The sequence below is a fragment of the Bos mutus genome, chromosome 11 (assembly GCF_027580195.1).
Source record: "Bos mutus isolate GX-2022 chromosome 11, NWIPB_WYAK_1.1, whole genome shotgun sequence".
NCBI classification, from domain to species: domain Eukaryota; kingdom Metazoa; phylum Chordata; class Mammalia; order Artiodactyla; family Bovidae; genus Bos; species Bos mutus.
The window spans coordinates 50,493,086-50,565,174 of NC_091627.1; positions in this window are offsets into that span (position 1 = coordinate 50,493,086).

Sequence of the window (72,089 nt, forward strand, 5' to 3'; positions counted from 1 at the left end):
GCATTCAGTAGTAGATGGAAGTACAAAGTGGTTCAAAGAGTTTATTGGGACACTTCCAAAGATTACCTGAAACTTTGTTTTCTAGACTTCACTTTCTTTCCTCTCCCTATCCAAATGCTGTCTGTCTCTCAAAGTTTAGTTCAAGCCCCATCTTCAGAATGAAGGTTTCTCTGAACACTAGCCCATACCTAGTGTCCCTCCCCTGTCAACTTGTACACCGTACTTATTAAACACCATCTTAGTGATTTCCAGTATTAATTATTTCAGAGATATGGAGGTTATCTCTAAGGGTGAAAGTCCCTTTTGGTCAATAATTGGCAGCCGGATGGGTGCCTGAATACTCTATCCCACACCCTAGATGCATTGTGTGGTAAAGCATTCCTTGGCCCAGGCATCAGATGGGTCTAAAAACATCATTACTAGATCAAACAAGTACTTGATATTGGACCATCCACTTAGACTCTGAGCTTTGGTGCCTTCCTCCACAAATAAGTATGGAAGACCTGCACTCTGCCTTCATCAAAATGTTGCGAAGATTAAAAATATCATATTGCCTTTGATTTTGATTTCAAATCCATGAATGGAATTGCTAATGAGCTACAAATAATTTCTATGATATAAGATTTTGCTAACATGTTTTGTACCCAGAAGTTACTGACTTGAGTAACAGTGCATGAATCTTATTGCTCTGGGGAGTTGTACAGTATATGCACAGTTGCATTCATACTGAGCAAGTTATGTTGAACAATTAAGGTTATTAAAATATACAAGATATTAACAAGAGCTTTTATTAACTCACAGGGCATTCATGACATAGTTAGCACAATTAGGCATGCCACTTTAAGTAAAAGAATTAGACACCATTATCTGAATCAGCTCCAATCCTCACTCCTTTAAGATACAGATGGTTCATGAAGGCAGAATGGTATTTATTCTTAAAGAGCTCCATACCATGAGAGAATCATTCTCTTTATCAATTCATCTCCTGACCCAGAATCACTTCATGCTTTTTGCTTTTTAATTTCTCCCTGCTTGTGTTACCTACTAGCTGTACGACTTTAAATAATTTTTTTTCTCTTTCAAAAGCTCAGGTTCCTTTTTCAAATAATACTGTTTTAAAAGTGTATCATACAAATATAAAAAGCATTAAACTCATAAGTGACTATACAGACATGTCTTGCAGATATTGCAGGTTTGTTTTCAGACTATAAAATAGTGAAAATCACAAAAAAACAAGTCACATGATTTTTTCAGTTTCCCAGTGCGTGTAAAAGTTAGGTTTATACTATGCTATAGTCTGTTACGGAGAAGGCAATGGCATCCCACTCGAGTACTCTTGCCTGGAAAATCCCATGGACGGAGGAGCCTGGTAGGCTGCAGTCCATGGGGTCGCTAGGAGTCAGACACGACTGAGCGACTTCACTTTCACTTTTCACTTTCCTGCACTGGAGAAGGAAATGGCAACCCACTCCAGTGTTCTTGCCTGGAGAATCCCAGGGACGGGGGAGCCTGGCCGGCTGCCGTCTATGGGGTCGCAAAGAGTCGGACTCGACTGAAGCTACTTAGCAGCAGCAGCATAGTCTCTTAATTGTGTAATAGCATTATGCCTTTAAAAAGTGTACACATTTAATTAGAAAACACCTTATTGTGAGAATCTGTTAATCATCATCTGAGCCTCCAGCAAGTCATAATCTTTTGCTGATAGAGTGTCTTGCATTGATGGTGATGGCTGCCAACTACTGAAGGTGGTGGTTGCTTAAGGCTGGCTGCAGCAGATTCTTGAAGTAAGATAATAATGAAGTTGGCCACATTGATTGACTCTTACTTTCAAACACAATTTCTCTGTAGTATGTGATGCTGTTTGATGGCACTTTACACACACCTTTCAAAATTAAATTCAATACTCTCAAACCCTTCCACTGCTTTATCCAATAGGTTTATGCAATATTCTAAATTCTTTGTTGTCTTTTCAAGACTCCTCACATCATCTTTGCCAGGAGTAAATTCCGTATCAAGAAACCACTTCCTTTGTTCATCCATAAGAAGCAACTCCTCATTTATTAGTTATATCATGAGATTATCACAATTCAGTTACATATTCAGGATTCACTTGTTTCTCTTGCTAGTTCTACCACATCTGCAATTACTTTCTCCATTGATGGTTTTAATCCCTCAAAGTCACTGGTGAGGGCTAGAACTAACTTCTTCCAAACTCCTCTTAATATTGATATTTGAACCACTTCCCATAAATCATGGCTATCCTTCATGGAGTATAGAATGGTGAATCCTTTCCAAAATGTTTTCAATTAATTTTGCTCAAATCCATCAGAGGAAATACTATCCCTAGCAGATATAACCTTACAAAATATATTTATTAATAAGAAGATTTGAAAGTTGAAATTATTCCTTGCATAATGAATATTGTGTTAGCAGGCATGAAAACAATGCTAAACTCATTGTACATCTCCATCAGAGTTCTTAGGTGACCAGGCGTATTGTCAATGAGCAGTAATATTTTGAGAACAATTTTTGTTTCTGAGCAATAGGTCTCAACAATGGGCTTAAAATAATCAGTAGACCATTTTGTAAACAGATGTGTTTGTCATCCAGCCTTTGTGGTTCCTTTAGAGCACGGCAGGATAGATTTAGCATAATTATTGAGGGCCCTGTGATTGTTGAATGGTAATTGAGCAATTGGCTTCAACTCAAAAATCACCAACTGCATTAGCCTCTGACAAGGAGGCAATCTGTCCTTCGCCACTTTAAAGTCAGGTATTGACTTCTCTTCTATAACTATAAAACTCCTAGATGGCATCTTATTCTAATAAAAGGCTCGTTTATCTATATTGAAAAATTTGTTGTTTGGAGTAGCCATTTTCATTATTTCAGCTAGATCTTCTGGAAAATTTTCTGCAGTTTCTACATCAGCATTTGCTGTTCCCTCATATTTTTAAGTTATGGAGATGATTTCTTTCCTGAAACCTCATGAACCAGCCTCTGTTATCTTTAAACTTTTTTTTCTGAAACTTCCTAAGCTCTCTCAGCCTTCATAGCATTTAAGAGAGATAGAGCCTTGATCTGGATTAGGCTTTTGCTTACCAAAACATTGTAGTTGATTTAATCTTCTATCTAGACCACTAAACTTTCTCCATATCAGCAATAAGAATGCTTCTCTTTCTTATCATTTGTGTGTTCACTGGAGTAGCATTTTTAATTTCATCCAAGAACTTTACTTTCGCAACTTGGTTAACTATTTGACAAAAGAAGTTTAGCTTACTTTGTATTTCAGCATGCCTTCTTCCCTAAGCTTAATCAATTTTAGCTTTTGATTTAAAGTGAAACACCTGTGACTCTTCCTTTCACTTGAACACTTAGAGGCCACTGTAGGGTTATTGATTGGTTTAATTTCAATGTATTTGTGTCTTATAGAATAAGAAAGCCCAAGGAAAGGAGAGACAGGTAATTTTCAGGCAGTGATGCAATAGGAACACAGACAATATTTATTGGTTAAATTCTCCATCTTACATGTGTGAGGTTTGTGGCACCCCAAAAACAATTACTGTAGTAACATCAAAGATCACTGATCACAGATCACAACAAATATTTAATGAAAGTAACTGAACTATTCTAAGAGTTACCAAAATGTGACAAAAAGACTTGCAGTGAGCAAATGCTGTTGTAAAAATAGCATCAATAGACTTGCTTGATACAAGTTGCCCCAAATCTTCAATCTGTAAAAAATGCAATACCCATTAAGCACAATAAAATGAAGTATGCCTGTCAGTAAGATGGTAATGCTAGTTGAAAAGCACTTGAAGACCTATTATCTATAGTCTTTTAAAATAATAAGATTAATAATAATGTATCAGGACTCAGCAATTGTAAGAATATACCACAGTATATAACGTGTTTATAATTAGGGAAACTGGGGCATGTGGGAACAGAAAATAAAATTCAAATATGGTTGTGAAGTTAGTTAGAACAAGTTAAGACTTGTTCTACAAGATGATAATCTATATCTTTGAGTTTATCTTTTCTAGGAAAAAATTATTTACATCTCTAGCAGATAAAATTCTACAAATTTACATATAACTTTCTACTGTCCATATTTTAATCAAAGAGTAAACAGTAAAATCAATATAGTTTCTTATCCTTTAAAGTAAAAAACTGTGGGTTGTCCACTAAATAAGTCTACAGTTTGATACTGAAAGTATGATACTTCCAGTATCATTCCATGCTTTTGTTTAATTTTTAAGTTGTCAATAAATTATTATTATTATCATTATTATAATCATCATCATCACAGCTTTCCATCTTGACTTTCCTATTTGCAACCATGAACTGACTTGGCTTTTCAGCTTTCTTTATATTCAAGGATGCACTCTAGGCTGGTGAGCAAACGGCTCTCACCTTGGTTTATTCACTTGGCATTGGCATCCCAGGGACACTCCTTGACTTCCATTCTTTGCTGGCCTAGTGCCCAGCCTAACCTGTGACTCAGAATCCTGAGAAACTGCAAAGTCAATACCTTAAAAGAAGGACAAGAGACAGCAAGAGCCACAAATTCAAAGAAATGAAAAGAGCAGGATTCTACTAATTTTACTTCCTGCCCTGTTTTTATAGTCACCTGCATTTCTCCTTGCTCAAGGAAACTATTAACATCATGGACCAGGGATCCAAAGTATGAACCAAATGAAGCTGAACCTGAAATCAGTTGGTCCAATCAACTTCTTGTTGTTGCTGTTCAGTCTCTAAGTCATGTTCAATTTTTGGTGACCCCATGGACTGTAGCCCAACAGGCTCCTCTGTTCATAGGATTTCCCAGGCAAGAATACTGGAGTAGGTTACCATTTCCTTTTTCAGGGGATCTTCTCAACCCAGGGATCAAATCCAAATCTTCTACATCGGCAGGTGGAGTCTTACTCCATGCCAACTGTGTTAAATTCTTAGGAAGAGTCTATACGAAAGGCCAAAATAACATTGGACATTTAATAAAAGATGAAATAGTCATGACAGAAATGGACTAAAAGTATCCTGAACCGCCTGAACAAAAAAAGAGAAGATAACTAGTTTCTAGACTCTATCGCACACTGACAAATTAGAGGTATAGCTTTGTGATCAAACAGAAGTTTGTGTCCTGATTATACCAATTAGTAGGTATTGAACTTAGGCAAGTTGCTTAACCTATCCACATCTGTTTTCTCAAAAGTAAGATAAGACAGCATTATTTGCTTAACCTATCCACATCTGTTTTCTCAAAAGTAAGATAAGACAGCATTATTACTTAGGACTAAATATGCTAATGAAGTAAAACCCTTTAGAATAATAAACACTCAAATCATGTCAAGATAGTCACAAGGTTCCTCTTGAAAGTCTTTCACCATCCCTGGGCCTCATACCTCCCATTTACATAACAAAGATAATTTTCTTTTGACCCTCATTCAAGGTTTATATCAGGATCAAATGTGATATATTTCTCATGAGGTATCAGTCTTAGAAGGCGATGGCACCCCACTCCAGTACTCTTGCCTGGAAAATCCCACGGACAGAGGAGCCTGGAGGGCTGCAGTCCATGGGGTCGCTAAGAGTCGGATATGACTGAGGGACTTCACTTTCACTTTCATGCATTGGAGAAGGAAATGGCAACCCACTCCAGTGTTCTTGCCTGGAGAATCCCAGGGACTGAGAAGCTTGATGGGCTGCCGTCCCTTGGGTCGCACAGAGTTGGACACGACTGAAGCGACGCAGCAGTGGTATTATTATGTAATTGAACTGGTCTTTAAGAGAACCATTTCATGTTATATAAGGATGAATATCTTTTGGAACAGATGCATGCAAATGTTGTTGTTTATTCACTAAGTCATGTTCAACTCTTTGCCATGCCATGGACTGCAGCAGGCCAGGGTTTCCAGTCCTTTACTAGCTCTGGAGTTTGCTCAAATTCATGTCCACTGAACTGTTGATGTTATCTAACCATCTCATCCTCTTCCACCCTCTTATTCTAGTGCTTTCAATCTTTCCCAGTATCAGGGTCTTTTCCAATGAGTCAGCTCTTCGCATCAAGTGGCCAAAGTATTAGAGCTTCAGCTTCAGCATGGTCCTTTCAATGAATATTCAGAGTTGATTTCCTTTAGAATTGACTGGTTTGATCTCCTTGCTGTCCAAGGGACTCTCAAGAGTCTTCTCCAGCATAATAATTCAATATCATCAATTCTTTAGCTGCTCTGTCTTCTTTACAGTCCAGTTCTCACATCTGTACATGACTATTAGAAAAACCATAGCTCTGACTATAGGGAAACTTGTTGGCAAAGAGATGTCTGCTTTTTAATATGCTGTTTAGGTTTGTCATATCTTTCTTTCCAAGGAGCAATATTTGCATGCATTTGTTCCAAAAGATCTTCATCCTTATGTAACATGAAATGGTTCTCTTAAAGACCAGTTCAATTATGTAATAATACCACTACCACCCCCCAAACCCTTATTTAAGACTGATACCTCTTTTAATTTCATGGCTACAGTCACGACCTGCAGTAACTTTGGAGGCCAATATTATAAAATCTACAACTGATTCCACTTTATCCCCTTCTATTTTCCATGAAGTGATGGGATGGGATGGCATGATCTTAGTTTTTTGAATATTGAGTTTTAAGCCAGTTTTTTCATTCTCCTCTTTCAGTCTCATCAGGAGTTGCTTTGGTTCCTCTTTACTTTTCTACCATCAGAGTGATATTATCTGCATATCTGAGGTTGTTGATATTTCTCCTGGAAATCTTGAGTCCAACTTGTGCTTCATCCAGCCTCACATTTCATATGATGTATTCTGCATATAAGTTAAATAAACAGTGTGACAATATATAGCCTTGTCATACTCCTTTCCCAACTTCGAACAGTCCATTGTTTCCTTAAGGTTCTAACTGTTGTTTCTGGACCCACATACAGGTTTCTCAAGAGGCAGGTAAGACGGTCTGGTATTCCTATCTCTTTCAGAATTTTCCAGTTTGTTGTGTTCCATACACTCAGGCTTTAGCATAGTCAATGAAGCAGATGTGATGTTTTTCTGGAATTCACTTGCTTTCTCTATGATCCAGTGAATGTTGGCAATTTGATCTCTGTTTCCTCTGCCTTTTCTAAATCCAGCTTGTATATATGGAAGTTCTCAATTCATGTACTGCTGAAGCCTAGCTTGAAGGATTATAAGCATTACCTTGCTAGCGTGTAAAATGATTGTGTGGTAATTTGAATATTCTTTGGCATTGCCCTTCTTTGGGATTGGAATGAAAACTGATCTTTTCCAGCCCTGTGGCCACTGCTGAGTTTTCCAAATTGGCTGGCATATTGAGTTCAGCATTTTAACAGCATCATTATTTAGGATTTGAAATAGCTCTGCTGGAATTCCATCACCTCCACTAGCTTTGTTCATAGTAATGCTTCCTAAGTCCCACTTGACTTCATACTCCAGTATATCTGGCTCTTGGTGAGTGACGTCACCATTGTGGTTTGTGTCTGACTCTTTGCGACTACATGGACTGCAGCAAGGCTCCTCCGTCCATGGGACTTTCCAGACAAGAGTACTGGAGTGGGGTGCCATCACCTTCTCTGACCATTGTGATTACCTGGCTCATTAAGATTTTTTTGATTAGTTCTTCTTTGTATTTTTGCTACCTCTTCTTGATTTCTTCTCCTTCTGTTGCTGCTACTGCTAAGTCGCTTCAGTCATGTCCGACTCTGTGCGACCCCAGAGATGGCAGCCCACCAGGCTCCCCCGTCCCTGGGATTCTCCAGGCAAGAATACTGGAGTGGGTTGCAATTTCCTTCTCCAGTGCATCAAAGTGAAAAGTGAAAGTGAAGTCACTCAGTCGTGCCCGACTCTTAGCAACCCCATGGACTGCAGCCTACCAGGCTCCTCCATCCATGGGATTTTCCAGGCAAGAGTACTGAAGTGGGTTGCCATTGCCTTCTCCTTCTGTTAGGTCCTTCCTATTTCTGTCCTTTATCATTCCCAAGTTTGCATGAAATATTCCCTTGGTATCTCCAGTTTTCTTGAAGAGATCTCCAGTCTTTCTACTTCTTTGCATTGTTCATTTAAGGAGGCCTTATTATCTCTCTTTGCTATTCTCTGGAACTCTGCATTCAGCTGGTTATATTTTTCCATTTCTCCCTTGTTTTCTTTTGTCTTCTTTCCTCAGCTATTTGCAAAGCCTCTTCAGACAACCACTTTGTTTTCTTACATTTCTTTTTCTTTGGAAAGATTTTGATCACTCTTTCCTTAAAATTAAGTGAGAAATCAATTGGATTTTTAACATGCTTAACATTTTTTAAAGGGTATTCTATCCTTCCGTACTCCCTCAATTTCCCTAAAAAGGATAGATTTGCTCTCTTTAACCTTTGAGAATAGTTGTGTAGAAGAATTTGAAAGGCAATATTTTACTGAAAGCAACTGACTACTCAAAAATATGAAGTGCTCCTAGATGCAGTAACAGAAAGCACTGAATGAGATATGACTAAATATCATGGACAAAAATAAGCTTTTTCCCCATAACTAATGGGAGCTGTCAAATAGTAGCAACTTTGAAGTCAAGTGGAAGTCAAACTGTGAAAGTGCTAAGATTTGAGGAAATGCTGAAAATAAAATTTATCCTAAATAGATGAAGGATTTAAAAAAAAGAATCTTTGATATTCTGCTGTAATAATCACTTGAGTCCCAAGTGTTCATAGGACTGGTGAAATTTTAGGACAGGTAAAACCATGGGAATTTTGTTATTTTTGCTCTCATACACGTCGGTAATACCGTGATGGCATAGTACACTGTAAATGTTGTTTTCAAGGCATATAATGCAAGGGCAAACGTGATACAGCATGTGGTTTGTTTCAGTGTCTCCACTCGAACCTAACGTTTTCCTAGGTGAATTTATCCTTTCCCAATCAGTCACACTTCACTAATATAACTTCTCTTTCACTGTTGGATTTCTCAGTGTGACAATTAGTCTCATCATTCAACAATAAACCAGCATGCCATCTACTTTAAATGGAGCGGGGTGCTTTCAGGACAAAAATCCTCAAAGTTTCAGAAAATGTACATAAAAACACTAAACAGCAAAACCCAAATTCACGCTAACAAATGACTCAAGAGACCTTAAGAAGGCTGGAATTGGTTGTATATTCACTCTGTATACTGTCTATTTCACATGCAATACCAACCAGAAAAAGACATTCAAGAATAATGGAAGATCAGCTTAACTGGTTTGAAAAATAAAGCATTTTGTTCCCTAAACTGACCCATTCAATCCATATGTCATTCTAGCCATTGTGTGAGTAACATTATTTCCATGTTTCTCACAATCTAGGTCATACTTTTATGAACCAATTCCAGGTGATCAAAGTTCTTAGAGAAAACACATTTTGTCATAAAACTTTAAATACCATATTATGAACTTAATATTAATCATCCAGAAAAAGTACAATTAATACCAAATATAGCTAGAAAATTTATGACACTATAATATCAATATCATGTATCCTTTGCCATATGATGATCTGATTAACGAAAATCAGACCTTCCATTGTGCAAACTTCTCAAAAGAAAAAAATGTGTACACCCGTGGCGGATTCATGTTGATGTATGGCAAAACCAGTACAATATTGTAAAGTAATTAGCCTCCAATTAAAATAAATAAATTTAAATTTAAAAAAAAGAAGAAGAGAAAAAATAGAAATCAACACCAGAGGGTAGTAAAGTTTAAAGACCAGAAGCAACAGATTTAAGAACCGCATGACTGATAACTGGAGAAGTTTATCTAATTTCTTGAAAGATATTTTCTCTAAATGTATAATTCTGAATTGACAGTCTTTTTCTTCTAGCACTTATAAAGATACTGTTTCACTGTCTTTTAGTCTCTGTGTTTTTTGATAAGAAAATCACAGTATTTGGAATTGTTGTTCCCCTATGTATTTGTCATTTTTCTCTACCTGCTTTTATTGTTTTTTTATATTTTTGGTTTTTAAGAACTGTGATGACTTGGTTTTCTTAAAATTTCATCTATTTGGCATTTATCAAGCTTTTAAGATCTATAAATTAGTGTCTTTCATCAAATTTGAAATGTTTACAGCTATTATTTCATCAATTTTTTTTCAGCACCAATCTTTTTCTCTTCCTCTGTGACACAAATGATCTGTTTGTTAAACTTTTGATATTGTTCCACAGGTTTCTGTGTCTGCACACTTTTATTCACTATTTGTCTCTGTTTTTCAGACTGAATAATTTATATTGCTTTGTCTTCAATTTAACTGATTTTTTTCTTTCATTCTTTGTTGAGCTAATCAGGTGAAGTCTTTAAGTTTCCATTTTTCAGTTTTAAAATTTATATTCAGCTCTTTTTTGTAGTTTCAGTTTATCTTCTGAAATTTTCTATTTTTTTATTCATTTCAGGTGTGTTTACCTTATTAAGTGTATTTGATATTTGCAGTAGCTACTTTAAAGACTTTGTATGATAATTCTAACACATGGGTCACTTCGAAGATAGCATCTAATAAATGCTAATTTTTTCTTAAAATTAAGTCATTTTCTGTTATTTTTATATTTCAAATAATTTTGGATTTATATTGGTAATTTAAAATATAAGGTTATATAGATTTTTTTTACTGAATATAATTTATTTACAATATCGTGTTAGTTCAAGTGTATCACAATGTGAATTTGTTATACAAATATATATATCCTCTCTTCTTTAGATTTTTTCCCATATAGGCTGTTACATAGTATTGAGTAGAGTTCCCCGTGCTATACTATAGGTCATTATTAGTTTTCTATTCTATAGATAGTAGTGTGTATGTGTTGGAGAAAACTCTTGAGAGTCCCTTGGACTGCAAGGAGATTCAACCAGTCCATTCTGAAGGAGATCAGCCCTGGGATTTCTTTGGAAGGAATGATGCTAAAGCTGAAACTCCAGTACTTTGGCCACCTGATGCATAGAGTTGACTCATTGGAAAAGACTCTGATGCTGGGAAGGATTGGGGACAGGAGGAGAAGGGGACGACAGAGGATGAGATGGCTGGATGGCATCACTGACTCGATGGATGTGAGTCTGAGTGAACTCCGGGAGTTAGTGATGGACAGGGGAGCCTGGCATGCTGTGATTCATGGGGTCGCAAAGAGTCAGACACGACTGAGTGACTGAAATGAACTGAACTGAACTGAGTGTGTATATGTCAATCCCAATCTTCCAATTTATCCCTTCACTTCCCACTTACTCTACCCCAGTACCTATAAACTTGTTTTCCACATCTGTAATTATATTTTGGTTTTGTAAATAAGTTCATGTGTAGCCTTCTTTTAAATTCCACATATAAGCAATATCATATGATATTTGTCTTTCTATACCTTATTTACTTCACTCAGTACGAGAATCTCTAGGTCCATTCATGTTGCTGCAAATGGTATTATTTTGTTCTTTTTATGGTTGAGTAATATTCCATTGTATATATGTATATTGGTATCACATCTCTTTTACCCACTCCTCTGTTCATGGACATTTAGGTTGCTTCCATGCTATTGTACAATGAACATTGGGATGCATGCATCTTTTCAAATTATGCTTTTCTTTGGAAAGATGCCAAGGAGTAGGATTGCTGGATCATATGGTAGCTCTATTTTCAGTTTTGTAATGAAGCTCCATACTGTTCTCAACAGTGGCTGTATCAATTTACATTCCCACCAACAGTATAGAAGTGTTTCCTTTTCTCCACACCCTCTCCAGCATTTATTGTTTGTAGGCTTTTCAATGATGGCCATTCTGATTGGTATGAGGTGATATTTCATTATAATTTTGATTTGCATTTCTCTAATAACGAGTTATGTTGAGCATCTTTCATGTGCTTTCATATGTCTTCTTTGGAGCAATGTTTATTTAGATCCTCTGCTCATTTTTTCATTGGGTTGTTTGTTTGTTTTTTATTTTGAGCTTCATGAGCTCAAAATATATTTTGAAGATTAATCCCTTCATTTGCAAATAGCAAAAAAGAGATCACAAGCACAGTAAGGTAGAATGATGTATAGATTGTTAGTCCTACTAATATCTTACCAAAAGTGTCATTCTATTGTTTTCATTGTTGTGTAGTTATTGTTTTATTTTAGTTCAGAGTACAACCTATGCCTTGGAGTAGGCAATGGCACACAACTCCAGTACTCTTGCCTGGAAAATCCAATGGACGGAGGAGCCTGGTAGGCTGTGGTCCATGGGGTCGCTGAGAGTCAGACACAACTGAGCAACTTCACTTTCACTTTTCACTTTCATGCATTGGAGAAGGAAATGGCAACCCACTCCAGTGTTCTTGCCTGGAGAATCCCAGGGACGGGGGAGCCTGGTGGGCTGCTGTCTATGGGGTCGCACAGAGTCGGATACGACTGAAGCGACTTAGCAGCAGCAGCAGCAGCAGCTTACCTATTGTGGACCATGGCTCTACTCTCAGTTCAGTTTGTAAAGCCTTTGTTCTGTTGTCTTGATCTCCTCAAATATATGCCACTTAGGGCTCAATCTGAAACCTGGATGGTGACATAAAACTTAGTTTAGTTCTTGTAGCCTTATCTTTGCTGATTTGGTCTGTCTTGTGAATGTAGAGTTGAGTGAGCCTGGTACCTGTACCGATTCATGTAAAGAATTGGTTGATCTTCTTCTTCAAATTTCTCCTTACTAGAATTCTCCCAACATTTCCTGACCTGCAGAAACCCATTTTCACAGTTCTTTTGATTAGACAGAAGAGGGTTCAATCAGAGTTTAACTTCCTAGGCTGCCACTTCCCTGCAACTTTGCTACTGTATCTTGTCTTCTGTGGAATGCCAGGAGTTAAAAAAGAAGAAGAAGAAGAAAATTTAACATGATTTGGACCACAGCAGTCCCTTTGTCCAGGCCCTTTGAACATAGAATTTCCATAAGAATTTTTGCTTCCATACATATCCATTACTGGTACCTTCCATTATAGTCAAGTCAGAAGAAAGAATAAAGTAGGAAATTCACCTAAAACAGGTCATGTTCTGATCTTTAACTTTTGACTCTTGTGTACAATTAATCTGCTTTTGTTTTTTTTAATGTTCTCAGGTCATCATTTTTCCATTTTAAAGAGAATTTTTAGTTTTAATTAAGAAAGAAAATGGGCTTCCCTGGTGGCTCAGATGGTAAAAAATCTGCCCGCAATGCAGGAGACCTGGGTTCCATCCATGGGTCAGGAAGATCCCCTGGAGAAGGCAATGGCTGCCCACTCCAATATTCTTGCCTAGAGAATCCCATGGACAAAGGAGTGTGGCAGGCTATGGTTCATAGGATCAAAAAGAGTCAGACACAACTGAGCACAACTAATATACAATAAGGAAAATACACTTTCTGGGCTAACTCCATCTTGGTCAGAACTGAGTAGTATTTTTTAAATTTTATAAAGATCTAGCAAATCAGTGATCACTTTGCATGTAATTTCTTGAAAATTAAATGGAAATATTTACCTAAAAACCTTTCTGATTGATCAATGGAAGTCAGCAAGGAAGAGGAAAAATGTTGTTTAGGCACTAAGTAGTGTCTGAATCTTTTGCAACCCCATGGACTGTAGCCTACCCAGATTCTCTGTCCATAGGATTTCCCAGGCAAGAATACTAGAGTGGGTTGCCATTTCCTTTTCCAGGGGATCCTCCTGACCCACAATCAAACCTGTATCTCCTCCTTGGCAGGCAAATTATTTTCCACTGAGCCACCTAAGCAGTCCCATGTCCTCTAGGACAGGAAGAAACAACTAAATAGATTAGCTAGTGGTGAGAGATTATATATAATCCTACTCTGGGGCCATAGGTCAGGGAAAGGACTTGGGGAATCAGGTTGGGTAGAGTAGCAGCATAGAGTCCATAGGACTCTGGTATTGATAAGTTAAAGAGTAAAGCTTCTGTTTTCTGTGTCAGGATTTTACATGTGATCTGTATTTTCACCCAGCAGTAGAATTATTTTTTTCATCTTGAATTCTAATGAAGAAATTACTGTTACTGCTAAAGCAATGGCTCTAAACAAGGGCCAACTGTGCCCTGGGGCATGTCTGACAATGTCTAAGCGCAACTGGCACAATGGGAGAGGGTACTGCTTCTCACATCCAGTATGTAGAGGCCAAGGATGCAGCTAAACATGTTACATGGCACAGGACAGTGCTCCACAAGAATCTTATCTCTCCCAAAATGCTAAGAATGCCAAGACTGAGAAAACTTTTCTAGACTAAAGAGCATTCAAAGTTTCTGATCTCCAAAGACATAGTTTTCAGGTATCCAACAAAATAGAATAAATTATGACATTCTAGAAAAGACAAACGGAGAAGGCAATGGCACCCCACTCCAGTACTCTTGCCTGGAAAATCCCATGGATGGAGGAGCCTGGTATGCTGCAGTCCATGGGGTCGCTGAGAGTCAGACACGACTGAGCGACTTCACTTTCACTTTTCACTTTCATGCACTGGAGAAGGAAATGGCAACCCACTCCAGTGTTCTTGCCTGGAGAATCCCAGGGACAGGGGAGCCTGGTGGGCTGCCAGACGTCTATGGGGTCGCACAGAGTCGGACACGACTGAAGCAACTTAGCAGCAGCAGCAGAAAAGACAAAACTATGGAGATAATAAAAAGGTTAGTGGCTTCTAGGAGTTGTAGCAAGGGATGAATAGAGCATAGAGAATTTTCAGCCAGTCAAAATATTCTATATGATGTTGTAATGATGGATATACACGTGTGCAAACCCATAAAATGTACAATACTAAGAGGAAATCCTAACATAAACCATGGACTTTGGGTGATTATTATGTGTCAGTGTATTGATAGCGTCACTCAGTAAAAAAATGTATTGTTCCAGTGGGTGATGGTGATAACGTGAGGGGTTATGTATGTATGAGGGCAAGAGGTATATAGGAAATTTCTGTACCTCCCTCTCAAAGTTGAGGTAAACCTAAAACTTCTTTAAAAATAAAATCTTGAAACACAAAAAACAAGTAGGCAGCACATAACTTAGGAAAGAGCTCAAAAAAAAGGAATAAAGGCACCGTTCTCAGGAATTTGAAGCTGGAAGTCCACACTACACCTAATGTATTGGAAAGAACCAAAATTCCTGTTGAATGACAGTTATAAAGGTGGTAAATAAAGTGAATGTTGGACACATGTGAATGATCATTATAGTTTTCTACAGAAAATAAATACATTGTATATAAAAGTGACATCCTATAACAAATAGTTATGGAACAAGTCAAGTACCACATGGGGCAGGAAAATCCGCAGAATATCCCTGTGCAAGAAGAGGACACAAGGCCAGCCAAATCATCATTCATTATCTGGGGATTCCCTGGTGACTCAGACACTAAAGAATTTGCCTGCAATTCAGAGTTGGGAAGATCCCCTACAGAAGCAAATGGCTATATACTCCAGTGTTCTTGCCTGGAGAATTCCATGGACAGATTCATTCTTTAAGAGGAGGAAAATGGGAGTGTATGCTGAAGTTTATTGTATATATTTTTGTGTACATTCCCATAGACTTCTACAGTTAGTACCATGGAGGGTAAAGATGGTTGCAAATTCTTTGACTCTCCATTTAAAGGTGAAAGAAAGTGAAAGTGAAGTCGCTCAGTCGTGTCCGACTCTGCGACCCCATGTACTGTAGCCTACCAGGCTCCTCCGTCCATGGGATTTTCCAGGAAAGAGTACTGGAGTGGGGTGCCATTTCCTTCTCCACCATTTAGAGGTGGGCTCATGTCAATTCCACTTGATGTTCAGAGAGGTTTGTGATTGTTTAACCAATGAATTACAGTTTCTGGGTCCAGTCCTTCTACTGAATCATGCTTATTGATTTTGAATATCTTTTCATGTCTACTAGACATCTGAATGCCTTCTTGGAAAAATGTCTCTTCACATCCTCTGTCCATTTTTTAAAATTTAGGTTAGGTTTATTTATGTTGAGTTTCATGAGTTTGTTGTATATTTTGGATATTAACCCTTGTCAGATACATTGCTTGTAAATATTTTCTCCCATTCAGTTGGATGGCTATTCATTTTGTTGATAGTTTCCTTCACCATTCAAAAGGTTTACAGTTTTATTAGATCCCATTTGTTTATTTTGTTTTGTTTCCCTTGCCTGAGAAAACAGAGCAAAACATTATTGCTAAAACTGATGTCAAAGCGCATACTGCCTATGCTTTCTTCTAAGAATTTTATGGTTTCAGTTCTTACTCTTACATTTAAGCATTTAGTCCATTTTAAGTTAATCAAACAGTTTTTCAGGTTGTATAACATTTGGCCAAGATTTGTGAATACAGAGAATAGTCATCACCTAGAAGTCAAATATGGATCGTTACAGAGGAAAATAAAGATTCTTGGGTTATCACCTGGCAGTGATAGCTGGTCCCCACCAGCTTTTCTATGAGAAGGGCTTCTTCTATAAAATAGAACTTTAAAAACTTACAGAGTTTTAGTTCTTTACCCAAGCTCTTCCTCCTGGGAACATTAATGATTAATGATTTTGAGTCTGAAAACTGTCACAGTTCATTTTTTTATTTTTTAAAGAAAATAGCTTTTGATGGTTTGTGAATATCCTTAAGGAGACTTTTTTTCCTGTTTTTAAAGTGTGAGATGAAACAGGATTTGTGGTTTAAAAAACTGTCTTATTTGAGGTAAGATTTCAATTTTAGTTGGTTTCCCAGATTTTTCTTAGAAGTGAGGGGATTTTGATTTTTTTTTGTTTGTTTTGTTTATTTGGTTGTTTGGCTGATTAGTTGGTTTTAAAGGTTACATGAGATTTTGTGTGTGCCCTCCATGGGCAGAGTGCCTGTTTCCTATAATCCTAGGGTTCTTCATAATGTAAGTTGTTGACTTTCAAATCCTAACTTTCTGGTCTTTCTGATGCAGAACCCCTGGAATAAGGAACCCAATATGCAGCTTGGCTACCTCATGCCTCAGAAGATATCCCCACATAACCTTCATATTTTCAGGTTGCCAACCTGGGAGTGTGGGTTCTGATTAGACTATGTCTCTACCCCTTCTACCTATCTGGTTGTCACTCCTATAGTCATGGAAAATCTCAGCTAGTTTTCAGGTCATCTCATAGATAGTTCCTCTGTTATGTAAGTTTAATTTTGATGTGCCTGTGGCAGATGAGTTCAGGGTCTTCATACTCTGTGTTCTTGATCCCCTCTCTCTCTCAGTCTTCTATGCAAACTATTTGGGAAATGTTAATAGATAGTAGTAGATAGTCTTTAGTGTTATTCCTTGTAACACTATCCTTTTCACGTATAAACTTTGCCAGATCTTGATTTATCTTTGATCTTAGCCCCAAAACAGACAAAACAAAAACTTCTTTTTATACTTTCCCTTGTTTGTGATTTATTCAAAGAAGTGGTCCTTTCTTAGTTTGTTTGTGCTGATGGGGAAATTGATTGTACTCTAGGACACCAGGAAAGAGAACCCAAAGAGCACTGGATGAGATGAGGTGATTGGAGCAGCCAAAGAGGTATAGCTGTGAAGCCACTGGTGATAATAGCTCTTCTTGCTTTGGCCTGTCCATTGCAATAACCCCACATCTTTAATATATTCCAATTTTACCCACTAGAGATGTCCAGAATAAATTTATTCTCTCTTCTGCCTATAAGAAATTCAGAATCATATTCTCCTTGAATGTTTTATGCCTAGGTGAAACATTATTTTTTCCTTGAGTTATTGTTTATGCACTTTAATATTTCAATTATCACATTTTTTAGAAGCATGGGGTTCATTATTTAGTTAGCAAGTGTACAGTAGAGCAGTATTACCATCTTCCATTTTTTGGCCACAATACATAGCTTAATGCAATGTAAGATTGTGTTTTGTATTTAATGAGCACACTGCTCATTAACCAATAATAAGTGAAAGTTACCATATACTTATATACTTTTGTATTTTCCTTCACTATGTATGCAGGAATCTGAAAAAATATCTGAGTAAGTGAGGACTTTGTTCTGAGAAGTGTTTTTGGAAGCCAGTGTGTAGAGGAAAAGGCAATAAGACAAACTCAATTCTTGATACTCAGTTCTGCAGGAAAGACCTGACTACTTCAAACAGGAGGCTAGTTCTTTCAGTTTCTGCACCATGACTTTCATGTGAGTCAAAAGATATAAAACAAATAAATAAAAATGTAATTAGCATCCATGACTGTCTTAAGTAGCCACATATGCTGCTGCTGCTGCTGCTAAGTCACTTCAGTCGTGTCCAACTCTGTGCGACCCCATGGACGGCAGCCCACCAGGCTCCCCTGTCCCTGGGATTTTCCAGGCAAGAACACTGGAGTGGGCTGCCATTTTCTTCTCCAATGCATGAAAGTGAAAAGTGAAAGTGAAGTCGCTCAGTCGTGTCCAACTCCCAATGACCCCATGGACTGCAGCCTACCAGGCTCCTCCGTCCATGGGATTTTCCAGGCAAGAATACTGGAGTGGGGTGCCATTGCCTTCTCCGTAGGTCAATTTCTTTGTGTGTGCCTATACCTTAACTCTTTGTGTCTACTAGCAATTGAAAAAATTTGTGAATTTCACCATCATAAATAAATATCCTCTAACACTAAGGATGTACTTGCATAATTGTCTTCTTTATGAAATCGTCCCTCATCTACAGTGTATTGTAGTATTTTAAAACCAACATTGTAACATCACTACAGAAATGAAGAATAAATGCGTTTACCTTTCTCAATAATCTTCATTACAATGTTTCTAGGTCCCCACTAGAGAGCAACACATTACGTGTTGAATTGACAACAGAGGTATTGGCAAAGGGAAAATTAATAATATGGAATGGTTATAACTTATATTTGGAAACGTTTTAATATTGATCATTTAATGAAGATTTTAAAACTAAACACTTTAAATGGATGTTAAGCCAATGTAACCAAGTGTATCTGGTGAGGCCACTGTCTCCTGAAACACCCTGTGAAATGTATTCACAAAATAACAAAGTTGAAACTTATTTCTGGCAGTGCAGTGGTTAAGACACTGAAATTCCACTGCAGAAGGCATGAGTTCGATTCCTAATTGGGGAGCTAGAATCCCATATGCCATGTCGCATGGCCAAAAAATAGAAAAATAAATATAGAGTCTCCTGAACAACATCAACATACAGCAATCCTTTTGAAGCAGCCAAGAGTCTTTGGAGCTTATTTGAGAAAATGTAATAGTCATCAAATTGAGTTCTGATGTTTGGGGGAAAACCTAGGATACATGCGGACACTAAAGAGACTTTACTGTGTGTGACTCTTCAGATGATTCAAAGGGCAGTTCAAAGATTGATGTTCAAAATACTTGAACTATGGTAACAGCATTTAAATGTGGCCTGCTTTCATGGACTAATGATTTATATGGCTACATTCTGAAGTTTTCAAAAATTGTAATTATTTTCAAGCAGTTTCTAAATACACTTCAGACTCATAACTGCCAAAGTCCATATATTTCTATTAAAAAAGCCATATATTTCTGTTAAAAAAAAAAAAAAAAAAAAAACCTGTAGTGCCAGATGACACAGACAGTAAGGAACAGGCAATATATTAATCAGGTATTAAAGAAAATAATCTCTATGCTCAATGAATAAACCATTTCATTATCAGCCTCGATGCCAGGTTATCTGTATCATGCTCTTATGTAGTGAAATTATTTTCACTTTCTGTTACCTGTAACTTTACCTTGTCTCTTTTGTCCCATTAAATAACACGTCTTAGGTTATATATCTGCTGTAGCTTTTTAACTTCATTTGCCCAGGTCAATACATTTTTATAGAGCATATGTTGTCAGTCATTGTTCCGATAGACATATAGCTGTGAGTTATATAGATTAGGTCTTTCCCTTTTCAAGGAGATTAAGTATTTGTGAAATGATTCAAGCAATAGACAAATGAACAAGGCAACCTCATACTATGAAAAGTACATAAGAAAGAAATATTATGCCACTAATGAGAATAATGATGGATGCTAACCATTCACTGCTCTGTGTATAATTTAACATGAATGTTTTGGATGTATCATCCTACTAGAAACTTGTTCTCTAGTATCAATGGGAAGTTGTGAGATTTTTTTGTAATCTGTCTTCAAGACTTGGGATGTATTACTCAAACCTCATTAATTTCCATTAATATATTTTAAGAACTTTTAATGTCTGATTGACATTCTTAGAATGAATCTACTTTATGTATTCTCTATCAGATTCTGTGATCTATAAAGCCAAGTAATCGCAAGTCCTTCAGCCTTCCAAGAATATGATTTCCTTTAATATTTAAAGAAAATAAATGAATCGAATACCCTAAAAACTGGCCCAACCAGGAAACTGAATCTCCTCCCAGATTTTTTCATTATTCCCAGGTTATCTTGTGCATCCTAGTTGTCATTTGTTCACTCATACTCTGAACTCCAATGACTACTGTTTTCTCCATTTTCTATCATTTTTTCTTTCACTTCTTTACATCTTCTTATCATGTCTCCAGGGTGGTTTAGGTCTCATTGCTCTATTTCCCTCACAATCATTTTGTTTTGCCTAAAGAAAGTGCTAATCCAAAGCTGGTATAATATTGATTAATAAATCTTTGCTGGATAGGAAGATGAATCTGGCCTCTGTACCCCAACACTGAATTAAATCTTGGAAACAGAGTTTTTCATGAAGTAGAAAATAATAGCTCCATTGCTTTGCCAGGCAAAGGGGTCCATAGTGTGCTAATGTCCTTAAAACCGTGTGTCCCAACCTGGAAGAAGTACTAAAACATTTTCTAGTAATGGCTCAAAAAAGGATGTAATCCATTCCTAGAGCATATGGTGAGACAAAATCCATAGGTCATATGGACATAATCCACTCATGCAGCATAAGCCTATGTTGGTGAGGTAAGTATGGTGGTGAGGTAAGTGGGAGTCAGCATCTGTCAACCTTCTGGATCCATCCAGTCTACATGCTTGTGGAAGTTTGTGGCAGCATACTTTTTGTTAACTGTTAACTTCTCTTACGTGATGGGAGTTTCAATCCAAACAAAATAACTCAGATACTGTGTATACACCTTAATGGGGAACCAGGACCTTGCCCCAAGGTTGCACTATTGTTTCTCCTGATGTTTCCTCCTTGTTTCACATCCCCTCCCTTCCCTAATTAACAACTGTTTGAACCTGCTTATTGGAACACAGAGAAATTCGTGGATGCTGAATGAAGCCTGTTTCCTATAATCAAAGAAATGGAAGACACAAAAAGGCTTTGTGCCCAGAAGCCCCACAGGGTCTTGCTCAGTATCTGATACTTGGAAAGAAAATGAAGGGAAATTACAGGGTAGCGTATCTGACATCAATAGTCTTAAATTCTGACTGCTTTACCCTGTCACTTTTCTAATATAGTGCCTTTCTGGCACTCCCTTCCTCAACAATATAAGAACTCATTCATAGTTTTGCTTTTTATTAAAATTAAGTTCCTTTTAAAGCCGATTTTCCTGATCTGTCCTCAAAACACCAAGGATCATTTTATATTAGATGAACTTCTCCTTTATTATGCAGGTAAAGTTATCTCTGTTTTTCCTTGCCCCAAAAAACTTAATAAACATTTCCCTCATTGAAAGACTAAATTTCTTCCTGATGTAAATTCTAGAGCTTCATTAAAACATCAGTAGTTAATTGTTTTCATTATTTTAAATTGTGATTTTCTTTTCTACAGGCCCAATAATGCTACTAGATAACTCTGCGGTCCTTTCTTCAAGTGCTTCACACTAGAAGGTGAGAAAAGATGAAAGGAGCAGAAGGTCAGTTGGAAAACATCTGGCAATCACTGTGGTCACACCCCAGACACCCTGCTCACCAGAGTATAAAGGGCTATCACACAGGGAGCACTAATCAAGAAAATTTTGCCCTGGGGCCACAGATTGGAAAATACTGGTAGAGAAGGTAGAAACATTTGAAAAAGAATCTAATATGTATGCAGGAAAAGGCCCAATACTTGTGCAAATGTGGTTCCCAGAAACTATGGAAAGCAAACTTCATCATGATACACAGTTGGTACCCCATCAAGATATCACAGCCATGAGAGAGATTGGGGAAAAAATCACCCAGGAGACCTGTTCAAAAGTGGGTTAGTAGATAACTATGTCTCTGTAGGGAGTGTCAGCGTATACCAACAATGCCCAATAACAAAAGGACCACCCTTGAATATGTTAGGGGCAAAGGCCATGTCTAAAACTGCTAATTAGTGGAGCAGTAAATGAGAGAGCCAGGTTTTCATGAATCCTAGGGAGAAAGGGGGCTAGTTGCACAAGGCATGATGCTACCATTAAGCAGTGAGGGATGGGTTAGGACTGGGGCAAGAACTCACACAATGACCTTCCTTCCAGTCTGAAGAGCTTACCTATTTCAAGCTATTATCAATCAATTGTCTCCACTTTTCCCTGTTTATTATTCCTAGCCACATACTATCAAGATAGAGCAAATCACTCATTCTTCAAACTAACCCTTTGAGACTTCAAAAAAGCTTCATTGTCTATACAGTCAAGCCAAATTATTATTTTTTTTAATGGCTATTTGGCTTGAAACATTTTAAAGAAAAAACAAGGTAGGCTTGTGGACATTTTTAATCTATTAATTTTCTGAAGAGCCTGATTTCTCCAATTTTTAGATCTGTTTGACTATTGCAACTAATGCTCTAAACCTGTTTCCTCATTTCTAAAAGTTGGATAGTAACAATATCTAACTTAGAAAGCTTTGTTGAAAATAAATGAGATAAAATGTTTAAATTTATAACCAGCTTAGTGCTGATATGTAGTTTGTAGTCAATAAATACTAGGTATCATCATCAGCATCATTAAACCGTTTCACTTTTACTGTGTTCAATTAATTTAACTAAATATCCTTAGTCTTTCCCCCTGAAAAACTGGAAATCATAATTTATTCTTCAATGACATCATGATTCCAAGTTAAACAGAATAATAACAGTTTCACTGTGGATGAAACTATCTTTATAAAACTCAAGAATATTAGGAAACTATGGCAGTAGGTTTTTTGCAGTAGGAAATAGGCAAATTTAAATTAACAAGAGATTTCAATAAAACTCCAAGCACAAATATGACTTTATCCCAGAGGAATACCTTAAAAATAATCTAATAATAAAACTGAACTAGTGAAAAATATTGAATATATGAAGTTCAACAAAACTGCCATTAAAGTTGACATCTTACATGTATGTGTGCCTTAAGATTATACCTAACATCTATTTAGAAAGCCAGTCATCTTTATTTCTAAAAAGTATCATTTAACATATTTACAAATGCTATTACTTACAAAAGGTTTTATACCATTTGTCTACATTTTCTCAAACAACAAATATAAAAGGGAGTAAATATGATGTTTCAACAGAGGAAATGTAAGTAGAGGGAGGTCAACTGACATATGCAGGGTTATGGGATTTGAGAAAATCAAGAATCTGAAGCCCTAAGACTGGGATATTATTAACCCATATCTTAATTCTATAAGTCACGGTTTCTGCCTCTTTGAATGATGATGATTTAAACTACACCAAAAGGGCTATAATTCAGGAAGGTTGTCCAAACGTTCTTGCTTTAAAGCCTTGAGGGATAAAGGGAAAATAATTTTTCTGAAATTGAAACATACCACACATCGTCTTCTTATCATTGTCCAACCATTTATAAGCTCTTATCTTCTAAGAGTTGGTAATTTTTGTTGAAGAAATTCAGGACATTCTGTCATAAGAGAAAATTTGTTATTTTTACTTAGAAGGGCTGGTTTAAGAGCAAGCAGCAGTGGCCACAGGACTGCAAAAGGTCAGTTTTCATTCCAATCCCAAAGAAAAGCAATGCCAATGAATGCTCAAACTACCGCACAATTGCACTCATCTCACACGCTAGTAAAGTAATGTTCAAAATTCTCCAAGCCAGGCTTCAGCAATATGTCAACCGTGAACTTCCAGATGTTCAAGCTGGTTTTAGAAAAGGCAGAGGAACCAGAGATCAAATTGCCAACATTTGCTGGATCATGGAAAAAGCAAGAGAGTTCCAGAAAAACATCTATTTCTGCTTTATTGACTATGCCAAAGCCTTTGACTGTGTGGATCACAATAAACTGTGGAAAATTCTGAAAGAGATGGGAATATCAGACCTTCTGACCTGCCTCTTGAGAAACCTATAGACAGGTCAGGAAGCAACACTTAGAACTGGACATGGAACAACAGACTGGTTCCAAATAGGAAAAGGAGTACTTCAAGGCTGTATATTGTCACCCTGCTTATTTAACTTCTATGCAGAGTACATCATGAGAAACGCTGGGCTGGAGGAAGCACAAGCTGAAATCAAGATTGCCGGGAGAAATACCAATAACCTCAGATATGCAGATGACACCACCCTTATGGCAGAAAGTGAAGAAGAATGAAAAAGCCTCTTGATAAAAGTGAAAGTGGAGAGTGAAAAGTTGGCTTAAAGCTCAACATTCAGAAAACGAAGATCATGGCATCTTCGCTTCATGGCAAATAGATGGGGAAACAGTGGGAACAGTGTCAGACTTTATTTTTCTGGGCTCCAAAATCACTGCAGATGGTGACTGCAGCCATGAAATTAAAACACACTTACTCCTTGGAAGGAAAGTTATGACCAACCTAGATAGCATATTCAAAAGCAGAGATATTACTTTGCCAACAAAGGTCTAGTCAAGGCTATGGTTTTTCCAGTGGTCAAGTATGGATGTGAGAGTTGGACTGTGAAGAAAGCTGACCGCTAAAGAATTGATGCTTCTGAACTGTGGTGTTGGAGAAGACTCTTGAGAGTCCCTTGGACTGCAAGGAGATCCAACCAGTCCATTCTAAAAGAGATCAGGCCTGGGTGTTCTTTGGAAGGAATGATGCTAAAGCTGAAACTCCAGACTTTGGCCACCTCATGCAAAGAGTTGACTCATTGGAAAAGACTCTGATGCTGGGAGGGATTCCGGGCAGGAGGAGAAGGGGATGACAGAGGATGAGATGGCTGGATGGCATCACTGACTCAATGTATGTGAGCTTGAGTGAACTCCGGGAGTTGGTGATGGACAGGGAGGCCTGGCGTGCTGCAATTCATGGGGTCGCAAAGAGTCAGAAACGACTGAATGACTGAACTGAACTGAACTGAACTGAAGAGCAAGCAAAAATGGGTAATTGTTTGAGTTTAAACAGAAACTATACAACAATCAAAGCAACACCACTACCTACAATTTCACCATTAGAGACACATTTATTTGAGTTTTAAATATTTGTGGTTGTATTGAGTGTCAACTATACACTAAATGTTCTTCTAGACCTTTTGAATATACTACCCTCATATTTCTCTAAAGGAAATATTTTCGTTTTACGTATGTTGAAAATAAGGCATACAGAGGTTATTTGGTGTGCCTAAGGCCACAAAAATCCCATGTCTATAAAAATGTTCATGAACATTTTCCAGATCAGGATGGTGGGGCAGAAGGATGTGTGCTCATCTCCTCCTGCAAAAGCACCAAAGTTACAAAGGGTTGTTGAACAACCATCGACAGGAGGATGCTGGAACACACCAAAAGAATGATACCTCATGTCCAAAGACAAAGAAGAAGCTGCAGCAAGACAGAAGAGAGGCACTATCATGATTCAGTCAAATCCCATACCTGCCAGGTAGGTGACTCACAGACCGGAAGACCGTAGAACAATAATACCAAAGAAGTTCTCACACTATTGTGAATGTTTTGAACCCCATGTCAGGCTTCTAAGCCTGGGGACCTGACAAAGAGACTAGGAATCTCCAGGGAATCTGGCCTTGAGGGCTAGCAGGATTTGATTATAGGCTTTCCAAAGGTCTGAGGGAAACAGAGACTCCAGGTTTGGAGGGTACAAACAAGATTTTGCATGCGCCAAGGCCAGAGGAGGGGAGCAGTAACCCCACAGGAGACAAAAACAAAACTACATGCTAGTGGAGGCCTGGGTTGACAGTGGCTCACCACAGGGATATGGGCACTGGAAGGTCCCCCTTGGCATAAACCCTCTTGGAGTTCACCATTAACCCTACCACATACCCAGCCCTGGGTCTGGGTCACCTCAGGCCAAGCAACTACCAGGGAGAGAGTGCAGCCCCACCCATAAGGAGATAATTGGATTTAAGATTTACTGACTAAGACCCTGCCCACTAGGTAGCCTAATCCATCAGAGGGCAGACAGAAGAAACCAGAAGAAGCACAGTCTAACAGCAGCTAAAACAAAAACCATATTACAGAAAGTTAATCATGATGAAAAAGCAGTCAGTTATGACCCAGATGAAGGGCAAGATAAAATTCCAGGAAAACAACTAAATGAAGTGGAGATGGGCAACCTTCTAGAAAAATAATTCAGAATAATGATAGTGAAGATGAGTTAGGATCTTGGGAAAAGAATGAAAGTGAAGATTGAGAAGATGCAAGAAATGTTTACCAAAGACCTAGATGGACAGGGGAGCCTCGTGGGCTGCAGTCCATGGGGTCACTAAGAGTCAGACGCGACAGAGTGATTTCACTCACTTTTCACTTTCCTGCATTGGAGAAGGGAATGGCAACCCACTCCAGTGTTCTTGCCTGGAGAATCCCAGGGATGGCGGAGTCTGGTGGGCTACCATCTATGGGGTCACACAGAGTCGGACACGACTGAAGCGACTTAGCAGCAGCAGCAGAAGAAGTAAAGAACAAACAAACCGAGAAGAACAATACACTAGAAGGAATCAACAGCAGAATAACTGAGGCAGAAAAATGGATAAATGAACTGGAGGACAGAATGGTAGAAATCACTGCCACAAACCAGAATATAGAAGAAAGAATGAAAAGAAATGAAGACATCCTAAGAGACCTCTGGGACAACATTAAATGCTCCAACATTTGTATTATAGGGGTCCCAGAAGGAGACGAGAGAGAAAGAACCTGAGAAAATATTTAAAGAGATAATAGCTGAAAACTTCCTGAACATAGGAAAGGAAATAGTCAACCAAGTGCAGGAAGCACAGGGAGTCCCAGGCAGGATAAACCCAAGGAGGAACACACCAAGACATATAGTAATCAAACTGGAAAAAAAAATTATAAACAAAGGTAAAATATTAAAAGCAAGAAGGGAAAAATGACCAATAACATATAAAGGAAGTCCCATCAGGCTATCAGCTGATTTGTTAACAGAAACTCTACAAGCCAGAAGGGAATGGCATGATATATTTAAATTGATGAAAGAGAAAAACCTACAACCAAGAATATTCTACCCAGTAAGACTCTCTTTCAAATTTGATGGAGAAATTGAAAGCTTTTCAGACAAGCAAAAGTTAAGAGAATTCAGCACCACCAAACCAGCTCTACAACAAATGCTAAAGGAACTTCTCTAGACAGGAAACACAAAAGAAGGAAAAGACCTACAGAAAATAAACCCAAAACAATTTAAAAAATGGTAATAACATCATACATATGGATAATTACTTTATGCAAATGGATTAAATACAACAACCAAAAAACATAGACTGACTGGATAGAGGAAAACATCTGTGTACACACTGTCACCACATCGCACTGCTTGCCCTCCCCCTAATTTTATGTAATTATTTTATATTGTTAAGTTAATCATGTTCCCATTATGGCTTGCAATTGTAATTATTTTTTATCATCTGTCTATTGATTGTAGAAACTGGTAAACATCTTTTACAATTGTGATTATGTAAATATTACTCATTTAATACCATTATATCATGATTAGTCAACAGAAAAATAATAGAACTCTATATCACCAAAACTAGGATCTAATAGAAAAATCTATAATCAATTTTTAAAATCCAGAAGCACATCAGAATTATCTTGAAATTTTTTGAAAAATACAAATGCTCAGGTATTGCTTTTTTCTCCAGAGCTCCAGATATGTTTCTAATGAGCATTCATGTTTAAAAACAATTGGACTATATGATGATCTTTTACTTTTATCTAGTTTTTTCACTTTTTCTATTTCATTTTCAGTGCTCCCATTTAATTTAGTTTATGTTCTCCAATTTCTCCATTTCTTTTTTTATGTTCTTTCTCAAGTTTTTATCAAGTGTAGTAGAAAAGCTTTTGTATACATATATATAAATATGTATAATAATATATATTTTAGAAAACATGAATTTTTGCCTAACTAAAAAAATTATGACGTTTTGATTTCATTTGTTTGATTTAGTATGATTAGAATGCTAGATTTCTAATTATAAAATAGATATGCAACAAGCAACAAAGTTTTACTTTACTATAGGGACTATAGTCAACATCCTGTAATAACATGATGGAAAATAATTTCAAAAGTAATATATGTGTATTTGTATATCTGTATCACCTTGCTGTGCACATGAAACATTGTAAGTCAACTATATTTCAAGAAAATATATATATTTAAAGATAAAAAAATTTTTTTAATGTCCATGAAAAGTTTTATTCTTTCTCCACTAATTCCTTAATTATGCCCATAGTACTTCTAAAGATTCAATGAAAGACAGCAACATTCCAGGCAAGAAATGCCATAAAGAAGTCATTACATGTAGAATCCATCATACTGTATGTGATTTTTATACATGTCTTTAATATATAAAATGATAAATTAAAAGTGCCATGCTTCATTATCATATTTTTATCATTTGTGTGAAGATTTCCTTGTCTGTCAAAATCACTGCAGATGATGAGTGCAGCCATGAAATAAAAAGAGGCTTACTCCTTGGAAGGAAAGTTATGACCAACCTAGATAGCATATTGAAAAGCAGAGACATTACTTTGCCAACAAAGGTCCATCTAGTTAAGGCTATGGTTTTTCCAGTAGTCATGTATGGATGTGAGAGTTGGACTGTGAAGAAAGCTGAGGACTGAAGAATTGATGCTTTTGAACTGTGGTGTTTGAAAAGATTCTTGAGAGTCCCTTGGACTGCAAGGAGATCCAACCAGTCCATCCTAAAGGAGATCAGTCCTAGGTGTTCCTTGGAAGGAATGATGCTAAAGCTGAAACTCCAGTACTTTGGCCAGCTCATGGGAAGGGTTGACTCATTGGAAAAGACTCTGATGCTGGGAGGGATTGGGGGCAGGAGGAGAAGGGGACGACAGAGGATGAGATGTCTGGATGGCATCACCGATTCGATGGACATGAGTCTGAGTGAACTCCGGGAGATGGTGATGGACAGGGAGGCCTGGCATGCAGCGATTCATGGGGTTGCAAAGAGTCGGACACCACTGAGCAACTGAACTGAACTGAACTGAACCCCTGTTAAATGGAAGGCAAGCATTGCTGGAAGACTGAGATTGTCCCTAGTAGTAATGACCAAGGATTAAGAAAGTGAAAAGTGAAAGTGAAGTCGCTCAGTCGCTCAGTCGTGTCCGACTCTTTTTGACCCACGGACTGTAACCTACCAGGCTCCTCCGTCCATGGCATTCTCCAGGCAAGAATACTGGAGTGGGTTGCCATTCCTTCTCCAGGGGATCTTCCCCACCCAGGGACTGAACCTGGATCTCCCACCTTGCACGCAGATGCTTTAACCTCTGAGCCACCAGGGAAGCCCATTAAGAGAGTACTCAGACAGAAAACAAGAATTATGAAGAGGGCCCTATAAGACATGAGAGAAAATTGGGCCTCTTTGAGGATGGGTTTTGAGGTGTTCACATAATTAAATATATACTCCCTATTAAGTGAGCTAAAGATTATACCCACTGCTTTATCATAACACAAATGATTGAACCCACATTGTGTGTCACACACTTTTCTAGAAACTGGTAAATGCTGCTATCTTATTTGATATTCACAATAGCCTCAACTATTGTATCAATCAGCTTAATCTAGGTGATACTGAATGGAACTACGTTGAACCTTGCAGGACCTCTTTACCCACTTAGCAAATTTACAGGCAGACTATGCAGGAAAGAGAACATCCAAAAGATCAGGAGAAGTCAGCAGGACTGCACACAATGGAAAAATGATAAGGAATCTGACCTCTTAACTTAATGATTAACTGAGATTGTTTCCTCTTTTTCCCTTTAAAAATTGTCCTGGCTGTGCAGAATCTTCAGAGTTGATCTCTGGACATGAGTCCACCTTCTCCCTAGATTGCCAACTTGTCTGAATAAAGCATCTTTCTACAGACATTTGTCCCTTGATTGTTGGCTTCTAAGTGGTGAGCAATTGAACCTGAGTTCAGTAACATGAAGAAGGAAAAGACCCCAAACTTAGTTATATACAACATACAATACAAAGGTTTATTTTTTACTCTGCTCTAGCTGTAATTCAGATCAATGTTAGCTCTGTTCCACATTGTTTTGTTATTGTTGCTTTTCTGGAATCCAGATTAGTGTTCCGGAATGTAAGCAGAAAGAACACCTTCTGCCAATTAAACTGCAGAGGAGCAAGAGACTAAATATGTGTTGGTTCTTAAACTTCTGCTCATACATGACACAATACTTCTGCCTTTATTTTGTTGGACAAGTGAGTCAGGTAGTCACTCCTAAGTTCTACAAGGAGGAGAAGCATACCCCTCTTGCAGGTAAGGAGGGAGAGGGAAAATGGAGTACAGGGAAAATGGAATACATGGCCAACAGAAATACAATTGGCAGTGCCCTGTTCAGCTACTAAATACTTGATTCCCCTGTTACATGCAATATATACCCCTTTCCCTAAGGAGACAACCTGAAAGTCCCATTTAGTCACCATTGTTAGCTTAAAATCCAGGATGTCTAGGTGATGCTCAATTTTCTTACCATAAGCCTAGGTTAGTCCTCTTATGAACAAAAAGATATTATCTTCCTTTCCTGATACACAATATAATATCAATTGTGGAACAAAGAGAATAATTGCAATAAAGCCTGGCATGTGAAAATGTGATACTGTAAGGTACATAGAAGTAACGGGTCCATAGTAACCCCAAAATAGCACTGGAAAAATATGGGGAACTTTATTTATTTTTTTTTTTATTAAGTTTATTAAATATTTTTAAAAAAATCACATGGAACCTCCCCATACCATCCTGGAGATGTGGAATGTTCTTTAGTGGGTCCTGATTCATTAATTTAGTGCTTTTATTTTAGTTACCAACCCAGCTTCTCTTGCTTCCCAGGTGGTACAGTGGTAAAGAATCCACCTGCTAATGCAGGAGATGCAAGAGACATGGGTTCAATCACTGGGTTGGGAAGATTCCCCTGAAGGAGGAAATGGCTCCAGTATTTTTGCCTAGAAAATTCCATGGATAGAGGGGCCTGGCAGGTAGTTCATGAAGTCCCAAAGTCAGACACAACTAACTGAGCATGCACACACCTACTCTAGGCTATTTTTTGCTCTGGTAATAGCTGGAAAATATTCAAAGATGGCTTAATAACACTGGATATGGAATAGAATGCCAAGTGGGATGCTTGGCAAATAGGATTATGATCAACCACAACTAAAATGAAGTACAATTTGTTATCATGACCACTTAAGTTTGAGAAGATGGTAGCTCAATGAAGTTGTGTGTGTTTAGTTGCTCAGTAGAGTCTGACTCTTTGTGACCCATTGGACTGTAGCCCACCAGGCTCCTCTGTCCATGGGATTTTTCAGGCAAAAATAGTGTAGTGGGTTGCTATTTTCTACTCCAGGTGATCTTCCTGACCCAGAGATAAAACCTGAGTCTCCTGTGTTTCCTACATTGCTGATACATTCTATACCCATTGGGCCATCAGGAAGGCCATCAATGAAATTAACTACCTCATTCAAGGTTGGATAGCCAGAACCAATACTCTGACCCAAATCTGCCTGACTCTAAAATCTATGTCTATTCCACTATACAATGTTTCAGCTACACTGTGAAATATTAATAGTTACAAAGGAAAAGCTGAGTGCCGAAGAATTGATGCTTTTGAACTGCGGTGTTGGAGAAGACTCTTGAGAGTCCCTTGGACTGCAAGGAGATCCAACCAGTCCATCCTAAAGGAGATCAGTTCTGGGTGTTCTTTGGAGGGACTGATGCTAAAGCTGAAACTCCAATACTTTGGCCACCTCATGTGAAGAGTCGACTCATTGGAAAAAACTCTGATGCTAGGAGGGATTGGGGGCAGGAGGAAAAGGGGATGACAGAGGATGAGATGGCTGGATGGCATCGCCAACTCGATGGATGTGAGTTTGGGTGAACTCCGGGAGTTGGTGTTGGACAGGGAGGCCTGGTGTGCTGCAGTTGATGGGATCGCAAAGAGTTGGACACGACTGAGCGACTTAACTGAACTGAACAAAGGAAAAAGTTCTCTGGAGTCCTCTAGAGTAAACTACAAGATAACCATGATAACTTTTACAGTGTTAGTTGGAATTATCTAGATTTATGTTGTTACTCTTTTTTTATCTTCTAGTTTTGCTCAAGCATTGCTTGAAGGCTTTGGCCATACCTAGTTGTACTTTCATGGAATTTTCCATTTTTTTCACTTCCTGTTTTTTGCCAGAGCATTAAAAAAGTACTTCTCCATTGTGGAGGAGACTGGAAACAACAGTCAGGGAGAGTTCACAAAGGTAAGGCTAGGAAAGTTTCAGAGTCAAAGATCAACTGCCTCTTCCCACCGATGTGTTTCTGCTTTAGTGCCAACTTTGGAGATCTGCAGGTTTATTTTCACTTAGGAAGGCTGTGGTGCTGCCAGGATGTCATCTGAGAGAAACTTATCCTCTGTCATAGTTTTATCATGGGCCAGCTCTGATAAAACTCAAAGTGTTTTTGTATTTTCCTCTACTCTCTAATAAGAGAAGTTCTCTTTGACCAATTTAATCTTCAACAGAAAATTATATCGCTATTTAAGAGAGCCTCTAGCCAAACTTAATTGGTCTATGGGAAACAAATGGCAAAGTTGGATAAAGACAACCTGGATTCTTCCTGTTTGTCAGCAAGGCTGTTTTCAAATAGTAATTGGAGTAGAAGCTTCAGCTGCAGCTTACACAGAGGATGATGCCAATATGTGGCATGTGGAAAACTGAGCCAGCTTTCCCGAGATTGTTCCAATGGCTGGATGCCATCCTCCAGTTCACAGCTAACTCTCCTTAGCACCAGCCCTGATGTTTTTATAGAAATTTATGCTTGCTTCTCATTTTGATTGTATTTTCAAATCTAGAAACTCTTCCACATCATTGTTTCACTTTGAAAAAGGAACATGTCCTTAGTAGACCTAAATTATTTTTTTTATTTTAATGACTTTTTTTTCCAGTTTTGCAAGCAATACAATGCAAAATGTTCATTGCAGCAGCTAGAAATACACAAAAATATAAAGTAATTAATAACCATTCACAATTTCCAGTCTCCCAAAGATATCCTTCATTAGCCTTTCGGTGTATTTCTTTCTAGCATCTACATACTTTTTTACATACCAGTTTATTTATTATATGAATCAAATTTTATATTTCATCTGCAGTACTGTAGGTGTCTAACATTTGATTTAAAGAAAGAACAGTAGCAATTTATTTTCAACCCACCTCAATTTTATAATGCTATTCTTTTCTAAATAATCTAAGATAATTAAAGACTTTTAAACTATAATTGCTTCAGAAGTCAATTTACCTCCCCAGAACAACATTACTGTTTGGTTTTTTGTTTTCCTTTGTTTTATAGAAGTACAGTTGATTGTATAATGTTGTATTATTAATAGTTTCCAGAGTACAGCAAAGTGATTCTTTTTCAGATTCTTCTCTATTATAGGTTATTATAAGATATTGAATACAGGTCCCTGTAATTGCTGTTTATCTACATGGGAAAACGAACAAGTCCGGAGGGAACCACTCCTGAGACTCACATGGAAGGTTTGCTCACAAGCATCAGAGCAAGATTTTAGCTGCAGCAGATACCACGCAGGGCTCCCTGGAAGGCTGCTCCCATGAGTCACCCTGTACCTAACAGAGAAACTTAATCAGATGTGGTTGTTTGCTGCTTTGCTTGTTTTGAAACTACTTGAGATTTGGACTGTGAAGAAAGTTGAGCACTGAAGAATTGATGCTTTTGAACTGTGGTATTGGAGAAGACTCTTGAGAGTCCCTTGGACTGCAAGGAGATCCAACCAGTCCATTCTGAAGGAGATCAGCCCTGGGATTTCTTTGGAAGGAATGATGCTAAAGCTGAAACTCCAGTACTTTGGCCACCTCATTCTAAGAGCTGACTCATTGGAAAAGACTCTGATGCTGGGAGGGATTGGGGGCAGGAAGAGAATGGGACAACAGAGGATGAGATGGCTGGATGGCATCACCGATTCAATGGACATGAGTTTAGGTGAACTCCGGGAGTTGGTGATGGACAGGGAGGTCTGGAGTGCTGCGATTCATGGGGTCGCAAAGAGTCAGACATGCCTGAGCTACTGAACTGAACTGAACTGATAGACCTTCAAGCCTATGTTAAAAAGTCTCCTATGATACTGTTCGAGGCCAATGAAACAAATTATATTTTTGTGACTTGTTTCATTCCTCTGTACTGAAAAATCACCTCCAAGAGCTTATTCTATGCCTCAGAAGAAAAATAATCTCTTGTCCCGAGAACATAAACTGATAAGAGAAAACTTGCAGAAAACCTGTAACCAGAAACTTGCAATATTATTGGGGAAACAAGAAAACTATTAAAATGAAAATAAAACTACAAGAGGCCACACAATGTAGATACTTTAACTCCATGAATCTGACTTTCACTGGTAACAACAAATACAGCCAGAAACTGGAGTCTGGGGGTAGTACCCAGAAAATATAGAGAGGCTGGACGGCAGGGAAGAATGTGGCAGACTGACTCAGGCCATGGTTTTTGCCTAAGCACCAAAGATATACCTGTCTAGTCTCTTCTGAGGGAGCTGAGAACACACCAATGTGAAGTTCTCAATTCATGCCCTTGAGCTGAACATTTCCTAGTTACCAAGTTTACCACAAGTTCAATAAAGCTGAGGAAGGGGATGAAGGTATACCTGAAGGTCTAGGTCAGTAGTGTTGTATTATATGCATCAGAATCACTTGGATTTTGTTTGAAACAAAGCAGGTCCCCAAACACACCCCAAATCTTCTGTTTCAACAGTCTATGGTGGCACCTGGAGTCAGCATTTTTAAGAAACACCACAAGGGATTTTGAAGTGGTCTAGCCTCAAACTTGAATAACATTCATCATACATATTAGAGGTGATACTACTTTCCACCTGCACTGGAACCAAGAGAGTAAACTTGGACAAACATTTGAGAAAACAGTGTAGATTATTGAGCAGCAGGAGGACAAATGGTGTGACTTCAAGTTCAAAGCAAGTGGTTGGTTGAAAATTTGGAGGCAATCATAAGACAACCGATTGAGCAGGTATGCAGAGTTTCCTGGTAGATCCCTGGATTTGGCTGGTGAGGTCAACTGTATTTAAAACAGAGGTTCAAAACATGGACACATTGAAATCATCTAAAGATTCTAGGAACACAGTACCAGAGCTTCTGATTTAATTGGCCTGGGGTATACCCTGGGTTGTTATTGTTCAGTTCAGTTCAGTCACTCAATCCTGTCCGACTCTTTGTGACCCTGTGAATCACAGCATGCCAGGCCGCCCTGTCCATCACCAACTCCTGGAATTCACTCAAACTCATGTGCATTGAGTCGGTGATGTCATTCAGCCATTTCATCCTCTGTCCTCCCCTTCTCCTCCTGCCCCCAAACCCTCCCAGTATCAGGGTCTTTTCCAATGAGTCAGCTCTTCACATGAGCTGGCCAAAATATTGGAGTTTCAGCTTTAGCATCAGTCCTTCCAATGAACACCTAGGACTGATCTCCTTTAGGATGGATTGGTTGGATCTCCTTGCAGTCCAAGGGACTCTCAAGAGTCTTCTCCAACACCACAGTTCAGAAGCATCAATTCTTTATCGGTCAGCCTTCTTCACAGTCCAACTCTCACATCCATACATGACCTCTGGAAAAACCATAGCCTTGACTAGATGGACCTTTGTTGGCAAAGTAATATCTCTGCTTTTTAATATACTATCTAGGTTGGTCATAACTTTCCTTCCAAGGAGTAAGCATTTTTTAATTTCATGGCTGAAATGAAACTAAATGAATTTAATTTCATTCAGTCACCATCTGCAGTGATTTTGGAGTCCAAAAAAATAAAGTCTGACACTTTCCCCATCTATTTGCCATGAAGTGATGGGACCAGATGCCATGATCTTCGTTTTCTGAATGTTGAGCTTTAAGCCAACTTTTTCACTCTCCTCTTTCACTTTCCTCAAGAGGCTTTTTAGTTCCTCTTCACTTTCTGCCATAAGGGTGGTGTCATCTGCATATCTGAGGTTATTGATATTTCTCCTGGCAATCTTGATTCCAGCTTGTGCTTCTTCTAGCCCAGCGTTTCTCATGATGTACTCTGCATATAAGTTAAATAAGCAGGGTGACAATATACTTAGTCACTAAGTCGTGTCCAACTCTTGTGACCCCTGTGGTCTATAGCCCACCAGTCTCCTCTGTCCATGGGATTTTCCAGGCAAGAATACTGGAGTGGGTTGCCATTTCCTTCTCCAGGGGATCTTCCTGACCCAGGGATTGAACCTGCACCTCTTGCACTGGCAGGAAAATCATTTACCACTGAGTCACCCTGGAAGCCCATATCTGAGTAGGGGCCTTTGTAGAGCCCTCTTCAAACGATTCTACAGTGTAGTCAACCTCTGGTTTAGAGGATTAGCCAAAACATGGGCTCCTGGATTAAATAATCTTGACATCACTTCTCACACTTTAATGTGCACGCAATTCAACCAGGGATATTATCAAAATGCAGATTGTTTCAGGGGGCCTGAGAGTCTTCATTTCTCACAACTCCCAGACAATGTGGATGTTCCTGGCCCAGGCTCAACACACTGAGTAGCAAGGATTGGAAAGGCCAGAATTCCTCACTCTTTTCCAAGTCTGAGAAACTGTTAGAAATTTAATTCTCAGCTCTTGCCCCAGATCTACTGAATCAGAAGCCTTGAGTGAAACACTGGGTTTGAACAAGCCTAGCAGGTGGTTCTGCTCCACACTCAAGTTTGGGAACCTCTGCTCTGATCCATGACAGAACCATCTGTCGCTGTTTGGCCTGGCTGAGCTGGGTCACGAAAATTTCAGTCTGTAAATGTGACTGAACTTTCCCCAGGGGGCATGTAGGATTTATTTATAAAGGAAAGGGTTTGCATCTCTTTCTCCATCCTGATGATTGGAAGGCATTATTCTCATACTACCCCCACAGGGTAATGAATTCAACCCACTGCTCTTTGTTCAAGCACTGAGCTGTATGGGCTCCATGAAATGAGAGGTTGAACCCACTCTCCAGGGCCTTTTCTGCTTCTGACAGTCCGTTATCCCACCCTTCTCCAACCAGAGAGGCTGTAATGGTTTCTTTGCTTGTGTCCCTGGACTCCACTCAGCCCACCCCAGGTGTATTGTGTCTATTATTATACCTCTTTCTAAAGAAAGAACAAGAGAAGCAAAGGCGTCAGCAGGCCTAAAATGTAAGCAGCGGTCATGCAGTTTCCTTGAAGTCAGTAACCACTGACAGCTGAGCCCAGCTCACAGTGTGTGGAGACACAGAGAGAAGTCTCTGTGAAGCTCTGATTCCCTGCAAGGGCCTGGTTGGCAGGAAGCACCCTAAAACTCCGAAAGATGAGTGTGAGTGAGTCCATAACAAACCGCCTTTCCAGATTCCCAGTCTTTATTTCACAGTGTGGGCTGTTTTTCATCCAATATTGTAAGCATCTGAAAGCCTAGGATGATCCCAGCCCTGTGAAGTAGAGTAGTCAACCACCCTGGTTTGCCAGCAATGTCCCCATGTTTAGCACTGAAAGTCTCATATCCTGGGAAGCACCTTAGATTCTGGCAAAGAGGATGGTTGGCTACCCTAGATCAGGATTTTGTTGTTGTTGTTCAGAATCTAAGCACCTTAGATTCTGGCAAAGAGGATGGTTGGCTACCCTAGATCAAGATTTTGTTGTTGTTGTTGTTGACTGAACAACATTATTTAAAATTTGGTCTGGATAATGCTTTCTTGTGAGAGTCTAGCCTGTGTGTTATAGAATGGTTAATAGCATCTCTGGTCTCTATCCATTTGTTGCCAGTGGGACTCCTCCCATTTGTGACAATCAAAAATGTCTCTTGAAGTTATCAGATGTCCTCTTGGAGGGCAAAATCATCCCCATTTTAGAGTCACTGTCCTAGGCATAAGTGACTGTGTAATCTGAAATCTCTCCTAGGAGAGATCTTCTCAAATTTTAATGTACACAAAAGTCATTTGGGGTTTGGATAGACATTTCTCCAATGAATACAGAAAATGGCCAGAAAACACATAAAAAGATGTTCAAGCTCATCCGTATTTAGGAAAATGTAAATGAAAATCAAAATGAGATACTACTTCTCATATCCTAGGGCGACTAAAATTTAAAAAGACAATTATAATCACTGTCAAGGGCATAGAGAAACTGAAACCCCTATACATTGCTAGCATGATTGTTAACTAAAGGAACTACTTTGGAAAATAGTTTAAAAGACCCTAAAAATGTTAAACATAGAGATATTACATGGCTCAGCAATCCCACTTCTAGGAAACCCAAGAGATTGTAAAACCCAAGTCCAGACAGTGTACACAAATACTCATAACAGGATTATTTATAACAGTCAGACAATGGGAACAATCCTTAAGTCCATCAACAAATGAACAGATAAACAACTAGTATGGAATATTGTTGTTCAGTCACCCAGTCATGTCCAACTCTTTGCAACCCCCATGAACTGCAGCACAGCAAGCCTCTTGTCCCTCACCATCTCCCCACATTTCCCCAAGTTCATGTCCATTGCATGGTGATGCCATCCAAGCATCTCATCCTCTGATGCCCTCTTCTTCTACCCTCAATCTTTCCCGGCATTAGAGACATTTCCAGTGAGTCAGCTGCTCTCATCAGATGACCAAAATACTGAAGCTTCAACTTCAGTATCAGCCTTTCTAATGAGTATTCAGGGTTGATTTCCCTTAAGATTGACTGATTTGATCTCCTTGCTCTCCAAGGGACTCTCGGGAGTCTTCTCCAGCACCACAGTTTCAAGGGATCAGTTCTTCAGCACTCTGCCTTCTCTATAGTCGGGCTCTCACAACTATATGTGACCACTGGGAAGACCATAGCTTTGAATATTATGCAGGCATAAAAAAGAATGAAGTACTGATGCATGATACAACATGATGCATCTTTAAAATATTAATATGAGACAGAAACCAGACACAAAAGACCCCATATTGTATGATTTCATTTATAGGCAATGCCTAAAATAGACAAATTCCTAGAAATAGAGTAAATCTGTGGTTTCCAAGGTCAAGGAGGGAGAGAGGAGGTGCAGCGTGTTGCTGGTAATGGGTATGAGGTTTCCTTTGAGGATTATGAAAGTGTTCTAAAATTGGATAGAGGTGAGAGTTGCCCATTTCTGTGGACATACGAAAACCCACTGAATGGTACATTTTAAATGGGTGAATTGTGTGGCAGGTGAATTACCAATGAAGTTGTTATTTTGAAAAAAGAATTGCTTTATTAACTTGTTAAAACGTGCATTCTGATTCACTAAGCCTGGGGTGGAACCTCACTTTCTGGAGATTTTTAGAAACCAGTTGATGGGGAGGGTGCTGGGAGGGAGGTTCAGGTTGGGGAACACATGTAAACCCATGGCTGATACATATCAGTGTATGGCAAAAACCACTACAATATTGTTAAGTAATTAGCCTCCAACTAAAATAAATTAAAAAAATTAAAAAAGGAACCAGTCCCTAAATGAGTGGTCTCTGAGTATGTTCCCTGACTGGCAGCATAAGAATCACCTATATACTTACCAGAAACACAGATTCTGAGACCTCACCCAAACTTACTAAATCAGATACTGCAGAGGTGGAACCCTGCAGTGACCTACATGTGCTATCTAGGTCATTTTGATGTGTGCTAATATTTGAGAACCACTGCCCATACCATCCCCACCTGGATTCTCTTCACCTTGTATGCAAACACACTTTGGGATAAATGTTTGACTTTTTACTAAGAAAAAGAAAATTCCTTGAGTAAATCATTAAGTTTAGTAAAATTTAGTAAATCATATTACTTTAAAGAAATAACCCTCATAACTGAAGAAACCTTAATATAAAGATATTTTATCTTTGCAATTTGGAGATCCCAGATTGGCCCCATACTTTTTTGTTCTACTGTTTAGTATAAGAATCTATTGAAAACTACAACTTCCTTGTTTCAAATTTGTTAAATGAGAAAGCACACTTGACTTCCTCTTTGCATATTGGAATATGTTCTAACATAACATATATGATATTCACTTATGATATACTGCTTGGCATGAGCAGAGAACAAGAAATGTACAGAGAAGAACACTTAGAAAGGAAGGGGAAAATTAGAATAGTTTGGAGAGAAATGAGAGACTGAGATACTGTCTCTCTCTATAATAAATTCTCAGCTCTGGAACCAGGGGACTGGAGAGTCCTATTTCTTAGCCATAACATCTTTTTTGTATGTGATGTCTCAGTACTTGACTATTCCTTCCATGTGAGGAAAAGAGAATTTCTATTTTTAATATTAGATCTACTGTTATTTTCATTATAAAAAGAAAAAATGTATTTTGTTTGTTATGTGTTTGTTTTCTGGGTAAGATTGGGGCTGTAATACAGAGATGTAGTACTTAGGGATTCAGTTCCATAGAGATGAATACATCTGGAATCTCAATAGCAGTCATCCATGCTTCTAAGTGTCCTCACAGCCTAAGTGAGACATCCACTTCATTAAGGCATCCTGAGCTCTTTATTCACTAAAGAGGCTTCTCCTGCTCTGGAGAGTGAGTGTGCTCCCCTGCATCTCTAATGTGTTGCCAGAGAAGAACTTTAGCCTTGAGAAGACTTGGGTGTGTCTGTTCATCATTGACTGACAGCCCCACAAATTGGATAGAACTCCACAACACACAGCCACATGTGACCAGTTTCAAGCTTTTCCCCTCAGTCTCCTGGCTTTCCATGAAGCACCATAATGAAATTCATATTTTCCACTTCATTGAAACACAAACTTCATCTTTTAATAAATTCATTCAAACTCTTTGTACAAGTTACGGTAACAAGTGGTTTAGTGCCAAGCTATATTCTCCTGAGAGAAGACTCTGAGAGAAGACTCCAAGCAGGAACTGACTGTTGTAAAAGCATTCACACACTCCAGGATGGACCAATTCACTTCCTGAGCAAGTGCTTTCTAGTTCAGTGAGCTAAGCTAATTTAAATATGAGTATTAGACTATCCCATTCAAGGAATGTTACTCCTCCTGTTGTCTATGAGGTATCCATCCCCTCCTTTAGACTATGGCTAAGTATCACCTCCTTCAGAAACTATACCAATTTCAACTTTGCAAAGGTCTGATATATATGACCTCTGTAACTCAACATTTTCATGATTATTCTATTTTTATGATTGTATACAGTGTGTAATATTTGTATTATAAACATTAACATAATGTATTTGAATTCCTAATAATCCTCCACCATGTACATATCTTCAGTTCAGTGAATGATGCTATGATATATGTAGGTACTAAATCATAAAACTTGAAAACAGTTTTTTTACTTTTTTTTCTTTATCCCATTTCAAAGCACCAGCAAGTCCTCGCAGTTACACTTACTAATATATTTTGGATCTAACCCTTTTGCCAATGGCCACCACCACCACTTAGTCTAAACTACTACCACCTTTTGCCTAGATGCCTTCAATGGTCTGCTACATGATCCTTCTGCTTTGTACCCTTTTAATCTATTATCTACACAAACAACGAAGTCATCTTTAAAAACTATACATCAGATAGCTTGCTCCGATTTAAAAAAAAAAAAAAAAAAACCTCCATGGCTTCTCTTGTACTTGGAGTAAAATTAAAAATCTTTAGTATGATCTGAAAGACACTACTGACCTCCTTTTAATTACGGGTCCAAAGATCACATTGACCTTCTTTTCCATTCCTGGAGCAAGTCAACTGTTGCCTGTACAGAGCTTCTACCTTTACTGTCCCATCTCCATAAAATAGTAGTTCTCATATGGCTTCTCATCTTTCAGTGTTCAGTCTAAAAGTCATCTCTTCAGAGCAATCTTCCATGATCAATTATTTCTTACTCTTTTCTATTACTGGCTTCCTTGGTGGCTCAGATGGTAAAGAGAAGAGAAGCCTTGGTTGCTCAATTGTTTTCAACTCTTTGCAACTCCATGGACTGTAGCCCACCCAGGTCCTCTGTACTGGGATTTCCCAGGAAAGAATACTGGGGTGAGTTGCCATTTCCTCCTCCAGGGGATCTTCCCAATCCTGGGATCGAACCTGGGTCTCCTTCATGGGAGGTGGGTTCTTCCCATGGTAAAGAATCTGCCTGCAATATAGGAGACCCGGGTTCAATCTCTAGGACAGGCGTGTACCACACAGTTTATTTTTCTTCATTGCACTTTAGTATGATCTGCTTTAAATATATATTTGTTTACTTGTTCATATGTATTTTCCTGACATTAACATATGCTTCACAAGAGAAGGAACTTGTCAATATTTTTTATTTTTTATCCTTGATGATTAGTTCAAATCGCTATCATAAAATAAGCTCTCAATAAATATATATTTAACACATGAATCAACATATATTTTTGTTCCCCATAAGCTCCTGAAGAAAAAGCAATGGTCTATTTATAGTTCAGCACTCCAAGGGTACATATAGTACCACTGGTATAAAGCATATGCTAATTAGTGAACTGACATAAGGAGCTCTCATAGAAGCTGTCAAGGCAATAACACAAAGCCTAATTCTCAAAACTGACTCTGATTTTTGCTCTGCTTTTCCTCTTTTTTGAAAATCATTATAAATATATATGTTCTGCTGTTACAAAATGGTTTACAATGTAGTGTGAAAAATTAAGAACTAGTTTATCTACATCCTTCTTAATCTTTCTATGTGGTTAAATTGAAATAAGTATTATTAATGTCACACACTTTAAAAAGGGATCAGGAAGCTATTACTGCTGCTGCTAAGTCACCTCAGTTGTGTCCGACTCTGTGTGACCCCATAGACGGCAGCCCACCAGGCTGCCCTGTCCCTGGGATTCTCCAGGCAAGAACACTGGAGTGGGTTGCCATTTCCTTCTCCAGTGCATGAAAGTGAAAAGTGAAAGTGAAGTCGCTCAGTCATGTCCGACTCTTAGCGACCCCATGGACTGCAGCCTACCAGGCTCCTCTGTCCATGCGATTTTCCAGGCAAGTACTGGAGTGGGGTGCCATTGCCTTCTCTGAACCTATTACTATTAGATGTAATAGTCAAAATCTAATCAAATAACTGAATCTTTTCACCCTTGATTATAAAATAAGAGACTCAAAAGGAACATTGTCTCTCAGAACATAATCCATTTTATGTTCAGTGACAACAAGCATATTTGGACCCTATTTGATTGTTGTATGTTTATACGAGACATGTTACAAAAGGTTGAATTTGATTTCAAAGCAGAGCAGGCCTGCTATGCACTGAACTTGGCCTTTCTGCAGGACTGTTCCATCATCTCCCAGAGAACTTCCACTTGCATCCCACACACATTTATAATCCTGACCGTCAAAAACTGGGACAACTCTTTATGGATCCATCCTCATCAGGGCTAATACATGAGAAATGAGGACCTGTCCCTCTTTGACATATTTCGTCCTATCAGAGGAGTTGAGGATAGGCTATATTTCCTAGTAGTTTATCAGTCTTGACTTCTTTAGTGAGAGAGAATTTGACTAATTGTAGGGTTCAAAACCTTCCCTGACAAAATTGAGTTGTCAAATACACATTTCTCTCAGATGTGTATTTTAAGTAAAACATATTTGCTAGCTAAAACCCAAGCATACTGTGGTAGACAGCTTCTGATCTAATCCAGAGATTTCCCACCTTCTGACTTTCAAACCTTTGTGTAATCTCTTTCCTGGAGTGTGACCTGGACCTAGTGACTTTCTTTTTTTTTTAATGAATAGAGTACTGAATAGATGACTGAATGTCACTTTCATGAACAGCTTACAAAAGATGGTGAAGTTGGTCTTATTTGTTCTCTCTCTCTGAATCTTTTTTTAATTAATTTTTATTGGAGCACAGTTCCTGTACAATGATGTGTTAGTTTCTATTGTGCAGAAAAAGAAATGACCATACATGTATAAATATTCCCTTGCTTTTGAACTTCCTTCTCATTCAGGTCATCACAGAGCATGAAGTAGATAGAGTTCCCTGTGCTATAAGGTGTGTTCTCATTAGTTACCTATTTTATACATAGTATCAATAGTATATACCTGTCAGTCCCAATCTCAGTTCCTCCCACCCTTCTTTCCCCCCTGGTATCCGTACATTTGTTCACATCTGTGTCTCTATTTCTGCTTTGCATGTAAAATAATCTATGCCATTTTTCTAGACTTCACATATATGCATTACTATATATTTGTTTTCTCTTTCTGACTTACTTCACTATATATGACTTTCCACATGTCCATCCACATGTCTACAAATGACCCAATTTTGTTCTTTTTTGGATTAGTAATATTCCATTATATATAAGTACCACATCTTCTATATCCATTCCTCTATTGATGGACATTTAGGTTGCTTCCATGCACTGGTTATTGTAAATAGTGCTGCAATGAACATTGGGGTGCAAGTGTCTTTCTGAATTATGGTTTTCTCTGGGTATATGCTCAGTAGTGGAAATGCTGCGTCATATGGTAGTTCTATTTTTAGTTTCTTAAGTTACCTCCATATAGTTTTCCATAGTGACTGAATCAATTTACACTCCCACCAACAGTGCATAAGGGTTCCCTTTTCTGCACATCCTCTCCAGCCTTTATTGTTTGTAGATTTTTTGATGATAGCCATTCTGACTGGTGTCAGGGGATACCTCATTGTAGTTTTGATTTGTATTTCTCTAATAATGAGTCATGTTGAGTATCTTTTCATGTGTTTGTTTGTCATCTCTCTATCTTTGGAAATATGTCTGTTTAGGTCTACCTATTTCTTAATTGGGTTGTCTGTTTTTCTGATATTGAGCTATAAGATCTGTGTTTATATTTTGGATATTAATCCTCTGTCAGTTGCTTTGTTTTCAATTATTTTCTCCCATTCTGAGAGCTGTCTTTTCATCTTATTTTTTCCTTTGCTGTGTGAAAGCTTTTAAGTTCCATTTATTTTTGTTTTTAACCAGAGCAAACTTGAGAAAGAAAAGAAGAGCTGGAAGACTATAACTTCAGATTAAACTACAAAGCTACAGTAATCAAGACAAAATGGTACTGGGCACTGAAACAGAAATAGACATCAATGGAACAATATAGAAACCTCAGAGATAAACCCATACATGTATGGTCACCTAATCTGTGACAAAGGAAGCAAGGATAGACAATGAAGAAAAGACAATCTCTTCAATAAATGGTGGTGGGAACACTAGACAGCTACATGTAAAAGAACTAAATTAGAACACTCCCTAACCCTGTACACAGAAATAAACTCAAAATGGACTAAAGACCTGAATATAAGGTCATGCTAAGCATGCTAAGTTACTTCAGTTGTGTCCAACTCTTTGCTACCCAAAGGACCATAGCCTGCTGGGCTCCTCTGTCCTTGGGATTTTCCAGGCAAGAATATTGGAGTGGATTGCCATGCCCTCCTCCAGGGGATCTTCTCAAACCAGAAACTGAACCCATGTCTCTTATGTCTCCTGCATTGGCAGATGAGTTCTTCACCACTAACGGCACCTGGGAAAACCTGCTATAAAAGTTTTAAAGGAAAACATAGGCAGAATACCCTGAAATAAATTTTAGCAAGATCTTCTTTGAACCACCTACTAGAGCAATGAAAATAAAAACAAAAATAAACAAATGAAATCTCTTTTGTTCTTCTCACAAGCTTACTGTGATAAAATAACCTAGGGAGACTTATCTGGCAAGAAACTTAAGGCAGCAATAAGTAGTGAGGAACCAAGCCCATCAGTCTATCAGCTCTCAAGAAACTAAGTGAGTGAGTTTGGAAGCTGGCCTTTGTCCCGTTGAGCCTTCAGATGAGACCAAAGCTCCAGCTGACATCCTTCTTGCAGTCTATAAGAGACCCTAAAGCACAGGACCTTGATAACCTGTGCTCAGATTTTTGACCCACAATATGATTAAATATTTATAATAAATCAGCTACTTTAAGCTGACACATTTAGTGATAAGTTGATACACAGCAATAAATAACTAATATATATATTATTAATAACCAACATATATATATATATATATATATAATGATGCTTAGCCTTTTTAAAGGGGATAAAATATAATAATATTCCTTTTAAATGGGATAAAATATAATAATATTCCATTGGAAAATTTCAAGCATAGCTACATAGTCATAAAGAGGAACTTAAGACATATTTTATAACAATATGTGCAATTCAAGAAAACAGATATAACTGTACCAAAAGGAAGAGTGGAGTATAAGGGGCAGAGTGTACTGGAACAGAAGCAACTACAAAGATTTCCTTTCTTGCCGCAATTCACAAGGTACCGAGAGACACTTTACAAATGTTACTTTTACTTCTGCAGCTGTCCTCTCTGCCTGGTCTGCCTCTCCATCCCATTCCTTATCTTATGAACTCTCTGGTGATTTCCAAGAATTTTTTCCTTCTCTAATTATCCTTAGTGATCTTTTGTCTCCCAAGCACTCTAAATGTGAATATGGGTCAAATAACAAGGTTGTACACAAATCATCTGCAATCTTGTCAAAAGGAGATTGAGAGGAACATGAATATCTCTCCATAGAGGAAAGGGGGGATTAGACCATCACTTCGGGGCTTAGCTTTCTTTATAGCCCAACTCTCACATTCATACATGACTACTGTAAAAACCATAGGTTTGACTAGATGGACCTTTGTTGGAAAAGTAATGTCTCTGCTTTTTAATATGCTGTCTAGGTTGGTCATAACTTTTCTTCCGAGAAGCAAGCGTCTTTTAATTTCATGGCTGCAGTCACCATCTGCAGTGATTTTGGAACCCCCAAAAATAAAGTCTTTCACTGTTTCCACTGTTCCCCATCTATTTGCCATGAAGTGATGAGACCAAATGCCATGATGTTAGTTTTCTGAATGTTGGATTTTAAGCCAACTTTTTCACTCTCCTCTTTAACTTTCATCAAGAGGCTCTTTACAAAAAAAGCTGAGCACCAAAGAATTGATGATTTTGAAATGTGGTATTGGAGAAGGCTCTTGAGAGTCCCTTGGACTGCAAAGAGATCCAATCAGTCCATCCTAAAGGAAATCAGTCCTGAATATTCATCGGAAGGACTGACGCTGAAGCTGAAACTCCAATACGTTGACCACCTGATGTGAAGAACTGACTCATTAGAAAAGACCCTGATGCTGGGAAAGATTGAAGGCGGGAGGAGAAGGGGACGACAGAGGATGAGATGGTGGGATGGCATCACTGACTCAATGGACAAGAATTTGAGTAAACTCCAGGAGTTGGTGATGGACAGGGAGGCCTGGCTTGATGCAGTCCACAGGGTTGCAGTCAGACACAACTGAGCAACTGAACTGAATTGAACTGAGACCATCACTTAGATGCTCATGATTCAAGTTTTATTGTCACTCATTTACCTTTTCTCTGGAGTAACGTCAGAAAAATGTAAGAAATTGCTTCTTCTCTGAAAAGTTAGTTTGTTGACCTCTCTTCCTTGCAAGAAGGGACTTAAAAATGTTAATCCTGGCTAAGTTCTTCTCAATGTTCAACTAGGAATTACGGTAAAAAAAAAAAAAATGTTGCCAGCTACATCAGTACACACAGGATGTTGTGGCCACCAGGCCAGCAGCCACTGTAGCCACCCCAAGATGTGCACCATGAGGGAATTTAGAATGAAGAAAAGGAGGATACTGGCCCTAGATAGTTGAGGTGCATATCAATGGAATGATTTCAACGAGCTCAGACTCTTACATCTTCCCATACATAGAAAAGTACTAAATTAACTAACTTGAGATGTCTGGTTTTCTTTAATTAGTAGTAATCTTTTGATGTTTCAACTACCGGGTTTTTGTTGCAAAACTCCTATATATCCGGGCTCTTCCTTTACCTCTTCACAATAGGCCCTCAGGGTTAACTGAGAGACTGCTTCCCAGGCTAGATTCCTCAGAAAGTCCACTAAAACATAATTTTCAGCTTTTAGATTGTGCTTTTTCTTGTGAGTCAACACAGTTCAGTAGAATACTGTTGGGGTAATTTAAAATGTTATACTTTGCCAAATAAAGCAGTATAACAGCTGGTGAAGAATCCACCTGCAATGCAGGAGACTCCAGTTCTATTCCTGGGTCAGGAAGTTCCACTGGAGAAGGGATAGGCTACCACTCCAGTATTCTTGGGCTTCCCTTGTGGCTCAGTTGGTAAAGAATCTGCCAGCAATGTGGGAAACCTGAGTTCGATTCTAGGGTTGAGAAGATCCCCTGGAGAAGGGAACAGCTACCCACTCCAGTATTCTGGCCTGGAGAATGCCAGGGACTGTATAGTCCATGAGGTCACAAAGAGTCGGACACTACTAAGCAACTTTCACTTTCATTGGTTGTGAAGATCCTAGATAGGCATCAGATCAGATCAGATCAGATCAGTCGCTCAGTCGTGTCCGACTCTTTGCGACCCCATGAATCGCAGCACGTCAGGCCTCCCTGTCCATCACCAACTCCCGGAGTTCACGGAGACTCACGTCCATCAGGGGTATAGTACTCTGTATCAGTTTAGTTTCCACTGTGATTCTTTGATACCCTATCTCCCATCCCCCATGTCTTTTGGAAAGTAGGGAGTCTCCAAAGAACCTGAAATACAAGTCAGAAAGTTTTGATTTGCAAAGGCCATGGGGACTTTACCAAGGAGCCTAGCTTTTCAAAGGCTGGGTCAATTTACAAGATGCATTGTCCTTAAGGTAGAGAATTCAAAAGGATCCAAGCTTGCAGAGTTCTGATCTCTACTCTGATTCTGACTTTTTACATGGCCTGGGGCCAGATGTTGAACCTCCCATGGTTCTTCTACTTATCTGTGAAATGGATATGAAAATTCTGAGCTTCAAAGTGACTCAGTGGGAATTAAATAATATCTTAAAGGCCTTTGAAAGAGTGAAGTGATAAGTGTTCCCTTCAAGCTTCTATCAGATGTTATACAATTTTCCATTTAGGTGAAAATTAACTTCAAACATATCAAACTTCAGTTTCAACCTAATCACTTTTTGACCAGAGGTTCTAAAAATTCAACTGTGGGATGTTTGAAAGAGCAAATATGTGTGACCACACTGCAAGCTAATGTCCAGAGTAGCCTAGGATAAAACTGTGACTTTGATGGCACCCTCCCCCACAGTCCCTCTTACAACTTCTGTCCTCCCAAACAGATGGTACATGGAATTTGCCTGAAATTTAAAATAATGTCCTCTTGGTGATTTAATCATTCCTAGGCAAAAATAGAGTATGTGTTTTGAAATTTCCACTAATAGCATAAAATAAAACAAGAGCAATTATATATTCTATTAGCATTTTTCTTCAAATAATTGTTTTTATTTACATTGTTGAGTAATTCCTATCCATCAAGCCAAGGGAATTCTTTAAATGTTAGAATGCAACCCACAGGCAAATTCAAAAGGAGCTAGAAAGACTTTTAGAGAAAGTGAAGTTCTGATATTTCACTTAAAAGCAGAATAGCAGAGTAATTAAGACTTTGGATTCTAGGATCAGACTCTGAGCTCAAATCAGTTACAGGTAGTGTGAACTTAGACAAAGGAAACACTGATGTTTTTATTTTATTCTTTTTTGGTAGAGAATTTATGAGGTCCACAAACATGTCTAATTGCTGCTATATCTGAAACATAACACAAACTTGGGCCTTGATAAGCATTTGCAGAACATATTAGATTAATGAATTAGGACTGTGCTGCTTCACAATATTCTTAGAAAAGAGTGGATTAATTTGACCACCTAGAGAGACCCAGCATTCAAGATTGGAAAAGGGAAAGATGGCTCTCCAGGGTTTTCCCCAAATCTCACAGGCAGTTTTCTAACTATTTGCTTCACCTGGATTTAGAAGAAGCTTCTATTCAGAAGCACATTTGTAACAGATGCAGAATTGCTGCTGAGGAAATCATGTGCCCTAGTAGAGAACACCACAGTAGTTTCTTGCAAGCCAGTTTGCTGAGGGAAGTACAAATCTCTTACACAAAAACAGAATAACATTATCCTTAGTCTCACATAAAACTTAAGTGTAAGCCAAGGCTGCCCAAAGCCCTCTGTTGGCCTATTTCCATCAGCGATGGAGAATCGGTTCAATGTACCCACAAGGCTGATGTAATGTAATGTGTAGTTGACTTCTACTGTTCAAAGGGACTCTAGCTTTCAGTTCTGGGAATAAGCTAGGTGGGAAAAGACCTGCAAAACAAACCCAAAGCTATTATGCTGTGGCTGAATACTAATTAATGCTGAAGCTGTGCCAAAACCTCTAATGCTGACTAAGTCCTATGCCAATAATCAGAGATGGAGAAGGAAATGGCAACCCACTCCAGTGTTCTTGCCTGGAGAATCCCAGGGACAGAGGAGCCTGGCAGGCTACAGTCAGTGGGGTCGCAAGAGTCAGACACGACTTAGCAACTAAACTACCAATAATCAGAGAAAGCTGTTTGGTTTACTTTCAGTCAGTTCAGTTCAGTTCAGTTGCTCAGTCGTGTCCAACTCTTTGCCACTCCATAAACTGCAGCAAGCCAGGCCTCCCTGTCCATCACCAGCTCCCAGAGTTTACTCAAACTCATGTCCATTGAGTCGGTGATGCCATCCAACCATCTCATTCTCTGTCATCTCCTTCTCCTTTTTCCAATGAGTCAGCTCTTCACATGAGGTGGCCAAAGTATTGGAGTTTCAGCTTCAACATCAGTCCTTCTGTCACGTGAGTGTATGTTCCTCGGTTCTTTGTCTCATCACAACAAAGATTTGGAGTGATGGACATTAAAGCCCCCTCGGCGTGTCACAGCTCTCAGGTCTTGGATAGACCGTGTTATAGCTCTCAGGTCTCGAATGGACCATGTTATAGCTCTTAGACAAATCAGTGTTACAGCTCAGTGTTACAGCTCTATTTTATTTAGAAGATAGCAGGAAAATCCATCTTTGAGGCATGAGGGCACGTTGATCCAAAGACACGAGGAGAACAGCGCCCCAGCGCATTGGGGCGGGGGTGGGGGGGGCGGGGGGGGAGGTGGAGAGAGAGAGCTAGCTTTGACTCCTCTTTTTATATGTTTTTTCCCCTGGGCCTGTCCTATGTAAATTGGGTCAGCCAGGAGTGTTGTTTGTTTTACCTGAGGCCCTCACTCCAGTCCTTTTATTCTATCTTCTTTTGTTCTATCTTTGCGGGCTTTTCCCTTCCTTGTCTTTTAGCCACCGCCATTTTGGACTCCTTTTCCCTATTTTACCTACCTAACACTTCCAATGAACACCCAGGACTGATCTCCTTTAGGATGGACTGGTTGGATCTCCTTGCAGTCCAAGGGACTCTCAAGAGTCTTCTCCAACACCACAGTTCAAAAGCATCAATTCTTCGGCGCTCAGCTTTCTTTATAGTCCAACGCCCACATCCATACATCACCACTTGAAAAACCATAGCCTTGACTAGACAGACCTTTGTTGGCAAAGTAATGTCTCTGCTTTTTAATATGCTGTCTAGGTTGGTCATAACTTTCCTTCCAAGGAGTAAGCATCTTTTAATTTCATGGCTGCAGTCACCATCTGCAGTGATTTTGGAGCCCAGAAAAATAAAGTCAGCCCCTGTTTCCACTGTTTCCCCATCTGTTTGCCATGAAGTGATGTGACCAGATTCCATGATCTTAAGTCTAATTTTTAAAGCTACTGTTTGGCTTTTTCCTCCAAGTGGAATTAAAGAAAATAAACTTCCAGTTATTTTTTGTCAAATCTGTATTTTGGCTCTGTAATGGCTTTGAGAAATAATTCCTAAAGATATAGATAAAGATATAAATAAGAGAACCAACATACTCTTAGAGATCCATTTATACAAAGAGCAATATTGGGTCAAACAATTAAGAAAAAGTCTCACAGGCAGTCAGGAGTCCTCAGTCTGGGTCCTTGTACCAGCTTTCTCCAAGCCATTCTTATAAACTCTCACTGAAGGGACATTTGATTTGTTTTAAAAATAATTTTACAGAAATGCTTGCATTTCATCTTTATGCTCATTTCTGAAGTAGCACAGCTTTAGGAATGGTATTCCTGCTAACTTCCCCAAAGACAAGGTAGTTAGAGAGTAAGTACCTGAAGAAAGAAAACCAAAAATATTTTAAGTAGGAGGTCAGCAAAGAAACTGCCTAACATACTGGGGCTATAAAGTGAGCTTTCAAGATTAAGTCCTTTGCTTCCTAGTTAGTTCCTCAAGCAGTTTACCCTCTGCTGTCTGAGATTTTCCCTCTGAATGGGAACTCCAGAAATGCCAAAGACACTGGATTTCCAATCCCAGGCCTGCCACTCACTACCTGTGACTTCACCTGAAAAGAGAGCATAAGAACTAACTTACCTGATGCCTGTGAGGGTTGGAAACCACATTCTATAGAAAAGCAATCAGCTTGCAATAGATCACCAGCACATTTGAATCTAAATCCAGTGAATTCCATTTCCATCACTACTTCTAAACCAGAACTTGTACTGTAAGAGTTTCTTTCAGCATCGATCTGATTGGAGAAAGAGGGGAGAACTTAAATCTCTGTCCCACAGCACTTATGTAAATAACACGAAAGAATTTTTGGTCTCAGCAGATATTGGGCAATTCTGTAGTGGTGGTATAACTGAGAAGGGAGAATAATTTTTGACACAGTGTCCTGAAGTTAAATTTCCAGAGGTGCTAGGCTAGAAATATTTCACTAGATTTTCTATTAAACAATTCAAATGATGTTCCTAGATGTACAAAGCATCAATTTAAGATTTATGGCAATAAAACTAATTTTTTAAATTCTCAAAATAGTCCTGATGAGAACCTGGTAAATTTCAAATATTTAGGGATTCTAAACCCTATCACATACTACTGTAGATTTACATTAAAGAAAACATTCTCCATATTTTCAGACCTTGATTTCTTCTAAAATCATTTATCATACAATACCTGTAGTCTTTGTGAACTGTTTCTTCAAATTCTAGTAGACTTTTCTTATTGGAAGTAAGTAATATTTTGTGTGTAAACTATGTTTTGAAGTATTTATACATTTATTCTGTAACTTTGGGAGTAGTAACAATGATTGCTCTAATCATCAAAGGCTTTCAAGTTCTTTTATTTGTGTTCAGAGCATTATTAATTCTTTGTTTAATGACCCAAATGAATATAAAGTGTCATGCCCATCGAATCAGAAGTTGGTATAGAACAGAAGGAGGAGAGCATGGCAACCCACTCCAGTATTCTTGCCTGGAGAATTCCATGGGCAGAGGAGCCTGGTGGGCTACAGTCTATGGGGCCCAAAAGAGTGAGACACAACTGAGCAACTAAATACAGCACACAGCACAGCATAGAACAGAAAACCCTAGACCTCCAGTGTGACTGTCAAAAAAAATTTTTTTTTCTTTAATTGCAACCACAAATGAGACCAGCGACAAGCAGTTCTTAGTCATAGCAGCTGATTGGTTTCTATTAGTGCCAATATGTGGTGGTTAGAATAGGTTGACAGTATAGTAAGTCTAGGAATACAGAAATAAACAATATTCAGAAATGGAGATAGGCAATTTGCAATTGACAGCTTTGGTTCACATGACAACTGTTCTGATACCTCAAAGTGTTATGAAAATTTGATAACTGATTCAAATGAGTCAATGGATCATGAACTGAGAGCTCAGATTCCTTAGTCTATGGATTCAGACTTGTCTGAGTAAGCTTCAAAATACTGTTGGAGTGGGCCCACTAAATGTACATGTGTATCATTAGTAAAGGGGCTTGATGGGAAGTTATCAGGAGAAGGGTCAAAAGCACACTTTTGACTCACTGTTAGTAGATTCTTTTTTTTTTTTTTTTTTTTTTGTTATTAAGTGTTTATTGGAGTATAGTTGCTCTACAACATTGCGTTAGTTTCTGCTGTACAGCAAAGAGAATCAGCTGTATGTTTATACTTTCCCCCCCTTTTTTAGCCTTCCTTCACATTTAAGTCACCTCACAGTATTGAATAGAGTTTCCTGTACTATACAGTAAATTCTCATTAATTGTCTATTTTATACACAGTATCACTGTCAGTAGATTCTGATTGCAGCAGAGGGCCACTTTTAAAGCCAAAGGATGCATTCTATTCATTTTGGCCCACAAAGACAATTACTGCGACTCATTCCTCAGTGTTTTGAAAAGACTATCAACAACAACAAAAAAATAATTTTAGAATTCAAGGTCTAACCCACAAAAATCCTTACAGGAAATTGGGAGTGCATGGTAGTGGGGCTTCTGACCTTATTAATCAAGTGAACAGAGATCATTTTCCCCACTTCATGAACTACCAGAGAATGGAAGCAATAAGAAATTGGAATAAACGTCATTCTTTGGAATAGAAAAGTAGCAGAAGGTCTTCCGTGTATGAGTAACAGTATTCTCTAGGGGGCTTGGAGGGAATGAGCCACATGCCAACACTGGAAGCAAAATGGCAGCACTGGAGGTATCACCAGTGGGCTGGAATAACCAGATCCTCCAGCATGTGAGGACAGGGGTTCATGAATCAAGTCTTTTTCCATTGTAAGTCTAGACATCCATTCAGACAAGCACAAGGAACAGGAGGAATGCATTGGCAGATATAGGGTAGCTCCTGAAAGTTAAATGGAAGAAGGGCCACCAATATTTACTGGAATGAGAAGAATTTTTATCTTTTTTTTTTCCTTCTTCTTCTCAATATATGATAATTTATTCTCTCTGCAAAATGGCCATTTTTGTTTCACCGAGAGTATTGTGGAAAAAGGAGCACCACCACGCACCTCCACATCAACATCTAGCTCCAGAGCCATTAATCCATCAGTATCCCAGTGACGCAAATAAAAATTCCTATGAGGGAAAATCTAATTGTGAGTACAGATGCTACAACAAACATTTACCATTCAGATATTTCCTATAGTGGTTTCTCCTAGTACCAGTTTAGAGAAAATGGGGGATGGAAAGAATTGGAGGTTTTCTATGCTATAGTTGATGTCTGAAAGAAAGAAAGAAAGTCAAGTCGCTCAGTCGTGTCTGACTCTTTGGGACGCTATAGACTGTAGCCCGCCAGGCTCCTCTGTCCATGGGATTTTCCAGGCAAGAATACTGGAGTGAGTTAACATTACCTTCTCCAGGGGATCTTCCTGGCCCACTGATCAAATCCACAGATCTTACCTCTTCTACATTGGCAGACGGGCTCTTTATAACTAGTGCCACATGAAACTGAACACTAATTAACTGACACATATGTTTCTAGAATAATGATCCTCAGAAACATACCATAGAGCTGAGGTCCAGGCGAGGTAGAAAAATCATTTTTTTCTTTTTTATTATCATAAGTCAAAAAGAAATTAGATACCAGTATTGAAAAAGTCTGATTATTGTTTAGATATTAAAATGTTAAAGAAAGGAATAATGATAAGATTCAACATTAAAGAATCTTGCCTTGGTCCCCTTGCATGAAAATCATACATAAACAAGCGGTTGCTCTATAGACACTAAACAAACCTTCTCATATTTTAGATACAAGCTTCACTATATTTTCATGTCAAACATTATAAATATAATAGACCAAGAGATTTTCTAACATGGTCATTACCACAGTGGCAAGCAAAGTTCACATTTTGAGTCTCAGAGAGTATGCATTACACAGCTATTCCATAAAATAGAGTTCACTGTGCCAGGTTTACTTTTCATTTGAATCAAGCCATGGTAGAATGAAATTATCTTCAAATCATGGAGTACTATGTCACAAGTGATTTGAAAGATAATATCTTCAAGTGATTACCAAACTTGTTCAAATATGAGGAACTCTTTCTAAGATCAAAACAAAACAAACTAATGGATGAGCAGGTGCTGGTAGCAATGTAATTGACTGAGAAATTACATTGTGTGAAATAGCTATCATGAATTGAGAAATGCTTTTCAAAAATTTTTATTATGATAAATATACTTCATTGAATTTTGAAATCATTAGTGAAGGTTGCTCAGTCATGTCCAACTCCTTGCGACCTCGTGGACTGTAGCCCACCAGGCTGCTCTGTCCATGGGATTCTCCAGGCAAGAATACTGGAGTGGATTGCCATTTCCTTCTCCAGAGGATCGTCCCAACCCAGAGATCAATCCCAGGTATCCCGCATTGCGAACAGAGCCACCAAGGAAACACCCCTCCAAACCTCAACCACTAGACATATCCTCAAATGAAACTCCACTGTTAGCATATCTCCAGCCTTCGCTTGGAGAAAAGAAGTGCTTGGAACTAAACTAAGCTTTTTTCCTAGTATTTATTGCCAAGGCATCTATACACTAGTAAAATATAATATGGTACATAATTTACTTTTGTAATAGAAATAATTGCCCAAATACGGAAGAATGTTTTTTTCTTTCTTTCAAAATGAAAATCAACATTTGGCTCTAATATTTTAAACTCTGCTTTACTATTTGAAGCAATTTTGCAAGAGTGCACATCATCAGAATCATTCACTTCACCACTTGGTAAGCTGCATTCATATCTGCAGCTTATTTTAGAAGATAAGCTTCATGTAATGGCCATGCTAAGAGTTATAGAGCCTTAAAACATCTGAAGGGCAGCGTGGTGAGGCTCCACTTGACTGAACGAGACATTCACATTCTGTTTGCCAAGATTCCTGATGCATTTTTCATTATCATTCCAGTCACTCATTGACTCACAGTATAACATATTGATTCGATTTTCAGAAGGAGTCTGGAGATAAGATAATGAAGCAATTAAGTAGTTTTTCAAAGGATAACCACTGTCACCTAAAATAATTAAAGAAGAATAAAATACCTACAATCCTCTACCATATCAAAGCTAATTTGTAACTGATTGAAGAGTCAGCTTCCTGAAACATTGAGACTTGGAAAATTGAAAAAATCTGGAAACATATACTAACTGAAATAATTTTTAGAGATGTCTGTATACAGTTAGGATTTGTTGTGAATTCACTTCTGTCCTGGATATGTTCTAGTAATAGCTGCAGCTCTGTACCACACCCTTGAAATGTGTACTTTAAAAATTAACATCCTATATAAATTCTCTGGGCTTCCCAGGTGGCGCAAGTGGTAAAGAACCCATCTGCCAATGCAGGAGACATAAGAGACACAGGCTCCTGGATTGGGAAGATCACCTGGAGGAGGGCATGACAACCCACTCCAGTATTCTTGCCTGGAGAATCCCATGGCCAGAGGAGCCTGGAGGGCTATGGTCAATAGCGTCACAAAGAGTCGGAAAGGACTGAAGTGACTAAGCATGCATAAATACTTTACACTCTTTGGGCATATTCCTCTAGTAGGGTGTTGCTTTGTGGAAAACTGATGTGAATTTTAAAGCATTCAAATAAAGCTGACTCAGGAGACCGAAAAAAGAAAACAATTATCTCTCCCTAAAAGAAATAATGAGGTGGAGAGTCTGTTTGAAATAGAAAGTTCCAAAATGACTCCTGACCCCAGTACTTTAATTCAAGTCATTGACATGGTATAAGTGTGACAATGAAATGCATAAATAGGAGAAGTAAAAATTTACAAGCTGTCAACTTATCCGTGTACAGCCAGATAAGTTAAAAATCATCCATCCTCTGTAGAATTGCAAGAGAACCCAACTGACCCAGAAGCAAATCTGCTCAGAGCAAGTCCCATGTGACTCTAAAAAATTAAGTCTGTTTGACTTTCTGTAAGAGGTAGGGGTTCAGATACCTCCTTTCCTCAGGTGTGGGCAATAATTTACAGGACTGTTAACACACATTTTTTAACAAAAGAGAAGGGTCAGTTTCTATATAATCAAGACTGAAGGCAAGCTTCCATTTAGTCAAACTCTTCCTGCTTTATTTCAAGAATCTTATTCTGAAAAAAATGTCTTAAATCACTAGTAAAGTGGCTTTCAATGTTATCTTTGGATGTGTATTCCAAGAGGCCACGGAAACAGGAATAGGAAAGTAGAGGTAGTTAGAATAGGTAACTGTGCCATGATTCAAACAAGAGCAGTCACCCTAACTGTGGGCTTCTATACAAGATAATAAAGAATGCAGTTGCAAGCATAAGTTTCAAAACCCATTTTTATTATCTTGTTATAGATGAAACCTAGATAGCATATTAAAAAGCAGAGACATTACTTTGTCAACAAAGATCTGTCTAGTCAAGGCTATGGTTTTTCCAATAGTCCTGTATGGATGTGGGAGTTGGACTATAAAGAAAGCTGAGCACCAAAGAATTGATGCTTTTGAACTGTTGTGTTGGAGAAGACTCTTGAGAGTCTCTTGGATTGCAAGGAGATCCAACCAGTCCATCCTAAAGGAGATCAGTCCTGAGTGTTCACTGGAAGGACTGATGTTGAAGCTGAAACTCCAGTACTTTGGCCACCTGATGCGAAGAGCTGACTCATTTGAAAAGACCCTGATTCTGAAAAAGATTGAGGGCAGGAGGAGAAGGGTACAACAAAGGATGTTGTTGGGTGGCATCACCAACTCAATGGCTCGACAGAGCGACTGAACTGAACCGAATAGATGAAACTTCAGTTCTAGAAGAAAGAAGTTGCACAAAATCTATTAAGTTATTAGAAAAAGGATCAGGAACAGAAGCAAATCCCAAATCATATAGATAAGTGAGATGGTACAAGGTAAGTATGTCACCTTTCATGGTCCTAATAGTCTTCAAGTGCAGAACTCTTCCTTTAAGTCCTAGGGAAACTGCAGAAAGCTTTTTGGAACTGAGTAAAGTATAGGTTTTTCTGTCTTGGTGTAGAAAGAATTAAGCAAGAGGCAGAGTGAAAAGCAAGAGTTTATTAGGGATGCTTGTGAGACAGAAGTAGGCAGGCATGGGAGGTCTACTCTAAGAACTTCAGTTCAGTTCAATTCAGTTCAGTTACTCAGTCATGTTCGACTGTTTGTGACCCCATGGACTGCAGCACGCCAGGCCTTCCTGTCCATCACCAACTCCCAGAGTTCACTCAAACTCATGTCCATCGAGTCGGTGATGCCATCCAACCATCTCATCCTCTGTCATCTCCTTCTCCTCTTGCCTTCAATCTTTCCCAGCATCAGGGTCTTTTCAAATGAGTCAGTACTTCCCATCAGGTGGCCAAAGTATTGGAGTTTCAGCTTCAGCATTAGTCCTTCCAATGAATATTCAGGACTGATTTCCTTTAGGATGGACTGATGGGATCTCCTTGCTTTCCAAGGGACTCTCAAAAGTCTTCTCCAACACCACAGTTCAAAAGCATCAATTCTTTGGTGCTCAGCTTTCTTTACAGTCCAACTCTCACATCCATACAGGACTACTGGAAAAACCATAGCTTTGACTGGACGGACCTTTGTCGGTAAAGCAATATCTCTGCTTTTTAATATGCTGCCTAGGATCTTAGTGGGCCATATTTTTATAATCAAAGGAAAATTGGAGAGAGGGAAAAGACCACATTCTTCCTCATCCTCGAGTAGATATCAGGCTTCCACCATCAGCTTTTGTTAGGGAAATTAAATATATAGTCTTTTATAGGCTTCAGAGACAAAGCAGAGCAGGCCTCTGATCTTGCTTCTAACCTACCTGGACATGCCCTGACTGTTAGTGCCCTGACTGCCTGCTGTGAGTGCAAGCCTTGCAGCACCATAGATAAGATAAGGGACAAATCTTGAAATTGTTGAGCCCCTGGAAGGACCCTGGTCAACCAAGCCCCAGGTTTAACAACATTCCAAGTTTTACGTGACAAAACAAACAGCATTAGCATGAAACCAGAGCTGCAGTTTGCTCATAAGTAGATGATACTTTGCATCCTGGGATTATAAGTGGGAAAATTGAGCTGCAATTTTTGAAAATTTCACCCATGGAGCAGACACACTGCCTGGAACCTTTCCCCAACTGGGACTCCAGATGTGCTTGACATGGGACTTCCCAGCACTGTTTAAGTCTGGATATTGATCAAAACCCAATTTGTTGATGTATCCTGTGCCATTTCTATTTCTCTTTCTTTTAATGTTAGTATATTGAAAGTAAGCTATATAATTTTCTAATAAATATTGATATTATTTATTTATATATAACTAGTGGCTTATTTTGTTAAAAAATCCTTTGAACTTGAGACAAAAGTGAAAACTTTTGCAAAACAGCTCCTCCTCAGTGTCAGGAGGGGGAGACTTCTTGTCCTTACTTGGTCAAACTGGGGCTGTCATGGTGCTGTGGAAATGAGTAAAAAGGGTGTAGCCAATGCTAAAATATGGTAAATCATCTCAGGTTTCATTATAATGTCACCTTTCCCGTATTCTCCCCTATATTTAGTACATGCAGAACAAGCCCTTTCACAAGGACTTGCTAACTTCAATGGACAAGATGCAGGTCTTATTCCAACATTGCTTTGTTCTTCTGGGCCATGTCTTGTGCTTCTTTTACATGGTCTTGTTGCCAAGCAGGTTAGCTTGGTTTTGTTGCTAGGCGAGCTTGCTTGGCTTTGTTGTTAAGCAAGCCTGTTTTCTTGAGGGATCATTAACTTACAGGGGTCTCCTATATTTTTTCTCTATTTATAATACCCTAGTGGAATTAACTATTTAAATACCTACTCTATCACTTACTCTCTCCCTGTTAACAGGATATAATAATGCCTACCCAAATTCTCCCATTGCTCACAGTTTTCTTTATTTTAAATTTTGTTTTATGAATAATTTCAACCTCATATTCTGATTTATGAATGAATTATGACTTATCATTCACAATTTATGTCATTAATTTAATAAAATTTGGCAATTCTTAGCACATTTCCAATCTCTCAAACCACACTCCTCCAATTTCCCTTTCACACACCTCCTATTTCTCTCTTAAACACACATACAAACACAAACACATGCATTTTATAATTTCCTAACTCTCCCATGCCTCTTTCATGTTATGTTGATAGTATAATATTCTTAAAAAGAAATTGATATGCTGCAATGTTGGAGAGTATGCGCACTTATGTGGAAAGCATCTGCACAATTTCTCCTAAAAGATGTCTGAAAATGGCCAAAAGTTTCTTAGGTAAAACATTCTCTTCAGGATCCTACTCCACTCTTCAAGTCTCAAAATATCACCACATAAAAATTAGATCTATCTTTCCAGTATGGACTCACACTCAATTCAATTTGTCCGTTCAGTCGCTCAGTCATGTCTGACTCTTTGAGACCCCATGGACTGCAGCACACTAAGCCTCCCTGTCTATCACCAACTAGCGGAGTTTACTCAAATTCATGTCCATTGAGTTGGTGATGCCATCCAACCATCTCATTCTCTGTCTTCCCCTTCTCCTCCCATCCTCAATCTTTCCCAGCATCAGGGTCTTTTCAAATGAGTCAGTTCTTCACATCAGGCGGCCGAAGTATAGGAGTTTCAGCTTCAGCATTAGTCCTTCCAATGAATATTCAGGACTGATCTCCTTTAGGATGGACTGGTTGGATCTCCTTGCAGTCCAAGGGACTCTCAAGAGTCTTCTCCAACACCACAGTTCAAAAGCATCAATTTTTTGGCTCTCAGCTTTCTTTGTAGTCTAACTCTCACATCCATACATGACTACTGGAAAAATCATAGCCTTGACTAGATGAACCTTTGTTGGCAAAGTAATGTCTGTGTTTTTTAGTGTGCTGTCTAGGCTGGTCATAACTTCCCTTCCAAGAAGCAAGTTCCTTTAATTTCATGACTGCAGTCACCATATGCACTGATTTTGGAGCCCAGAAAATTAAGTCTGACACTGTTTCCACTGTTTCCCCATCTATTTGCCATGAAGAGATGGGACCAGATGCCATGATCTTAGTTTTCTGAATGTTTAACTTTAAGCAAACTTTTTCACTCTCCTCTTTCACTTTCATCAAGAGGCTCTTTAGTTCCTCTTCACTTTCTGCCATAAGGGTGGTGTCATCTGCATATCTGAGGTTATTGATATTTCTCCTGGCAATCTTGATTCCAGCTTGTGCTTCATCCAGCCCAGCGTTTCTCATAATGTACTCTGCATAGAAGTTAAATAAGCAGGGTGAAAATATACAGCCTTGACATACTCCTTTTCCTATTTGGAACCAGTCTGTGGCTCCGTGTACAGTTCTAACTCTTGCTTCCTGACCTGCATATAGGTTTCTCAAGGGGCAGGTCAGGTGGTCTGGTATTCCCATCTCTTTCAGAATTTTCCACAGTTTCTTGTGATCCACACAGTCAAAGGCTTTGGCATAGTCAATAAAGCAGAAATAGATGTTTTTCTGGAACTCTCTTGCTTTTTCTATGATCCAGCAGATGTTGGCAATTTGATCTCTGGTTCCTCTGCCTTTTCCCTGCTATTTACCTGGGTCCAAACTATGGTGAAGGTAATGAAGATAATGGTGACCTCTTTCAAAACATCCCATGCATGTACTGCTATACTCAGTGTCCCCAACCCTGCAGCAGGCCATCACCAACCCATGCCTCTGCTGGAGACTCCTGGACACTCCCAGCAAGTCTGGGCCAGTCTCTTGTGGGGTCATTGCTCCTTTCTCCTGTGTCCTGCTGCACACAAGATTCTGTTATGCCCTCCAAGAGTATATTTCCCAGTCCTGTGTAAGTTCTGGTGGCTCTATGGTGGGGTTAATGGCAATCTCCTCAAAGAAGGCTTATGGCATACCCAAGTCTGCTGCACCCAGAGCCTCTGTCCCTGTGGCAGTCCACTACTGACCCATATCTCCACAGGAGATGCTCACACACAGTTCTGTCTCAGTCTCTGTGGGGTCCCTGGGTTCTGTTGCACACAAGGTTTGTTTAAGCCCTCTGAGCACCTCTATTGGGAATGGGGTTTGATTCTAAACACAAATTCGCCCCTCCTACCATCTTGCTCAGGCTTCTCCTTTGCCCTTGGATGTGGGGTATCTACTCACAACCACTGCAGCAAGATGTAGCCACCACTGCTGACCTTGGATGTGGGGTATCTCCTCATGGCCGATCGCCCAGCCACAGCCACCACTCGCCTCTCTAGCACCGTGCTTAATCAACTCACACTAACTAAACTCAAATGAAAAAATTCTCTAGAGCTTAAGTAATTTAGCCTACATTGTGAGCCTGTATGTTTTTCACATACAGAGTCACAATGAGGAGGGAGGTAAATGGGTCCCCAGGCTGAGCAGCTGGAGCTTGTTTCCTGTTGACACACTTGAAGGAAAAGATTAAGGCAGGAACAGAGAGGAGCTGAACTCTGCTTGAGTGAAAAGACAAGACAACCACATTTTTCTTTTTTTTAAAGTCTATTAATTTCCTGAGTAAAAACGAATCGTTGTCAGACATATTAAATTCAGATGGTTCAAATTTGGCTGATGTCCATTTGCAGCAGAGGTGAATGGAGGGAAAGAAAAGACACAGTGATGCTAGCAAAGGGACACTGAACAAGACCATCTTCCCTTAATTTAAAAGCAGGCATCACACAGCCAGCAAGAGCCATTAGCAAAAGGGAACATGGTGTTGAATGAGCAGCAATACAACCAAAGAAAGTGCAAACTCAGAAGAAGAGAAAGGCCAGAGCTTTTAGAGGGCAAAATGCAGCAAGGGCTACTTGGACAGCAGCATTGGGCAAGAACTGCCAGCTCACTTGGGGAACACCATGACCACGTCCTAGCCCTCGGGTGGAGTGACCTGCTTCCAGGCGTGCTTTTCACAGTAGATCTGATCCTCCATGAAGAAATGGCCCTTCTCTTTCAGGTTGGTGCCACAGTCGGTGCACAGGTAACACTCAGGGTGGCGGGGAACCTGGGGCGTGTGGGAGCTGGGCAGGAGGAGGCCACATTTTTTTTTCTTTAGGTCAAGGAGACCTCCCTAACTACCCATTTGCCTAAAGGCTCCCCAGGGGTCAAAAAAGGGAGGAGGCACTAGCCCATATTATGTTTGCCAACCTCACAGAGAGCCTCATGCTAGAATTCATTTTGGCTATAAGATGTGAGTGCATATCAGCGACGGCCCTGAGTCAGACAAAATATGGGCACAAAACAAGACAAAACATGGTTGGCCAGAGGGAACTAGGAAAACTGCCCTCTTGTAGGCAATTTAAGCCACCACAAAAGCGCAATTCTCTCTGAGCCTGCCAGTATGTCTTTCCACATGTACTTTGCTTCTAATAAATGATTTACCTACTTCACCACCTTTTGTCTCTTTGATAAATTCTTTCTTCAAAGGAGACAAGCACCACGGTCCTGCATCAACTCAATGGGGCCTCATGGTCTAATGGTTAGGATTTGGCACTCTCACCTCCATGGCCCTGGGTTTGATCCCTGGTCAGGGAACTAAGATCCTGCTTCAAGCTGCCACATCCCACACCTCCAACCACCACCCCCACCCTCACCCCACCCCCACCAATCATTAGGAGGCCTAATTATAATCAGTTTGTCATTTTATTAATTTAAATAAGGATAAATATATTGTGTCGAGTGTAAACTCAAGTCTTTTTGGTATTCTATGAAATGTGGCTGCAAAGTTGACACCCTACAGATGTAGATCTATGAAGCTTTGTTCATATCTTTCTTGTTACTCCATAATATTGGGGAATTTCGTCTTTGTATTTGTCTTGTCTACCAGACAGTGCAGTGGCAGACGTTGGGTAACATAATCTCACCAGCAGACCTAAGACTGTTTCTCAACCACAGATTGGGCTCAGTACGTGTCACTAAATGAGATAAAAGTAGAAAAGTTGATTTGAAAGTTAAAATGGTTATATATAAAGGGATGCCAGATTGGGTGAGAGTAGAAGGATGAGAGATTTAAAAATCACTATGCTTACCATGCAGTACAGGACAAAACTAAAAATATGAATCTGAGGCCAGAAAAAAAATTCTTCAGTCATATTTACTCTATATCCAGTCAAAATCTAGAGCATAGGAACTGTGGCATTTTAAAATTGAGGATGTGCTGAGTCTGTTCTTTATGTACCTGTGTATCTATTCTCCACTATACAGCACAGCACTTTGAGTTGGTTTCAGCCAATAGAGGGCATAGCAGACTATTCAAGGAAAGAAGAATAAGGTTATTGTACTTATTCCTGAGACACCTGGTGAGGGAGCAGTTGGGGAAGACTCCATTGGTTGGATTTGTCTCATAGCCAATGGTCTCAGATCCTGTCAGACTACTCTCTTATATGTATTTCTCTACTTCTAGTAAATATACTTGTTTCTATTCAGGGGTAATGTCAACCTTCCTTCACCAGCTCTAGGGTTCTCTGTTACCTGCACTCACTTTTCCAAATAGATTATTTAAAGCACCCAGTTTGTATATGCCATCAGCTTTCTTCTGGGACCCTGAAACATTGAAGAGTTAAGAAAATAATTACACAAAAAATATTGCCTACTTGTACTGGTCATCACAACTATGGCCATTTCCTAAGTATGGTCCATAGGATACTCATAGTTTGGGGGATTGATATGCCATATATAATATTTTATACACTTAGATATTGTTTTTACTGTTGAACTTTGAAATTTGGAAAAGTGGGACACACTGAGGTTGAATTACAGATTTGTTAGATAAAACATCCAGAGAGTACTTTTATAACACTCAGGCCTAGAAATATTTGACAAAGTTTAAGGATATCTTGGTAAGGAATTAGAATTTTAAAAGCAACTTTTTTCCTTCAAGATAAATTGAAATCCTCTGTCAATGGGAATTTCCAGGCAAGAAAACAGGAGTGGATAGTCATTTCCTTATCCAGAGGATCTTCCCAACCCAAGGATCAAACTCATGTCTCCTGCATTGCAGACAGATTTTTACTCGCTGAGCCACTGAGGTCCTCGATGTAAACTGGGTGACAAAAATCACTAGATCAGTCAGCCCACAGTATCTCCTAAAGCTGAAACTGTCTTTTGCTCATTACCAGACATGGAACAATGAACTGGTTCAAAATTGGGAAAGAAGTATATCAAGGCTATATATTGTCACCATGCTTATTTAACATAGATGCAGAGTACATCAAGCTAAATGCCGGGATGGGTGACACTCAAGCTGAAGTCAAAATTACCAGGAGAAATATTGATAACGACAGATATACAGATGACAGCACCTATTAATGCATTAGGCAGAAAGCAAAGGGGAACTAAAGAGCCTCTTGATGAAGGTGAAAGAAGAGAGTGAAAAATTTGGCTTAGAACTCAACATTTAAAAAACTAAAATCATGGCATCCAGTCCCATCACCTCAAGGCAAACAGATGGGGGAAAAATGGAAACATTGACAGACTTGATTTTGGGGGGTTCCAAAATCACTGCAGACAATGACTACAGCCACAAACTCCTTGGAAGAAAAGCTATGACAAACCTAGACAGTGTATTTAAAAGAAGAGACATCACTTTGCTGGCAAAGGTCCGAAGAATCAAAGTGATGGTTTTTCCAGTAGTCATGTACGGATGTGAAAGTTGGACATAAAAAAGGTTGAGCACCAAAGAATTGATGCTTTCAAACTGTGGTGCTGGAGAAGACTCTTGAGAGACCCTTGGACAACAAAGAGATCAAACCAGTCAATCCTAAAGGAATCAACCCTGAATATTCATTGGAAGGACTGATGCTTACCCTGAAGCTCCAATACTTTGGCCACCTGATGTGAAGAGCTGACTCACTGGAAAAGACCCTGATGCTGGGAAATATTAAACGCAAAGTGATAACTCTGCTTTTTAACACATTGTCTATGTTTGTCATAACTTTTCTTCCAAGGAGCAAGTGTCTTTTAATTTCATGGCTGCAGTCAGTACTCACAGTGATTTTGGAGCCCAAGAAAATAAAATCTGTCACTGTTTCTATTTTTTTTCTTATCTATTTGCCATGAAGCGATGGGACCAGATGCCATGATCTTAGTTTTCTGAATGTTTAGTTTTAAGGCAACTTTTTCACTCTCCTCTTTCACCTTCATCAAGAGGCTGTTTTGTTCCTCTTCTCTTTCTGACATTAAAGTGTTATCATCTGCATATCTGAGGTTGTTGATATTTCTCCCATCAATCTTGATTCCAGCCTACAAGTCATCCAGCCCAGCATGTCATATGATGTACTCTTCATATAAGTTAAATAAACACAGTGACAATATACAGCCTTGACATACTCCTTTCCCAATTTGGAACTAGTTCATTGTTCCATGTCCACTTCTAACTGTTGCTTCTTTTCCTGCATACAGGTTTCTCAGGAGGCAGGTGAGGTGGTCTGGTATTCCCATTTTTCAATAATATTCCACAGTTTGTTGTGATCCATACACTCAAAGGCTTTAGCATAGTCAATGAAGAGAAGTAGATGTTGCTTTGGAAATTCCTCGCTTTTTCTATGATCCAGCAGATGTTGGCAATTTGATTTCTGATTCTTCTGCCTTTTATACATCCAGTTTGTACATCTGGAAATTCTTGATTCATATACTGCTAAAGCCTAGCTTCAAGCATTTTCAACATTACCTTATTAACATGTAAGGTCATATGCTAGTATTTTAGCACACTTGTACCATAGTTTGAACATCCTTTGGCATTGCCCTTCTTTGGGGTTGAAAAGAAAATTGACCTTTTCTAGTCCTGTGGCCACCGGTGAGTTTTTCAAATTTGCTGGCTATCAGTTTAGTTCAGTCGCTCAGTCGTGTTTGACTCATTGCGACCCCATGAACCGCAGCACACTAGGCCTCCTTGTCCATCACCAACTCCTGGAGCTTACTCAAACTCATGTCCATCGAGTCGGTGATGCTATCCAACTATCTCATCCTCTGTCATCCCCTTCTCCTCCTGCCCCCAGTCCCTCCCAGTATCTGGGTCTTTTCCAATGAGTCAACTCTTCACATGAGGTGGCCAAAGTATTGGAGTTTCAGCCTCAGCATCAATCCTTCCAATGAACACCCAGGTCTGATCTCCTTCAGAATGGACTGGTTGGATCTCCTTGCAGTCCAAGGGACTCTCAAGAGTCTTCTCCAACACCACAGTTCAAAAGCATCAATTCTTCAGCACTCAGCTTTCTTCATAGTCCAACTCTCACATCCATACATGACTGCTGGCTATAACTAGCACTAAAAATTGTTCTTTCATTTTTTTGCTATTGACAGTAATTAAACTTTTATATAGTCAGAAGTTAATGTGTTTCTTAAGGCCATTATCCCTTACTCCTTGGAAGGCAAGTTATGACCAACCTAGATAGCATATTCAAAAGCAGAGACATTACTTTGCCAACAAAGGTCCGTCTAATTAAGGCTATGGTTTTTCCAGTGGTCATGTATGGATGTGAGAGTTGGGCTGTGAAGAAAGCTGAGTGCCAAAGAATTGATGCTTTTGAACTGTGGTGTTGGAGAAGACTCTTGAAAGTCCCTTGGACTACAAGGAGATCCAACCAGTCCATTCTAAAGGAGATCAGTCCTGGGTGTTCTTTGGAAGGACTGATGCTAAAGCTGAAACTCCAATACTTTGGCCACCTCATGAGAAGAGTTGACTCATTGGAAAGACCCTGATGCTGGGAGGGATTGGGGGCAGGAGGAGAAGGGGACAACCGAGGATGAGATGGCTGGATGGCATCACTGACTCGATGGACATGAGTTTGAGTGAACTCCGGGAGTTGCTGATGGACAGGGAGGCCTGGCGTGCTGCAATTCATGGGGTAGCAAAGAGTCGGACACGACTGAGCAACTGAACTGATCTGAACTGAAGGCCATTATGTTTTTGCAATAATTAAATAAATAAACATTAAATACAACTACAAACCAATAAGAGCTATTTTATGTGTGGGTGTTTTAAGAGGTTTCTAATATTACATCTCATTTGGTGTTATAGTAAAACAGAGGGTAAATAGGTACTGTTTCTTCTGAGAAATCTTTAACTTTCTCTAGTCTCTCCAAGGCAAATTGGCACCAGTGTGTGGGTTTTGTTGCACCTTACAGGGTCCCACTATTGTCTCAAATTTTGGCATGAGTTTTGGAAAGATTTTTTTGCTGCTCTTGAAACAATTGCAATCTAGAGAATAAAAGGATACTTGCTTAGAATGCTGAAATTGCTAATCCTGTGACCTCAGCACCCGAGTTTAATCTACAATAGAGCAATTTCATGTTTGTTTGTTTGTTTATCCCCCCTGTGGAATGATGGCAAAGACAAGTTTAAATATATGGCATACAGATGGAGTACAAGCAGATGGAAAATTTCAAACAATTAAATAATAATAATTCAAAGTGTGAAGTTAAAAAAAATTATTTTAGGTCCACTGCATCAAGGAAGGATAAAAGAGATACTATGAAATTCTGTCTTCCCCAAACCTATAGCAAACATGCATATGTAAGATACTTCTTTCAATTCTTATATATACAAGGCCCACAGTTCACAGTAAAGAATGATTTGTTATATTTTTACTAATTGAAAAAAAACAGTGTGACCTTGATTTTCAAACATGAAAAATGACTGTAAATATAAATAACTCAAATTCTTTATGGAAAAAAAAAACTTTACTGCATTTCATTATGTTAGATGTGGAACTTCATCAACTTTTGAATGACTTGTCCAATGAAACTAAAGACAAAATTACAATGTTCTTCTGGGAAAAATGTATGTTGAAGATTAGCTTCTGGAGAAATTACAAAGCATTTTTCCTAAATAATCTGTTCACTGAAACAATTTCCTTAAGATGAAAGAAAGAAATGAAGAAAAAGAGGAAGGAAGGAAAGAAGAAAGGAAGAAAGAAGAGAAAGAAAGAAAGAGCTAAAGATTGACCAGGTTTAAGAACTTGGTCCATTAGGTTACTGGAGAGAGAATTGATGACATGAAAGTAAAAGATTACAGATCTACTTGCTCATTTCTCCCTTTCTCTCATCCCATCCTCCTTTCACTGTTCACTAACTTCTGATCTGAGGAACTGCGACCCTGACCTGCAAGCTCCTGAAGACTGGACACAGGCTAACTCCTGGCTAACAGACTGTTTTTGGCATCATGCCCTTTCCTCACACTGAGGAGGGACAATCTAACATTTAGTTGTAGGCGTTGTACTGGAAATATCCAGAGCAAAATTTAAGCTCTGGAAACCTACTCTTAGCCATCATAGGTAAACTCTCCATGAAGTTTTAGCATTTCAGCGCAATTGGTTTTGGGGAAGATTAGGACCAAAGCCTCAAAGGAAAATACAGTGTTACTTTGCCTCATTATACAAAGTTCCTCACAGATTGTCAGTGTTTTTAGATGTGGTGATTTCTCATGTCTTCATACAATTTTAATGTTCCTATATATGACCCTTGACAAAATACTAAAACAACGCAATTTTATTTCTGTAATAGTCATGATACTGTCTCTTTAATGAAATGAGTGAGTTTTGAAGAAAAAATTTCCCTAATATAGCTTAACAACAAGCTTGGCTAGAGTGAGCATGTGTGGCTGGCCATTACCTTTCCTGAGAAACAGTCTTGCTAGACAGCAATTACCTGTGTAAATTAGTGAGGTTTTTATTATAAAGATATTGAATTGATATAATAAAATTCTTCCACTCACTTGTTTTTCCATCACTACAGATTGTCAATAATGATGTGAGTATCTCTATTTTAACCTGGCACAAACCCATCAAAAGGCACTTGATGAAGTGAAGAGCTGGAGCCCTCAAAGTTCAAAAGGAAAAATACAAAGTTTACTATATATTTAGTATTGAATTATAGTCAAAACTTTCCAGGGAAAATGAGTTTTGTCTGTAACTTTATTTATTTTTCATCTTACACCATGCAACAAATATCCAGGAAAAAACAAAAGTTTAGACTCTCCTGCTGAACAAATTTCTTTATCTATTGCATTTTTGCTCAGAAAAAGATTAATAATCATGTTTCAAAGTGATGCTGCCCACTGTGAAATTTGTTCCCCTGCCATTTCTTAAAAAAATGCATTCCACAGGAAAACTTCTGCCTGGCTTACAGCTAATTCAGAAAATAACTATCTTGACACTATAATTCTTGCCTGTGAAAAGGAAATGGATGGAAAGGATTTGGTTTTAATGCACACTTAAATGCATTAACAGTACTAGTAAAACCTGACAGAATTTAAATTATAATTATATCTGAAGTGCATTTAGATGAAAACTTCTCACACTTATTTTATTCTAAACAACACAGAAAGGCAACTGAATAATGAATTTGAGGTACAAATATCTCAAAGAAGTTTCAAAGTATCACATTCAACATAAGACAAATATATTGTAGATAAAAATAATTTGGTACTAAGACTCTTGAGAGTCCCTTGGACTGCAAAGAGATCCAACCAGTCCATCCTAAAGGAGATCAGTCCTGGGTGTTCATTGGAAGGACTGATGTTGAAGCTGAAACTCCAATACTTTGGCCACCTCATGCGAAGAGTTGACTCATTGGAAAAGACCCTGATGTTGGGAAAGATTGAGGGCAGGAGGAGAAGGGGACAACAGAGGATGAGATGGTTGGATGGCATCACTGACTCAGTGGACATGGGTTTGGGTGAACTCCGGGAGTTGGTGATGCAGAGGGAGGCCTGGCATGCTGCGGTTCATGGAGTTGCCAAGAGTCAGACATGACTGAGTGACTGAACTGAACTGAACTGATGAACTTTGACTCATAGTTCTAGGAATATAAAATAATCTAGTTTCCCCTAAAAATCATTGCAATTGTACAGACAAATATTATCTTCTATAGTTGCAAATAGAAGACTACTTAAGTATCATGACTGAAAATGTTTTTCTTTATTAAAGAAAGCAACATCATCTATAAAAATGCATTCTGGGGAGGATGTAGAGAAAAGGAAACCATCCAAAACTATTGGTGGGAATGTAAATTGGTTCAGCCACTAAGAATAATAGGGGCAGAAAAACTAAAAATAGAGCTACCCAGTGATCCAGAAATTTCACTCTGGAGCATCTATCCAGAGAAAACTCTAATTTGAAAACATACATGCACTCCAAAGTTCACTGCAGCACTGTTTACAATAGCCAAGAC